This window comes from Hibiscus syriacus, unplaced genomic scaffold, assembly GCF_006381635.1.
Source record: "Hibiscus syriacus cultivar Baekdansim isolate YM2019G1 unplaced genomic scaffold, ASM638163v2 tig00110013_pilon, whole genome shotgun sequence".
Lineage (NCBI taxonomy): Eukaryota > Viridiplantae > Streptophyta > Magnoliopsida > Malvales > Malvaceae > Hibiscus > Hibiscus syriacus.
The window spans coordinates 924,763-985,710 of record NW_024062563.1 but is presented as its reverse complement, the minus strand read 5'-3'; the positions used below and the strand labels follow the sequence as shown (position 1 = coordinate 985,710).

The 60,948-nt window shown below is 35.1% G+C and overlaps 3 protein-coding genes and 1 pseudogene across 3 annotated transcripts; 3 read left to right on the top strand and 1 right to left on the bottom strand.

The window, feature by feature from the left end:
* Positions 1–321: 321 nt before the first annotated feature.
* On the bottom strand, positions 322–21,828 carry LOC120212472 (annotated as a pseudogene).
* A 1,195-nt stretch (positions 21,829–23,023) lies between these two features.
* Positions 23,024–26,078, top strand: LOC120212383. The gene is made up of 5 exons (XM_039210712.1): positions 23,024–23,392; positions 23,604–23,853; positions 24,000–24,598; positions 24,801–25,174; positions 25,262–26,078. The coding sequence occupies exons 1-5, from the start codon at positions 23,024–23,026 to the stop codon at positions 26,076–26,078; spliced, it is 2,409 nt and encodes an 802-aa protein (XP_039066643.1).
* Positions 26,079–35,343: 9,265 nt separating this feature from the next.
* On the top strand, positions 35,344–39,861 carry LOC120212471. The gene is made up of 8 exons (XM_039210760.1): positions 35,344–35,519; positions 35,614–35,756; positions 35,952–36,921; positions 37,052–37,151; positions 37,872–37,954; positions 38,904–38,985; positions 39,062–39,172; positions 39,489–39,861. Exons 3-8 carry the CDS (start codon positions 36,355–36,357, stop codon positions 39,605–39,607), a joined length of 1,062 nt encoding a protein of 353 aa, XP_039066691.1. The 5' UTR covers positions 35,344–35,519; positions 35,614–35,756; positions 35,952–36,354; the 3' UTR covers positions 39,608–39,861.
* A 3,063-nt stretch (positions 39,862–42,924) lies between these two features.
* Positions 42,925–44,489, top strand: LOC120212470 (F-box/kelch-repeat protein At1g80440-like). Its single transcript, XM_039210759.1, has one exon. It carries the CDS (start codon positions 43,067–43,069, stop codon positions 44,126–44,128), a length of 1,062 nt encoding a protein of 353 aa, XP_039066690.1. The 5' UTR covers positions 42,925–43,066; the 3' UTR covers positions 44,129–44,489.
* The last annotated feature ends 16,459 nt before the right edge of the window (positions 44,490–60,948 follow it).

Here is a 60,948-nt window from a genome sequence, read left to right as displayed (position 1 = left end):
GCGTGAATCATAAACATTTTAAAGTATGTATGATTTTAATACGTGAACGACACAGCATTCAATAAAAGAAAAAAAAGGGAGATTATGATGCAACTCTTTTCGACAACGTAGCAAAAGTTTCGAAACTTGTGAAGAGTTTATACATGACAAGAAAACTAATGAAACAACATGCTCCGAATATTAGCTCTAAAACAGCTAAAAATATCTAAGGCTAAACCACAAGATTTAAGAACCATTACCCAAAAAATTTCTATATGGCTGGCCATCCCCCACCCCCAAGTTTTGGGGCACAACCATTGAGCCGGACATCTCAACCAAATGGAGGAAATTAAAAAGCAAGTATATAAATATATGTATATATATCTTCAAACCTAAAACCATAACTGCGAATGAATTATACCCATTTGCAAAGGAATGCCTTTGACAGCCAAAGCCGTCAGAGAAAGTTCTGATCTCACAATTAAAATCAATGTTCACAATATTCTCTTTCCCCAGCAGCTGCTGCAAAGGCACACTCTTTGCAGTGTAAAATTCATGTCATCCTATCCATCAGTACAAACACATTGAGCTCATCTTCAAATAGTAAGGTTCTTAAATGCTTCCAGCTTTCCATTTGATGTGGCTGCACTTTCACTTCCACTGATTTCAGGATGGCTTGGATCACCATTCACAGTGGTTTCTCCATCCATATTGTTCAATGAGTTCTGCAGAGCAGAACTGCGGCTACCTTCAAAGTAGGTGGAGTAAGGGAAGTACTCTGCACATCTCACTTTCCATCCTGAAATGTAAAGAACAATTTCAAGACCTTTTGCCCACAGCAGAAGACATTATCAATAGCACCAGATATGCAAATTCCCACTATCTATAGGACAGTTTGCCATATACTCAAGGTCTGACAACTCTTCTAATCAGAATGAGCTAAAGGGTGTAGACTAAAATATGAGCCAGCGTGTGAGAACGGAAACAAGAAATAACAAAACTAAAGCACAGACTACTGCTACAAATTGCCTACAGAAATCTATGGCAATTGTCTAATAAGAAACCTATAATCAGAGGAATAATTTTGAAACCATATAAAAAAGCACTAAATAAAGCTATACCATATATATATAAAGAAAAGAAATAACTTAATGTATTATATTTTGACAGCTATTCCTACAAAATATTATAAGTGTATGCCATCAATATCATTAAGTTACTTGTTAAAAAAAAACACTTGTGAAAATAACAGAGCAATTAATTTCAGAAGTTGTTAGTAGGGCACGGTAAAAAATTCAGTAAACCTCGATTTATGTGGAGAAATATACTTACTCAAAGCAGCATCTTGATCAGTAAGAACCTTATCTAAGAGTCTATGGACTGCAATACAGTCCTTGAGTTTCCACCCCATTACTGATCCAAGTGCTCCATTCCTGGATAAAAGAAACAATCAAGATCAAGTTGCATTGCATGGAACCAACATCAAGAAGTCACGAAAAGTTGATACACTAAAAACATTACTTTGGCACAACTTCATTGGATGAACCTTCAATTAACTTGACAGCTTTGAGTTTCTTAGTGGGATCCAAGACATGCAACATTTCTGCAACAGCCACTCTATGCATCAAAGAATCTGCAGAACAGAGAAGTGTACACTGGATGACTATTCAAACTACCTCATGAAGCTTAAAGCTATTCAAAGGGGTATTTCTTTCTTTGCTTCTGCTCAAGGGAGGGTTAAAGATAGGCTGATTGTTGAGAGTGATAGCAGGGTTGCAGTAAACTGGATCAACAATGTCGACTCATGCCCAGTTGTTTATGCCTTCGTTGTTAGAAATATAGTTGATAATCTTAGAATTTTGGGGGGGGGGTTATTAATTGGGTTGCAAGGACAGCTAATATGGACGCTGATGCTTTAGCAAAGGTTGGAATAGGCTAATTTTTACGTTGTTTGCATTCTCAGTTTCGTCTTTGATTCCTGTTCGGGTGGGTTTTGTTGTCTGTTGTAAGGGTTATTTCGAAGTGATCTCTAGGATGTAATTAGTATTTTCTTTAATGAAAATCTATGGCACTCTTTTCCTCCTTCCGCTGATTAAGGAGCTTTTTTCAAGCTCCATTAATCAAGGAGGTTTTTTAATAAGGCCTTCAAATCTTATCAAAAAAAAAAGCTTAAAGTGCATCATATCATGTAAAAGCCCAATTACCTTCATGTTTACCAAGGAAAACTTCATTTGACTCACTAAGAGTTTTGTCCTGTAATTGACTGCAGAAAAAGAAAATAAAGGAAATTAATGCGTCAGGGATCAAAAATTCAAAAAGGTAATACTAATAATAAAATGAAATGCCAGTTGGGAGAATAACTATCATAAACCCATTTCAAAGAGTACCTGATGGATGGGCGCTCGGCTTCTAAGACACTCCAAACAAGTTTTTCTGCATCAGTCACTGGAGCAGGCATCGAGTCCACCTTATGGAAAAATTTAATCTGTGTTGCATTAAATTCAAATAAGCAGCGTACAGACTGGATGATATTTGTAACAAAGTCAAAGAAAAAAATGTATTTGCACATGATGGTGCACAATATGGTAATGCAAAATAGCAAATGCTAAATACCAAGCAGCAATGTGAATCTGGATTCTCAGCATCCAACCTTAACAGTTGCTTTACAGCCTTCACAAGAAAGAAAATAAAAAACAACACAAACATATTAGTATGATATCATAAACTAATATAAGTACATCAGCAAAAAATGGTAGTTCCTCAACTCAGAGATATATTCCACAAACTATCTAATTCACAAACAAAATCATTGACAATTTGTTTTGGAACATGAATGAGAGTGTAATTGAATTCAGTTTACTAAATAAATTATGAGAATGAAATGCAAACACTGTATGCAAATTACTAAATTAGTTAAAATTCAAGTTAAAAAGATGAATTTAAATTCACAAACCTATCTAGCTATTCCTACCACTAAAAAGGGATTCAACATTCCATAACTTCGAAAATAATAATGGAGTTATATTTACATGACTTCTTCCAAATTTGAAATTAAAGCCCCTTCTTCTGAATTCAAGTTACCTAACACAACCAGAATGAACTCAGTAATACGACAAAGATGATTGGTTTAATGGTCAAGCCAAATATCAAGCAGCAAGGGAAAACAAGACGATGGGGCTGCATCACAAGATTCATCACTCAAAAACCAATGTCACTATTTTTTAGAAGTCATTTAAATATTAGTTCTCTAGTTGGTCAAACACAACGAAGAGAGGCAGATTGTTCCAATTCTTGGGGAATAAAAATACCTGAAAGGCAAGCAAAATCTTCTGCTTTCTCATGTTTACTTCAAAAGAGAGCAGGTGTGTCTCCAAAGAATCAGGTGAGTGCTTCCGAAGCAATTTCAAGTACTTTGTTGCTTCTGACAAGGGGTCCTCTGTCTATAAAAATAACATTCAACAGAGCCATAGCTTAATAGGCAGTAAAGATGCATTTCTTTACAACGCAAAAGGCCTTCATCAGGTATCCAAAACATAACAAACAATAATAATAGGTAACCTTCAATAACTTTTCTCCATAAGGATCTGCATCAACAGGTTTAATATGTCGTTTCCCAAACTTGGAGTTGCCACTAGCACTTGATTCTTCACTTTTCCCATCTGCCTCCTGAAAAAAAGAAAAGAAAAGAAAAGCAGAGAATTAGATGAAATCAAGAAAGTGTTATCCAAGAATCATCGAAACAAGCTGATATACTTTTTTAGCTCTTTCTGCCTTTCTCTGCTTCTTCATTTTCTTTTTCTGAGAAGGAGTCTTTGATGTGTTGTCCTCTTCTTCAGTTGGTGAGTTTAAAGGAGAATCGTACAGCTTTAGATAGCATCTGCATTCAAAATTCAATAGTTATCACAAAGCAGAGAGAATAAATTTGAAACTGTAAGTAATTACCAATTTCAAGGAAAGAGTTTCTGAAATAGAAAACACTGACATGTAAACTCTACAATGGATCACTCACAGAAAGTATGTAACTTAATTGTCGAGTTCCTCATTGCTGCACCAACAAATACCTCGGTACATGCAAATCTATCCTTAACCCAATAGCAAACCAGAAACCACCCTCCCCTCATTTAACTAGTCACAATCTCAAATTACAAGACACACACAAGGGACATGCAACTCTTTCATGAATAACATTATGAGAATATAAACATACAAAAAAATAGAACAAAAGAAACTAAGCTTATCAAGCAAAATACTTTATTTTGTTCGACATATATCACTAGGTATTGCCATCATGTGAATCTTCCAAAGACAACATAACACTCAGCAAAGTATAGAAGCAGAATGTCTGATAAAAGCAGACCCCACTCAATAATAGTTGTTAAATTAAAGTTGAACCAGGCATCATCAGAACAAATTTTTAAGCAAATTTCAATATTCGCACCTTTCGACAATTAACGGTAAAAATTATTGAGGGAGATGGATTTGATCTTGATACCTCTTTACTGAACAATTGGAATTATTGCAACTAAGGTATGTGTCAAGCAAGAAAAATATTTACTTTCTAATGCATAATGAAAATTTTGCATACATTTGAAGCAATGTTCAGCAAGCATAATTGCAACTTCAACTAACATGTAGTTTTTATTCTATATTTGAGGTTGCTAGTGTTTTACCTCTGGCCAATGGAACTAAGAGTTAAGCACTCTACCAAATGATCCTCAACTAACACATAATGAATGCATCTGAAACCTATGCAATCAATTCCCCAAAAAGAAAATGGAAAAAAGGGAGGCAAAGATAACCCAACCCAAAATGAAGCACCACTGCATGTATGATCAACAATATGCAGCAAGACACAAACGCACCCTAATAAGGAGACAACAGAGATCACATAGCATTCTACACCAACCACAATCAAACAGAATAAATCTGTTGTGAATTATTTAAAAACGCTTGTAGATCCTACGAAAAATGCTCCACCTGATGGCACCAGCCGCTGCTTTGTGAAAATAAACATGTGAATGCAACCGATCTTGAAATTTTAGCATTTCAACATATGCACGGAGTGTCATTTTCCGTAAACAATATGAATGGAAATCAAATTGATCTTCAGTAATATCAGCATAGTGCTTCTCCACCGCTAGAAATTTCTTCAAGGCCCGTCCAAGATCACCTTGTCGAAAGTAACTTTCACCCAAAGCAAGTTCATACCTTCCAAAGATGAAAACCACTCAGTGGGAGTATCATGCCTAGGGGGGGGGGGAAACATATATAGAGGGAAAGTAAAAAAAGGATTTACCACATGCACTGCATGTCATGAAGGTTGTTGTGCTGGTCCCCATCTTTTGTGAATAATGTAGCAGTTTTTTCTGCCAAAGCCACCTTCAAGAGTGGAAAATATTCAGTGAGATTATAAATTAGTGAAAGAAGTTTCAACAGTGACAAATAACAAATAAGAAAAAAGATGGGAGAGCACAGCTTTAGCACCTGGTCAGCCTGCAACAGGCGCTTGACACATTCACTGTTAATATAACGATCTGCAAGATCCATACACCTAGCTTCATTTGCCAATGAAGCCGCAGCTGAGAAATCACCAGCATGTTTCAATATCCGACTCTGTCACCAAAGCAGCAGCTAATAATGAAACCCGATCCAGCTTTGAGAAAAGTCTCCAAAAGACATTTAAAGGAAAAAGGTTCACAAAAGAAGCAATAGCCATGTATCAAAATACTAAACCTATGAAAGGGGGTCATATACTTCCACAATGGCCATCAAGAATTATGCTCAAAAAAAGAAAAACCAGTATCATTTTATATGAATATGCATTATCAACTTAGCAAAATTTATTGCATGATACAAAATATTCAAAATCAATACAGTAAGTGATAAATTTTACAAGTAATAAGCCCAAGGATATCTATATATATATATATATTGAAGAGTTTTCGGGCAATGCTATGTCTCATCAGATGTGAGACGAACTATACGATATAGATTCAAAAATACACAAACACTGTTTCTGTTTATAAAATTATTTCATACAAGAAGAAGAAAAAAGAAATGTCCAGCAAACACAAATATGAAACCTAGCAGATTAAGCCAATGTGAAATCTCTAAAAGATCGGTGATCAGAACAAACCTTAACAGAATATAAATCAATTACGGTTGGTGTGTGCTGTATAGCCTCATCAATCTTAGAAAGAGCAACATCATACTGTCCTCTTCTGTCATAATGCTGCAGCAATTGGCAATAAGTCCAAAGTTGCTCAAATTAAGATGCAAAGAAAACCCAAATATTTAATGCAAGGAAAGAAGAAGAAAGGGCCACGGCCAATGGGATACAGAAAACTGATGATACCTACCTGAGCCAAAAAGAACAAAATCCATAAAAGTGTCGAAGGGGGCTCCTTCTCTGTCCTGCTCTCGATAGGAAGCACAAGGAAACAAATAACTCAGCATAATAACAAATGTATGCTTTTGTATTAGCAAAGACAAAACAAAAACACAACCATACGGAATAACCATTATGTACTTAAGATATAACGCATAAATGCTGAATTGAATATAAAATAAGCATTAATAAATAAATATTCACTCAAACCCACCAAATATCTAAAAAAAATTACACCGTCAAGGTATCCTCCAACACCACACAAGGGTTGAAAAATCTAGGTGATGATTTGCTTTTAAGACTTACTATAGTGTAGTTAGGGTTGAAAGCAGACAGTACCTATCAGTATATCTCCCATTGTTCCTAATTGAATGCTCCAACTCAAGAATAAGTTGCTCTATCATGTCTGCCTGTTAAGTGAAAATAGGGCAGGAAAATCAGACTTAATTAAATCAAGCTCCAAGCCTATTGCCAAGCAGTTTAGGAGAATTTATGTTTATAGACTAAGTTCTACATTTAGGAAAAATGTATGTAAGAAAGCATGCCTTGCCAGGGTGATCATACAAAGGAGAAAGATCTGAGAATAAAGATGGAACCCCCTGAGAATGCAGAGAAAATGTATCATTATTTCATCCCAAGAAAATATAAGTACCAGTCAAACTAGCTCCAAAAAGAAATAGATTATCACTTGCATATATACCTTCGTTAGAAGAGGCTTTATATAACTAACTGCTGCTTCACGGAACTTGTCTCCTTGCAGAAAATCAAGTGGTATCCTCTAAAATTTGGGAAAACGAAATTCCAGTATAAGTCCTGGAAAGTTCATCATGCATCATGAAGAAAGTAGCCATTTGTAGACAATGATGCACATTATACAATTTCCATGCGTGAATACATATAAAAAATATATACCAGATGAAAACAATTTAATCGTCCTCAGTGCAAGAATCAAATTTCTAAAATCCCTACAGTTAAAGACACTTTATTTCCACTATGCAGTAACAAGGCCTTGTCAACTTGTAGTCATGTTCCCACCTTTAAAGGTTGATATAAGAAAACAAATTGGCAGCTTAACTAAAGAACGAAGCAAAGACAGTCATTAGTAAAAGAGTTAGCTACCAAATTTGCAATGCTGCCACCACATGAGCTTCTAAGGGTGAAGCATATGAAAGTAGAATTTTAATAACCTAGAGTTCTTACCGTTGTAATGCCAACATATCAATTAAATATTCCAGTATTACACAACCATTTGTTTCCAGATTATTTAAGAGTATCACACGTCATCGTTTGAATAACGATTTGGTAGAAATAATATACTAGATTTGTCTCATCACATTGGTTCTTCTTATTCAAGCCTTCAAAAAGAAACAATTAATACAAGCATAAGTAAACATAGCTGCCCCACCTCTCTCTAAGACGGGAGAAATTTTGAAAGGTACTCAGAAGAAAAGCAAGGTTTTCGTTCAAATTCATAGTATTATTCTATAAATAAATGTAAAGAGAATGCAAGAAGGAAAGAGAAGCAACCTAGATCAATATATCATGCAAAGAACATCCAAAAGTACGATTTGGAACTCGTAAAATAGAAAGATGCATACTCAGAACTGGAAAGATTAACAGCTAGGAGAAAATAAAGCATATGGTACTAGCATATTCAGAACTGCAAAGATTTTGCATATGAATATAGCATAACCATCCATATATATGAAAATAGAAGCACGACGAAGTGCATCACCTTAACTGCAGATGACCAAGTGTAATCTTTTTGCAAGCGATTTGTATAATGCATCCAGTTGATCAGTTTCATCAGAAGAATATTTGCCATTTTCAGAATACAGGACAAAACATTTCTGCAGGCCTTCATAATATCTGGAAATATACATATACAATATACAAGTCGTAAATTGGTTGGGCTTCCTGCTAATGAGCCGCAAAAGCAATAAATTACACTGATATACAAGGTTATTAAGGAGAAGAAATTTAACAACTTTATCTTATGAATTTCATTCATTTCCCAATCTGAGAAGAGACTGATAACACAGTTTGATGAAACAAAGTATAAAGACAAAAAAAGATTGAATGTGTGAGCTGAGACATTAGAGATATATATACTAATTAGGTTCAAGCTTACAACAACAACAACAACAACAAAACCCAATTCCCATATGCAATAGGATAAGGGGGAGGTAGGGTAGTAGGCTGCCCCCAACGCCAGGTTGAGAGTAGCTTCCGTGGAAGACCTCCGGCAGTCAGAAAATCAAAAAATATAGATAAAAATGCAATGCATGTATAAATAAATACATAAATACATAGTTGAACAATATTCATATGTAGTCATTAATATCCTATGCGCGTCTTTAATGGGAAGTAATCCCTACAAATAAAACCCTGCGAAAAAATCTCTGCATATAGACAGTAACGTTAGACCCGGCTAAATTTAAAAGAGGAAACATGAAGAGAATGATACACAGAAGCCAACGATAGCAAGCCCAGTTCTAAGCCTTCATAAATACAGCAACACCAATTATCGAATATAAAAAATTACATTATTTTTCTAGTCCTTAGAATCCTAGATAAAAAATTCTAAAGGTAAAGGAATTGTGAGCAATACTACAAGTAGGATGGGCACAAGTTATTAGTTCAGAAGACATCGTTCAAGTACATCCAATATTCAGAAAAATTAATAATTCCTTCCTAGAATAATAATATACTACGGCAATGAGAAAAGAAGTATATATCCTCAAGAAGAGCTAGATAATAAAATACAATAATTTTTTATGAAAAAATCATTAATGAGTTTAACTAGGTATATTAAAGTGATATAAAATGCTTAAGGTTCACCTGTAATTGTCAGGATTCATGATGAGCAAAGCCTTGTAAAGATTGGCACCTTCTTCTAGACGTCCAAGCTTCACTAGGAGAGAAACCACTTGTTCTTTGTAAGTCAATTTATCAACCTGGAAGAACAGAATTGGTTGGATTTTTAAAGCCAGGACTAAAAAACTCCCTAAAATTTCAGAACTTCAAGTGTTTTAGCATATAATGTATGGTGGCACTTACTATTTTTGGCTCCTTGTGATGCAACTCCTCAAGTGCTCTCTCAAGAAACCCACATTCCTCTAGCAAGGAGATCTGGAGAAAAATACCAATATATTTACATCCAAAAAAAGACTCCAATTATTGTTAGATACCGGTAAATTATTAAATTGAATAAATATTTACAATTCTTGTTACTGGTGTTAAACAAAAAAAAGAGTCCAAAAAGGAAAAGGACGGGATAGTCCACTGTCATAGAATAAAGTAAACTTGGAGCCACTTAATTTTAGTTATCTGCTATAAAACGAATCATGAAAAGCCTTGCGAAAAGTAGAAAGGTTGGACTTGTTTCTATTAGGCCATTTTTACATAAATGTATATTTGGCAGAAATATTTTTTTTTGGATAGGAATGTAAGGCCTCGTTAAAAACCCCCCTTCTTGATTAAAGAGCTTGATAATAATCAGCGAAAGGAGGAAAAGAGTGCCTTGAATTTTATTAATAATGGAAAGATTACATAAGATACAACCATTACACCAATAACAGTACATAAATCTTAAAAACATCCCCTGGCTTAAAAGCCTTTACAATACATCAGACTTAAAAACACCCCCTGCCATAAAGACCTTCACAGTAGATTAGAAAACCATGGTTGACTCCTTGCAATCAACCTATCCCACTCTTAGCTAAATTGTTTGCCTCCCCATTGCACGCTCTTGGGATCCACCTCACTGAATGTACCTTACCAGTGATAAGAGTCGAAATCTGATAGACTATAGACATTAAGAAAACATGAGCTAAACCCGGGGCCTGAATCCATTCTACTGTCGATTTACAATCAGTCTCGACAATCAACCTACCCACAGCTTCCCAACGTGATGATAAAAACAAATCAATATCTCTTTTAATAGCCTTTAACTCCACAAGTGGAGGATTTCCTTGAGCAACTTTCTCTGAAAAAGTCAAAAGGGTGCAGCAATTCCAATCTCTTAAAATACCTACAATCCCACCACCCAAGCCATCACTCGTAACAGCTCCATCAACATTCATCTTAAGAAAATCTACTAAGGGAGGAAACCATCTTATGACACGACACTCTTTACGTTTTGATAGAGAAAACCCATCTGCTAGACATGGATTACCAATCAGCACATCCTCCTGTATCGATATCTTAGGAAACTTGGCAAGGAACCATTTAGACAGCCTGAATCTGACAATGAAGAATAAAGACAGCCTATCAAGAGAAGATCCATTAAAAACCATTGCATTCCTAACTTTCCAAATCGACCAAAAAATGACACCCGGGATGAACTTCCAAATCATCGAGTTCTCCCTCAACTCACCCCAGGAACAAAGAAGAGAAGGGTCTTTTGGTATAACGAATGATAAGTCCCAGAAATCAACTATTTTGTTCCATAATTCCCAAACAACTTGACAAGAAATGAATAAATGATGCACTGATTCCTCCTGTTTCTTATAAAAAGGACATAGGATATCATCCCCTAGAGATAATCCTCTCTTAACCAACTCAGTTTTAACTGCCACTTTCTGATGAGCAAGCTGCCACATGAAAGCTTCCACTCTAGGTGGAGCAAAACCCAACCATACCCCTTTACACCACTGCACATTGCCCTCAAACACATTACCAAAAGTATTTCTGCACGATTTAACCGAAAACAGTCCATCCCCACTTGCAGACCAAGATAGGAAAAAAGACATTAGTATCATTAGATTTTGTATGTTTATTACTTTAATTGATTATGGATATTTCAAACTATGCCCAGTTGGGCTCACTAGTGACACCAAGTCAGTCACTCAAGTTATATATTAGTATAAATTCTAAACTTGGGATGTCCATATAATGGACATGTGTCAGCCAGCCACAACCATCTACATTAAAAACATACAAGCAGGAATGATAGGGTTCATTTGGTGCCTTTAATTGTTTGCCTCCTGATCCCAAAACTAAGAAACTTGAAAACGCTTGCCTCTCATTTTTTTTTTCTTTGAGCGATGAGCGAGTCTAGAAGTCAAAGAATCGGAAAGCTCCCCACTAGAGCAATCTGGTCTGCCTTCGTTGATAATCTTAGCAGAAATGTTCATAGGAGAACCTTATGGGAACTCTTCAATCACCATGGAAAGGTTACAAAGGTTTATATCCCTAGCGTGAATAAGAGACCGAAGTAAAAGGTGACTACTTTTGCTTTCGTCCATTTCGCGAGTGAGGGAGATCTTCTCAAGGCTGTTCAGAAGTTGAACAATGCCATGGTCGATGGAAAGAGAATCTCTGTAGGAGTTGCAAGATATCTGAAATCTCAAGATCAGAGAAGATTGAAAGTAGATAGAGCGGGGGATATGAAGAGTCGGAGAAGCAATTCTTCTGAATGTTTTGAAGAAAGGAAGGCTATTTTCAATAAGTTTTATGATGAGAGATCGTATAGAGATATGGTGGTTGGAGATAGAATAAGAAAGTTGAGTCACCAAGAAAAGGCTAACGATGGTCCAGGGGGTTCGAAGGGTCCATTGAACATTTTTATTCCCTTGGAAGAAAGGGTTTGGATAAAAGCGTCCCTGACTGGTATTTGTAAACATAATCATGAATCGGAGTTTGTTCAAGAGGCCATTTATAATGATGGTGTTAACGCCAAGGTAGCCAGATGGGCATTCGCTAAAAAAATGCTTATACAATCACGTTTTCGTCGGTGGATGATCGGAAGGAAGCTTTGGAGAAAAAAAAAACTGAAGTTCTAAACTCTTGGTTTGATTGGTTAGCTCCTATCTCTCAGGAGGGGGGTTCCATTAGTTTTTTGCTCTGTTTCGCTAATCGGGGTGTCTCTCAATTGCTGAAGTGAAGGGTTTTTTTCTTCAGTTTAGCGTATAGATGGGGGTCGTTGGTGAAGATACAAGAAATAACGCTAAAGAAAGCATATTGTCGTGTTGCCCAGATGCTTCTGAGAGTTGCGAGCCCATTTGATGTGCCAAGTTCAATTTCGATCACAACTAATGGGAGACCGTATTTGATAAAGATAAGGGTGGAAGCAATAGAGGATTTCTTCCCGGATATTGTTGATAAGGAGGAAGAAGATGGTTCAGACGATGAATGGGAAGATGAATTATCGGAAAGTTTTCAGAGTGATGAGACAGATGGTGAGAGGGTGGAGGAAGCTCAATAGGCAAAAACGGATTCTCAGGGAAGGGCGGAGACATGGATAAAGGAAAATCTGACAGGTGGCAACTTTGGGAATAATTGTGAGATTAATGATGTCAGTGGCACGAGGGGAAACGGTTTGGAAGTCTCGGTGAGTGATGAGTTGGATGCTTCTGGGGTCCAGACGAATAAGGCTTTGTTGGATGATGGGAACGTGGGCATGAATAAGGTAAGAACTGACGGCAGTTGTCCAGAATAGCAAGATAATAATAGGCAAAAGATTAGGCCCTACCGGATCATTTCAAATAAAGAAAACATTGGCATTTCTTTGAATGGTCTGTCCAGATTAGCGAAATAATAATAGGCGAAAGATAGGGCCCTATCGGGTCATCAAATAAAGAAAACAATGATATTTCTTTGAATGGGCCGAGAAGGTAGTTAAGACTTAGAAGACTTTCTAAAAGCGATTGTAGCGATGGTAAAGGAAAAGCAAAGTGCTTGAGAGAAAACGGCGTTAATATTGGAGACGAGGATAGAAGCTCTCGGTTGAGCTCTCGAAATGGGTCTCTTTCACTAGTTCGCGACCATCCATCGGGAAGAAGCGCTTTTGTCGACAGGAATGGAACCATCTTCTTCAAAAGGGTGTATTGCAAGTCAAGGAATAGGAGTAGGTTGGTAGTCAGAGTTAGGGGGAATTCTGGTGAATCTCCTAAGCAAGATGAGGTGGTGGAAGAGGCGATAGCAGCCTGAGAGACAAGTATTTTGTTGAGAGTTACATTTAGAGGGAAGAAGGCCTTTGTAAAAAACATTGTTGCTACAGCAAAGGAGAAGGCGAATTTGGGGGGAAGTTAATTTTCCCAATTGTGTGAAGGTTTGTGTTTTTAGTCGGAATGGTCAAGTTGTCAATTATTTTGTGGAATATAAGGGGTTTTCGTCGAAAGGAAAAATCTAGAGCAGTGAGAGGTTTAGTTGATGAAAGAAGGCCTTCTTTTCTATTTATCCAAGAGTCGAAAGTGGAGTCTGGAAAACCGTTGTTGTTGAGGAGGATTGGGGGTAGGTATTGCGTGGAGTTGTGGTAGCCCCTTCAGAAGGTTCAGCAGGGGGATTGATCACGATGTGGGATAAAAGGGTGTTTAGTATCCAATCTGAGTTCATTAACAGAAGGTTTTTAGCTATCCAGGGTAAATTGAACGGGTTCTTGGAGGATTGCTATTTTATTAACGTTTATGGGCCTTGTTTAGATGCCGAAAAGGATATATTCTTTGGTAATCTGTTGTCTTTTATTAAGCAGGTCGATTGTCCTATATGTATGGAGATTTTAGTGCAATTTTGGCGCAAAAGGAGAAGTTGAGGAGGGGTAACTTCTCTTCAATGATAATCTTCTGTGATTTTGTTTGTCAAGCAGGGTTGGTTGATCTACCTTTAGTAATAGGTCGATTTATATGGAGTAATAATAGGGACCAAGCGTCCTTTGTGAGGCTGGATCGCTTTTTGGTCGATCAAATATTTTTAACTCGGTTCCCTAAGGTGAGTCAATATTTCCTCCCAAGGTCACTGTCGGATCATAATGATATAATTTTGGAAAATGGCGAGACGAATTGGGGGCCTAAACCTTTCAAGATGTTTAACTATGTGTTGGATGAGAAAGGTTTCAAAGATATGATGATGATAAAATTGAAAAAGCTTCAAAAAGACAGCGGGGGAAGAAGTATTTGCGGGGTGTTAAGTGGTACGAAGTTAGCGATCAAAAGATGGTCAAAAAATAAGTTCAGGGAGCTTCCGAGAAGAATAAAGAATATGGAGACATCAATCCATGAAATGGAATTAGCATTGCAACAAGGGTCACCTTCAGTCTTATTGGAATTAGTGGCGAAAGCGAAGATGGAACTGTGGGATTTGTATAAAAAGGATGAACAAATATGGTTCCAAAAATCGAGGGTGAAGTGGAGTTTAGAAGGGGATAGGAATTCTCGTTTCTTTCATCAGTGTGCTACAAAGAAAGGGAGAGTGAATTGTATTAAGTCACTGAAAGTAAAGGGAAGGTGGGTTTCGAAACCAGGTTTGATTAAAAAATGTGTGGCAGATTTCTTCAGAGATGCTTTTAATCGAAAAATAACGCTCGAAGTCGAAGAGATGAATTTGAACTTCCCAAAGTTGTCAGAGGATCAGAGTTCATTGTTGGAGAAGCTATTTTCGGAAGAGGAAATTTGGGAGGCAATTACTGCGTCGAATAGTAACAAAGCTCCCGATCCAGATGGGTTAAACATGGGGTTCTTCAAAAGTTTCTGGAAGATTTTGAAAAGTGACATATTGAGCTTCTTTAGTGATTTCTTCAGGGGAAAGGTATGGGACAAGGAGGTGAATCACTCTTTTTTAACCATTATTCCCAAGAACATCAATCCATAATGTTTGGATGATTATCGGCCAATTAGCCTTGTGGGAAGCTTTATAAAATCCTATCAAAAGCATTATCAAGAAGGTTATGCTCTTGTATGGATGTGATTATTGGTCCATCTCAATTCGCTTTCACAACGGAGAGGCAGATCATGGATTGTTTGTTTATTGCGAATGAGGCCATTGAATTTTGGAGGAAGAAGGGGTTGAAGGGTGTCGTTTTTAAGGTGGATTTCAAGAAAGCGTATGATTCGGCGGATTGGAAAATTTTGCTAAAAATTATGAATCTTATGGGTTTTGGTATGAGATGGTGTTCGTGGATTGAGTTATGTCTATCATTGGCATCCATTTCCGTTTTGTTTAATAGGTCTCCCACAGGAGAATTCAAGATTTCAAAAGGGTTTCGCCAAGGGTGCTCTCTTTCACCTTTACTTTTCAACAGTATAGGTGAGTTGTTGAACCTTTTGTTAACTAAAGTTGTGTTTGTTGGGTTGTTTAGAGGGTTTGAGATCGGTGGTCAGGTGTGCTCTCTAATGCTTTCACATTTGCAATTTGTTGATGACTTAATTATTTTTTGTAATGCTTCTTTTGGGGAACTGAGGAACATTAGTTGCGTCTTTTCGGTCTTTGAATTGATGGCTAGTGTGCAATTGAATATGACAGAGCAAGATTTATGGAATCAATATGGAGGTTGATATTATTTATGATTGGGCCTGTTCATTGAGTTGCTCGGTTGGATTGTTTCCGACAGATTATTTAGGGCTTCTGTTGGGGCAAAAAGGAATTTGACATTGATTTGGGATCCAATAATTCAGAGGTTTCCAAGGAAGTTAACGGGATGGAAGATGGCGACCCTGTCTTTAGCAGGAAGGGTTGTGTTGATCAAGTCTGTGTTAAGCTCCTTGCCAATATACTTTATCAGAATTCCTTCATGTGTGCTAAAGACGTTCAACACTATTATGGTTGGTTTCTTATGGGGGGGTCGAATGACAGAAAAAGTATTCATTGGGTAAAGTGGGCTTCGGTTTGCAAACCAAAAGAATTGGGTGGTTTGAGAATAGCAAATTTGGATCGTATGAATAGAGCTCTTTTGGGGAAGTGGATGTGGAAATTCGTTTTTGAGAAAAAGTCACTGTGGAAAAGGGTTATATGCTATGTCAACAATCTTGGCCTGAAATCCTTTGTGGTTGATAAATTAATCTCCTCTAGAGCTTCTTGGATATGGAAATGGATAGTTAAGAATTGTTTTTCGTGTGATGATTTTGGTGATTGTTTTAAGCGCAATACTCGCATTAGGGTCGACAATGGTGAATCAATTTCGTTTTGGCATATCCTCTCGACTAACAAAGAAGGGAAGATTACTGACTTTAGGTTAAGAAGCTCTTCTGGTTGGATTTGGGATATCCAGTTGAGAAGGAACTTGGCAGATTAGGAAATGGAGCAATGGCTTCAATTTTATTCATTGTTAAGCAATTTTCACTCATCGGAGTTGGTTGATGATAGTTATGTTTGGTCTGGACAGGGAGATGGTTGTTTCTCGGTGAAATCGTGCATGAGGCTTATGTTTGATAGGTTTGAAGTTAATTTTTTATGGTCAAAATATGTGGCTTAGAGTTGCCCATCCTCGGGTGGAGTCTTTCGTGTGACAGATGGCTAACAAAAAGGTGGCAATAAAAGTCGAATTAGTCAAGCGTAGTGTATTGGAGATAGAATCAATCGTGTCCCTTGTGTGGCGCTTTTCTAGAATATGTTTCTCACCTTTTTGTTTCATGCAATGTCTCTTGGGGTCTTTGGAGGAGTTTTATGAGTATGTGGAATATCTCTTTCGCTGTCCCCGAGATCCAGTTGATTTACTCTCGGCCTGGTTTGGTTTGGTCCCGCATTCATCCATATGGACCTTTATCCCTGGAGCAATCTTGTGGTCGATTTGGAAGCAAAGAAACGAAATTGTTTTTAATAAAGGGAATCTTAATCGACTTCATCTTCTTTTCCTGGTAAGATACAGAGTGGCTACATGGTTTTCTTCAAAGTTTCAAAATCTTTCGGCCATTTTTGAAAGTTAAGTGGGCGATATTTCGATAGCAAATTCCTACCACTGTTCAAAAAATGTTTATTTTGTTCGCGAAGGATGGTGTCCTCCTCCGCCAGGTTTCTTTAAGGTAAACCTGGATGGTATTATGGATAGTAATTGGCAGAAGGGTGACATAGGCGGTTTGCTTTGGGACGAAAATGGTGTGGTGTTGGATTCTTTTTCTGAGGAAGTTGGATCTGGTCCTCCAATTTTGGCAGAACTATTGGCTATTAAGAGGGGTTTGAAGCTATTTTTGGAATCGAAGTAGGCATCAAGGGGAAGGCTAATTTTAGAGTCTAACTGTTTAGTTGCCTTAGACTGGATCAATAATCCAGATTCTTGTACTCCTTTGTTTAAGGCAGTGGTGAATGACGTTATTAATATTGTGTCAAATAGTGGTGTTGTTATTAGGCATATTAAGAGAGTTGCCAACTACAAGGCAGACGAGTTTGCTAAATTGGGGATTGGTTAGTTCTTATGTACTGGGTTGTTTTGTTGTTCGGTGGTAGGTGATGTTTGGATGTATTTTGGTCTTTTGTACTCTTGTTATCTGTTTTTAGTAATAAAATTTATGGCACTCTTTTCCTCCTTCCAATGTCCGTTGAGCTACCTTTGTAGCTTGATGGTTACGAAGGGGGTTTTTAACGAGGCCTATCTTTTCTATCCAAAAAAAAACATACAAGCAATAATGGGCAATACCTTATATAAAAGCATTTCACCATGCTCACAACGTTCATTATCCGGCGGATAATCATCTTCTAATGTCCCTTCATATGCTTCCAAAATTTCAACTGCTTTTGCACCACTGATATTGACCAATAAAAAGGCATTTAGCATATAAATCTAAAGGATAAGAAATTAATAAGTAAAGTTTCATTCACTTGGATCTAGCTAATGCAAAGACCCATTTGATATCAACTGATATATAACTGATCTGCCAAATGCCAAATGCCAAATGCAATAATTCAATCAAATACCCAAAATTAATCATTTGATATCAACTGGTAAAAGCCAAAAGAAAATATAGCATAATCATTGTTTACAGATAACACCATTGGAAACAACATAACTCTGCAGTTAACTAGCGATTTAAGGTATTGTTTAAGGAGTGTTTGTAAACTGCTAATTTGCAACAAATTTTTATAGATGGACCTTCAACATGATATACACTCGCCATATATTGCCAGAAAAAGATTCTGATTCCTTCAAAAGAACCTAGTATTTTTCAACCTTCCATGAAACCTTTTTGAATGCTTAGCTAAAATCATATAAACCACATGAACCATATTTTAAAATTGGCAGTAAACCCACCCATGTTGGCAGCCTTTAAACTATGTAATTATAAACAAAGAATTCTGATCCCTACAAATTTAATCTAAAGAAGACTTTAATTATATGAAGAAATGTTTCAAAGCTTCAATAATGAGGTACTCTTTTCCTCCTTCCGCTAGTTGCCTCTTTCACAAGAGCCAACTAAGAGGGAGGTTTTTAATGAGGCCTCCTATTCCTATCAAAATAATAATAACAGGCCCTTCATTTTCAACCTCCACATATCGGATAACAATAATCTTCTTAAACATGTTTCACAAAATAAGTCACATACACTGAAATGTAAGCATGAGCATGGATCTTTTTTCTATTATTTGAAGAAAAATAAAAGAATAACAAGTACTTGGAGTTCAAATGGTGGGCTACAGCAAAGCCAATCCAGTTCATGCGATGATTTGGTTTCAAAGTCAAAAGTTGTTGTCTCGTCTCAACAAATCCTGTCAAATCTCGCATTTGTGCCTGCAATAAAATGATAAAATAAAAATATAATAATTTCTGAAACAACATGAAATGAGAAATATAAGAAAATTCGAAATACAAAACCATGACCAAATACAAATAATAATAATTCTATTCTATCAAACATCATATCTTAGTATAAAAACGACTGCAGTATAACAAGAATGAAAGGCTAAAATCAAACTGGTTGCTTCTGCAAACTACTTTATTTTGTGAGTAGGTCGAAATAAAACCTTCCGTTAAGATGCTAAATCTGAACCATCACTCAAAAATATGCCACCAAATATCAGACGATGTTTTTTTTATAGAAGTAGAAGGCCTCATTAAAAACCTCCCTCATAGTAATCCCATTCCCCAAGGAAAGAACCACTAGCGGAAGGAGGAAAAGAGTACCTCAGTATATTAAAAATAAACAAGTTACATAAGACTTAAAAATACACCAAATACATCTGTTCACAAAAAACACAGAACAACTAAAAAAACCTCACAAGACAATTATTGTCCAAATTTGAGAAGTTAATAAAAACAAGACAACTTTTTTAAGCTTAAGAAGATCGTTATTCGTTACAGTCATCATTGTTTTGTTACCATCTCAATATAACATGGTTCTATCTATCTATCTACTAGAAAATTCCTTCAAGCAAATGTCAGAATTTATTTTCAACAGTACTTGTTGCCTGATCTTGGGTATTTGGGTTTTCATCCAATTATACTAAGTGGCCAGTGCCACAATGAACTTGCCTTTACCACGGACATTATAGCTGTAAAAATGCTAGCACCAAGCTATTTTAGTTGCAATCTTAACTTGCATATTTAAACTGAATACTTACGATTATTAAATTCCACAATAGAATTCAAGAAACCTTTCTGGCCAACCACAAAGCTTACGAGAGAAATTCCTTTAATTGCTCAAGAAAATTCCATGCTGAGCATTGATCTTGGGAACTTATGCAAGCAGGTGTTCTTCGTTATGAAGGCATGATTCTTGGATTAAATACAGAGTCTAGAAGCACAAAAATCAAAAGGAAGAAAGGTAACTCAGGTATACCTGCAAGAGTGACAAGTCCCGTAGTATTTCAATGTTGTCTGGATCAATTCTCAGAGCATTTCTATAGCATTTGATAGCCTCCCTGTATTCTCTATCAGAACGATAGAGAAGACCATAAACATGCCAGCAAACATGACTTTTCAAATCATTCTACACTAGGACAAACAAGAAAACAATGTCAGGAAATACTGACAGTGCTGTGACATTACATGGATTGAAAGAAAAGAAACAAGACAACCTTCAAACCTAGCCGGACAAGTTCATATGCTTCAGGTTTACGATCCATGCAATTTAAAGTCAACCCCTTCATCGACAATGTTTCTGACAAAAAGTAAAAGAAACCCATAAAAGATAATACAAACACAAAAAACAACAGGTAGTAAAACTATGGAGTGCAAAATACTAATTTGAAGCTGCTTATTTAAATAGATGGGTGTATTTCATAAAATGCAGAAAGGGAAAACAATATATACTATAGCAATAATACATTATTGTATATCTAATAAAAACCAACCAATATAAAGCATCATACATCATGGAATAATCACTATACAGCTAATGCTTTCAAAAATGCAAGTGATAGCTATGACAAGACGTAAGAAACAAACCCAAAGAAAAAATCATGTCAAGTTCTGGGGTATAATTGTAAATATAATCTCCAAACTGATAACAGGGACCCCAGCAATATCTATCTAAAGAATAAACCCTTTGCCTTGTAAGTATAAAGTTCTTTTTTTGTTTCACAGTTCTTGCATCTTTACACAGGTACATCAGAATATAAGGACTAAGCAGTTGCATTTTGACCAGAAAAAAAATGCATCAATTAAACTACCTCCATGATCGGGAAACTTTTTCAGTATCTGATCAGCAGCCTTCAGTCCTTTCTTGTATTGCTTAGTTTCATATGATTTCTGCAGTGACAAAAAATTATAGACGAGCTTTAGCGAGCATGAACTTCCAAGTCAATAATATAAAATTCATAATGGGAATTGGCTAGAGAAAAGTAACATATAAAAATTAACTGCATCAAAAGGTGCTACAAGGAAAAAACGCTGTCGAGAGTTTATTTACCAATAGGAAGTTAAAAGGGGAAGGAATCACCAAACAGTTCTAGTTTTCACTGATAGAAGAGAGAAGAAGAGAGCAACTCACAGTGGAATCCTGAAAACTTTCATATGTAGCTTCTTTATATCTAATACAAACATGTTCTTAAAATATATAAATATTCACATTTTAACCTGTGAATCTAAAAAAGTTCTCCAGGTATCAGCTTGGCCGATTTATCAAATCCTCAAATAGATTGCTTCTCAAAGGTCATGTAATGTCTTGAATAGTTGTGTCAAAAGCAAAAAAATAAGGAACAAGCATCGTTTAAAAAATGCTCAAAGGAAATTTAAATTTTTTTACATTTGCTTTTTGAAAAAAAAAATTGACCTCATTGACATGGTTTAAGCAAAGCCGATTAGCTTAAGCTTCAATAGCTAAACCAGAAAAAATGAACTTAATTATAAATAAATAAATAAATAAATAAATAAAGTTGCTAAAAACTAATTGTCAAACAACATATCTAGTTCAAATTTCTATTTATCATTCGATATCCAGATATTTCTTCGACAACCAAAGAGACCAGCATACAGCTAGGGTTTTACAGGCAAAGAGCAAAACGATAAAAGAAGTGCGATCGAATAAACGCAGCATAGGAAAACCAATACGAAAATGGATGCCGATAAGAAATTCGAATTGAACCATAAGAGAGAAAAGAGAATCGAAGCCTTACGACGATGAGTTTGAAGAGATTAGCCTCTTTCGGAGGCAAGGGAGCTCCCATTGCTTTCTCTGAGGAAGAAAATTAGAAACTCGTTGAACAAGAATTAAGATTCGTTCGACGGAGAAAAAGGGTTATAAGATTGAGAGAGAAGGGGAGAGTTAGGGGTTTGTAAGAGACGAGACAGTGGTGGCGTTTATCTGCTTCTTCAACCCTACTTTAAACAAGAAGCGTAAAAAATAAAGATAAATTTAAAAAATAAATAATCTATTGTTCCGAAAAAGAAAGAAGGCAAGGAATATTTTTGTCCTTTTCAATATTTTAGGTTCCGCTTTTTTGTAATTTTGACAAAAATATAAATAATATGTTTGAATTAATTATTAATGATTAATTTACTGTTAATCATTCATTGGTATACATTATTTTAAATATTTTTTAATTATATATATAAATATTATTAATAGATTTATTGGTCTCTTTGGTGTTAAATATGGTTTTGAACTTGGGTCAACGGAGAAGTTTATTAGCACTTAAAGTAAATAAAATATTATTATTTTTAGAGATTATAGATTTGAGCACTAGTAACTGCAGTAGGACGATTGAATATTCAATGTCAAATGATTGAAAATATTTAGAATATATGCTACTTTGTAATCATCTCAGTTAAATAAAAAAATATTTTATTTATAATTAAATATATTATAAATAATATTTAATACTTAATACTTGATTTATTTTTATTTTTGATAAATTTTGAATGAATATAAGGTCTATTCAAATACTTTTAATTATTTGCTAATGAACATACATATATGTGGTGTTTGAAATCGAAACTTCAAAGTAATATCTTAATATTTGATTTAAAATAAAAAGAAAGTTTAAATTTTTTAAATATTTTAATTAAATCTAATATTTTTATATATGAAATTGTATTATTTTTACATACTCAACTTTACATTAGAGTTTTTTTTACAAAAATATTTTTTTTATAATGACATGTGTTATCATTCGATTGTGTAAGAAATAAATTAAATAAATTAGAAAATATATATCCTCTATTCATATCGTAACACATGTCATCATTTAATTAAAAATTATATGTATTAAATTGAATTAAAACTATGATTAAATTGATAAAAATATATAAATATCAAAAATTAAATATATAATTATATTAATTATTAATTATTTTAATAGTCACATCAGTTCGTTCATTAAATACTATATTTAAAGGGAGATGATTTAATTGGAAAAATATATGTGAGAGAAGTCAATTTTTCAGTAGCAAATGAAATTTTATCTAAAATATATAATTAAATATGTGAATAGATAATTGATATAATTGTGTTTTATCTTATTTTTTTTAACTTGTGCAATTATAAAATCCTATTGTGATATTTTACTTAGATGAGTTTTCTCTCGGTGCATGTTAGCTGGGCTAACAGGCGGGTGAAGACGAAGCTGTTTTTTCTACGTTTCTTGCTCATTTTCTTGCTTTCTCTGGACTTTCTTGAGGGGTTTTATTCACTTATGGCTGGTGAGGGTAGTGTCGACTGGAGAAAGCTTTTCGCGGCTGGGATTGATCAAGAGTTAGATTTCTTTCCTCCTTCGGTGGTTGAGGGTTCTTGTGTGGTTAAGTCATCTCGTGTTGTGTTTGAGGAAGGTATTTTGGAATGGAGGTTCTCCTTAGTTGGTCAATTTGTTGGGCAGGCTCCTAATTTTACTTTTCTTCAGAAAGCTGTTAATCTGATGTGGGGAAAGGACTCACCGGTGAAGGTAAGCCTAGCTGGTTCGAATTTATTCATTTTTTTCATTTGTTAATTCTTCCACTAGGGACTGGGTTTTAGATAACGGTCTGTGGCATGTTCAACATAAGTCAGTTTTCCTTCGGAGATGGGAAACCAATCTGAAAGAACTGCATTTTGATTTGACCTATATGCATGTTTGGATTCAACTATATAATGTACCTTTGGAATTATTTTCGAAGAAAGGGCTCAATTATATCGCGAGTGCGATCGGTAGACCTCTTCATATGGATTTGATAACTGCCAGTCGTGAGCGTCTTGAGTACGCTCGTGTCTGTATAGAGATTTCTGCTAGAACTCAGATCCCTGATTTTATTGATGTGATTCTTTACGATGAGTCATTGGCTAGAATCAGGGTTTTTGTGCCTTGGTTACCCAGTTCCTGTGTAGACTGTGGCCGATTTGGGCACGTTGTGAAGTTTTGTCCCCAAGGTAAGAAAGTAGATCGGGTCTGGAGAGCCAAAACTTATGTGCCAACAGCTAAGGTGGTTAGTTTTGATAATATTGGAGGGGTTCCAAGTAATTTATGTACAGAGAATTCTATTGTTGTGTCTAGTCCCGATATGGAACATAATCAGAATGTGGACTGCCAATCGGGTATTGCTGGAAGCAACCTGGTTGTTCACACGGTACTAGTGTGGTTAGTTCTGGGACCTCTTTGAAGCCAGCTGGGCCTACTGATAGTGATAACCAGACTATTATTGCTGGTAACAACTCGGTTGTTCATACTGCTAGTTCTGGGAATTCTGGTATTGTCTTAAAGTCAGTTGTGCCTACTGATAGTGCAGATAATCTAGTTGTTGCTACTGATAGCAATTTGTCTAATGTAATTGGCACAAACTCGGTTACTGTCATGGTGGCTAATGGAGTTCATTCTAAGAGTTCGGATGTGGCTATTGTTGGGAGTGATGTTGTAGCTGATTTGGGTTCTAAACTATCTGAAGCTGAGCATGTTTATATTCCTCCTGTGAAGAGGGGCAGAGGTAGACCAGCTAAGGATGGCAAATTCGTAGGGGGTGGTTCTAAGAATAAATTTGATGTTCTTAATTCCATAGACCCTGAAAATTTGATGAATGTGCCTTCTGGTAACTCTGGCAAGAAGCAGAAGGGTACTGCTTTGGGTGTGTCAGCAATCATCCAAGAGTTGAAGTCAAAGAAGAAAGAACATGCTGATAAGGTAAAACATATGAGGATAGAGGTGGTGCTTCTTTCTCCACCACTTTGTCATGTTAGTCTGCTTTTGGAATATTATGGGTTTTAACAGTCCCCTAAAACAAAGTGCAGTATTGAAATGGGCTGCTAAGTGCCAAATTAACATATTATGCCTTCTTGAAACTAGAGTAAATGAGAGTAACTCTGGAGGTATTCTTTCTAAAAAGTTTGTTGATTGGGGATTCTGCTGCAATTATAGTTATTCTGATAATGGCCGAATTTGGGTGCTCTGGCAAAATCACTTGAGTTGTTCCATTAGTTCTATCTTTGACCAAAGTATCACCATTAAGAGTACTTTCGGTGATAAGGTTTTCTTTTTAACTGCGGTGTATGGCTCAAATGACAGTTTTTCCCGTAGACAGCTCTGGAATCAGCGAAGCACTATGGCTAGTGTAGTGGGAAGTGATGCTTGGTTGATCGGTGGTGACTTCAATGTCATCTTAAACATGGAGGAAAGCTCGAATGCAGTAAACTCTGCTACTGTTTCTGATATTTCTGATTTCCAGAGATGTGTTGAGGAATTGGGAATCTTTGACCACCAGTATACTGGCCCTTTATTCACCTAGTCAAACAAACAACAGGATACTTACCTGGCTCGTAAGTTAGATCGTGTGCTTATTAATCCTAGTTGGTTCGTGGCTTTTCCTTCTTCGGTGGTGGAATTTCATGCCCCTGGTGACTCAGATCACTACCCAGCTCTAGTCTGGTTTCACAAGGATGCTCCCATTGATAAGCCAAAGCCATTCAAGTTTTTTAACTTCTGGACAACACATCCTGACTTTATATCTATTGTAAAAAATTCATGGCAGTCCCTGACCACTGGAAATCCTGCTCATGCATTATTCTTGAAGTTGAAAATATTAAAACGCTGCCTTAAGGAACTCAACATGTCCCACTTTCACGATATTTCTGGGCAAGTTCAAAGGAAGAGAGATGAGCTTCAAAATATTCAACTTTCAAACTTATGTGCTGCTCTTGCTGGAAGTTTCATTAAAGACGAATTGGAGGCAGGAAGGGAGCTTAATTCCCTTGAACAGGCAGAGCTACTATTCTATAAACAGAAGGCTAAAGTTGATTGGATCAGAGATGGTGACCAAGGCACCCGTTTATTTTACTCAATAGTGGCTAACAAAAGAACTTGCAATACCATTCGTGCTCTGTATAACCAGGATGGGGTTAAACTAGACTCATTCGAAGGCATGTCAAATGAGGTAATTCGATTCTTTAAGGATCAATTAGGGGTTACTGACCCTGATGTCCAGAGCTACAATATTAACATCATTAGGAGCCTTCTTGATTATTCCTTGCCGAGGGGTGCTGCCGATATATTGATTAAAGATGTGTCCGATGCTGAGATTAAAGATGCCATATGGGGGCAAGGGAACAACAAGTCCCCTGGTCCAATGGCTTTAATTATTACTTCTTTAAGGTTGCTTGGCCTATAGTTGGGAATAACATCTTGGCAGCTATTAGGTACTGCTTCGATAACTCCTTTATGCTCCCATCTTTTAATGCTACTACTGTGGTTTTAGTCCCTAAAGTCCCCAACCCGAATATGGTAAAAGATTATAGGTCCATTTCTTGTTGCTCGGTTATATATAAAACCGCTACTAGAATTTTGGTGAACCGATTATCTGTAGTTTTCCCTAGTATGATCACAATGAATCAATCTGCTTTTGTGAAGGGGATAAGTATTATAGATAATACGCTTTTAGCTCAAGAGCTTGTTAGGGGCTATTCTAGAAATAATATCTCGCCTAGATGTGCTCTTAAGATCGACTTGCAAAAGACTTTTGACTCTTTAGACTGGGAGTTTGTGGAGACTATCTTGCATGCTTTGGGCTTGCCTGAGAAATTCATTGGTTGGATTTGGAACTTTATCATGAATCCTAGCTACTCCATTGTTCTTAATGTCTGCCTTGTTGGATACTTTAAGGGTGCTCGGCAGGGGAACCCCCTTTCACCATACATCTTTGTGTTGGCGATGAATGTCTTATCCAAACTTCTGAATTTGGCCGCTGCTAAAGGTGTCTTTAACTACCATCCTAAGTGCAAAAAAATTGGGCTTACCCACCTTTGCTTTGCGGACGATTTACTTGTCTTTTGCAAAGGATCCATGGACTCTATTATTGGGGTGCAAGTTGTCATGGACGTTTTTTACACTATGTCGGGCCTGAGGCTTAATACTAGTAAGTGTGAACTATTTCCTGCTGGAATTTCTGCCCAGCAATGTGTTTCCATCGGGAATATTACTGGCTTTAAATTGGGTAGTCTCTCGGTGAGATACTTGGGTGTGCCACTGGTGTCAAGGAAATTAATTGTGAAGGACTACCGAAGTCTCATTGATAAGATCAAAGCTAAACTGAATCTTTGGGCCAACAAACACCTCAGCTTTGATGGTAGGTTGCAACTGATCCGTGCTGTTTTATTCAGCATGTCTAATTTTTGGTGTCAACAAATAATTCTTCCAAAAGAGATTATTAGACCTATCGAGCAGCTCTGTTCTAGGTTCTTTTGGAAGGGGTCTGACTTCGTCTGCGAGGGGTGCCCGTGTTTGTTGGAGGAAAGTCTGTTTGTTGAAGTCCGATGGGGGCTTGGGTGTGCAAGATATAGGCGGTTGGAACAAGGCCTGTATTATGCTACTAGTCAGGAAATTGTTGGCCAATGAAGGTTCTCTTTGGGTGGCTTGGCTACGTGCCTATGTGATTAGAGACAGTGATTTCTGGCAGTTGGATATCCCCAATAATATTAGTTGGAGCTTCAAACGCCTCTTGAAAGCTAGGCCATCTATTATTCATCTTCTGGCTGATCCAGCTCCTGACCTTAGTGCGAGACGTATCTGGGATAACATGCGTATTAAGGAAGCAAAGGTCCCTTGGCAGCATCTTGTTTGGTTTTCGGGGCGTATTCCCAAGCAGAGCATTATTGTTTGGATGGCCATTTTAAATAGACTCCCTACTCGGATTAGACTTCAAAGGCTCGGTCTTAGTATTGATGATATTAATTGTTTGTTGTGTGATCGTGAGGCAGAATATAAGGAGCACTTATTTTTTGAATGTAGCTTTGCTAAGAGTTTGTGGGGATCTATTCTTACTTTGTGTGGGTTGTTTCGTGTGGTTAGTAATTGGGATGGTGAACTCGCTTGGGCGATCAATTGTCTTAAGGGAAAATCGCTCATTGTGAAAGTTCTTAAGCTCGCTTGGACCAGTCACATTTACTGTACCTGGAAGGAAAGAAACAACAGATTATTTGGGAGCAGCTTTAGGTCAGTGGAAGCGGTTTTGCAGGATATATTAAGGAGACAGTTCGCATCCGGTTGGCTGGCAAGCCTATTAACAGAGCCGATTCAAGGAATGCCACTCTCTGTGCAAGCTGGGGCATCTCTTAGCTGTGCTTCTTTTCTGGTTTCCTGTTTGTTAAGCTTAGTTATGCATTTCTTAGCTAGTTCCTTTCATGTTTTCCTGTTGCGTTAATTACTGGTTATCCTGCGATCTATTGCTTTATGTATGCTGTAATTTGTAGCAGGTCTCCTGCTTTCTTGGGTAATGAAATGGAATTATCCAAAAAAAAATCCTATTGTGAAATAGCGTGAAGTTATGAACGTGGAAAACCAAGATCCTAGGGTTTTATCGGAAGTAGAGAAACCCATAGTTCCACCCTCGACGCTGGTAAGTCCTAGTGCTCCGATCAACCTAAAAGAACAAAGAGTAACAAATAAAGTAAAGAACCGATTAGTTGCACCAATTATTGATGGAGAATCCATGAAAGTTATCGATGCGCAGGAAGGAGAAGAAACCCAAGCACTAGCTGTAGAAGTTAGTCAAGTTCACCCTAACACGGGAAAGCCATGTTATGCTTCAATAACGGCGGGTACCTCAAACAAAGGCAAATAACCGATCATAAACCTCAAGGACAACGACATAATATTCAAAGACGGCGATGTATCTATTGATAACTCCGGTGCCTACCCCAAGATAAGGTTTTCAGAACGTGTTCACGGTTTAATTAGTCTTTAACGTGAAACAAACAGTAATCGTGCAACTTCTAGGGAAAAGAATATGATACAATGCACTATGGAATGGAGTAAACACTCTTTGGCAACCGCTGGGCAACTTTAATCTAGTTGATCTAGATTATGATTATTACCTAGTCAAATTTGAGAAGAACGAAGATTATACGAAAGTTCTCACAAATGGCCCTTAGACTATATACTATAGTTATCTTACGGTTCAACTTTGGAGTAGAGGAATCTTCACGACAGAGAAATACTCATCACAAGTGATTATCTGGATCCGACTCCAAAGTCTACCCTACATGTACTACACGAAGATGATATTCTTGACAATCTCTAATACCATATAAACAGTCATTAGAATTGACTACCATACCAACACAAGTGAGAGAGGTAAGTTTGCAAGGTTAGTGGTCGTGGTCGACCTGAACAAACCGCTATACCATGCCTCGGCATCAATAATTTTACTCAAAAGATTGAATACTAAGGCTTGCAATAGGTTTGTTTTAACTGCGGACTATATAGTCACAGATTTGTTTTAACTGCGGACTATATGGGCACACAAAGGAAGAATGTGAGGTAAATAGGGAGACTCGGGCCGGTAAATATTTACCGTCCAAACTTAGGCAATCAACTTAACACCAAGAGGAACCAAGAGAAGAAAGTCCTTTTAGACCATGGATGATCATGTTACCTAGATCGAGGAAACCAGGACCCCAAATTTCGAATGCCAAACCCAAAGAAAATGCAAGTAATGTCAAGTTGAACTCACGATTTGATGTACTCCAAAATCTTGATGATTACCCAATGATTCCAATCATAAACAACAAACTATATATAAATAAACCTAACCTCACCAGAAGTATCCTTTCATCCTCAATCGAGCCTACCCTCATAGTTGTAGATTCCTTCAAAGAATGATCTTTTGCCCCTAACATACATCCATTTGTAGCCCCAAAAAACAAAGCTTCACAAGGCCGTAAAGAGAGGATCGTGTTGGACATCGACCAAGAGCATAACATACTGATAGATGTCCCAATTACGACTAGCGTGGTACTAGAAAGAGAACTGGCCACACAAAACATACATAGTGGTGATATCCAAATACCGGCATCAAAGGAAGCAACAATATCAGAACACCAACCAGAAATAAAGAATAGCAACCACGCAGTTATCTCTATCAAGGAAGATAAAGGGACTACTACATACTCTCAAAGATGGCGCAAAACCAAGGATCCCTCCCTCCCTAAGAATAACAATAGGAAACTGAAATTCAGGAGACTGGAGGATTACAAAGCACCCAACACACCTATTCTCTCAGACTGGATACATGCAGCCTCGACTATCAAAGGAACGCCACGCCCGTCTACAAATAAATCACAGACCCAAGTACAGGCAACCATCCCTGCTTTGAATGTGGAAGCCACACCCAGCGAGTTTAGAGAGGAGGAGGTGTTACCTCAGTCTGCGAATAACGTTGCATCGTCACAGTAATTACCTTCCTTTATTTATGGATTTATTCTTCTGGAACACACAAGGTGCTACGCACCCTACCTTTCGTAGTCAATTCAAAAGACTAATGAAAACTTGCAAACCCGAAGTAGTGGCACTGTTTGAAACAAAAGTGAGCGGGCGAAAAGCCGACAAAGCCATCAGTTCTTTTGGGTTTGCAATTCATTCTGAGTCGAAACTCAGGGGGTTTAGCGGTGGAATTTGGATTCTCTGGGACAACTCGATCCAAGTGCAAATCCTCAAAGCCGCTAATCAATTTGTTAATGATAAGTTTAAAGGACAATATTGATAGATGACACTACTTTACGGCAGTTTACGCTAGTCGCCACATATCCAATACGTAAACATTTATGGAACATGCTCTCCGCTCTCAATCCACATAACAATGAACCTTGGATTCTAGGGGGAGATTTTAATTGTTTGCTCAGGAATGAAGATCGTCTAGGAGGCAGCATCAACAACAATGAATGTAGAAGCCTTTTTAATGACTTTGTCTTCGATAATGCTTTCATGGAAATCGAGTTCCAAGGCAAAAATTTCACTTGGAGACGAGGTAATCTTTGGCAACGTCTCAACCGTTGTCTAATGAACATGGCATGAGATAATATCTATCCTAAATCCAAAGTGACTCATCTTGAGCGGATAGGCTCTGACCATATAGCCCCCTCATGCTCCATAAGAACAGCGCGCCAACTTTGAAAAAAACCAAACAATTCCGACTTCTCGCCGCATGGATGAACCATCCAGACTTTGATAAATTTTTAAAGTCAATCTGGGATAGAGATGGTGAGATTACCAGCAACTTAAAAAGGTTTACAACTGAGGTATCCAGATGGAACCAGAACGTCTTCGGTAGAATCGAGAAAAAAAAATCCAAGCACGACTTTGGGGAATCGATAAGGCACTCCAACACCACTACTCGGCTATCCTAGTCAATCTCAAGAAGGAACTTCTAACAGAGCTCGATGAAGTTATCAGACAAGAACTCTTATGGGCACAACAAGCTAGATGTAACTAGATCAAACACGGAGACAAAAATACTAAATATTTCCGTACGAAAGCTATAGTGAAGCATATACGAAAAACAATGACAACCCTCAGACTACCTTCTGGAGAATGATCTTCAAATCAACAATTCCTCACGGATCACACATCCAAATTTTACAAAGAATTGTATACCAGTGCCACGGAAGCAACACCCAATTATGAGTCACGAGGACTTTTCCCAACCATTGAGCCGCACCTCGTAAATTCCTTGAATACGCCTTTTGAGGACGCAGAAACAAGGGAGGCTTTATTCAGTATGGGTCCTTTAAAATCTCTAGGAGCGGATGTCATTCATGTCATTTTTTATCAATGTAATTGGAACACGGTTGGTAAAGGGGTATGCCAGGTCGTATGTCGCATACTAGAATGAGAACCCATTGACATAGATCTAAATAAGACTTTGCTTGTACTCATTCCGAAAGTCGACAAACCTGAAACTTTATCCCAATTCAGACCAATCGACCTCTGCTCAGTGCTATACAAAATAACCACTAAAGTACTAGTTGACCGAATTAAACCACTTCTCTCAGACCTAGTATCCAGAAGTCAGACGAGCTTTATCCCTGGTCGTGCTATAACGGATAACATTATCATAGAACAAGAGATAATCCATTCAATGCGAAACAAGAATGGGAGGAAGGGATGATTGACAATCAAAATCGATTTGGAAAAAGCATACAACTGCCTTGAATGGTCCTTCATCGAAGATACACTCTTTGATATAAACTTTCCAGCTGCTCTAAGGAGAGTAATTATGAACTGCGTCAGCTCATCGTCCATGCAAGTGATATGGAATGGTGATTTATCTGTTGCTTTCAAACCTTCGAGAGGTATCCGACAGGGCGATCCATTATCTCCATACATCTTCGTGCTATGTATGGAAAGACTAACCCAAGCAATTAACAAAGAGGTCAACAACGATAATTGGAAACCTATCCAACTCACTCCAAATGGCTCATCCCACCTCTTCTTTGCTGACGACTTGATCTTATTTGCGAAAGCAGATACTTCACAGCTCATGGCAATCCAAGAGGTAACCCACAAATTTTGTCGAAGCTCGGCCAAAAGGTTAGTATTCAAAAAACAAAGATCTTCTTTTTTATGAATGTACCGAACTCCACGATGGATTTAATAAGTGAAAACATGGGATTTACAAAGGTCGAAGACCCTGGCAAATACTTAAGGGTTTCTCTCCGCAATCGAGTCACCAAAGACGCTTTTCGGTAATTAATCATCCAAAAAGTCCGTGACCGCCTCTCAGGATGGAAAGTCTAGTCGCTCTCTCTGGCAAGCAGAATTGTTTTATCCAAATCACTACTCTCGGTCATTCTTTACTATACCATGCAATCTATGATACTCCCCAAAGGTGCATGTGAGGAGATTGAACGGTTAATTGGAGGCTTCATACGGGGTCACTCACAAGAACGAGGAGGAGTCCACCTTGTGAATTGGGATGCACTATGTTTGCCAATTAAACAAGGTGGCCAAAGGCTTAAGCATTTGAATACTCAAAATAAGGCATTCATCTTAAAACTTGCATATAAACTAATCACAATGACTGATCTACTTTAGGTTAGAGTTGTGCGTATTAAATACAAGGTACAAGAGCTATTGCCAAGCACTCTTCATGGACGTAACGGCTCATACCTATGGAAAGAAATCTGTAAGTTATGGCCGATTTTCGAAGATAATCTAATTTGAAACGTGGGAAACGGTAAAGACAGATTTTTAGAATGACGTCTGGCTCAAGAATTTGGGCCTGCTTCGCAAGTCATGTCTGCAACCGAGCGCTATTATTGAAAACTCTGGAAAGGTATGCGACTTTGTCACATTGGAAGCAAACTGAAAGTGGGACAAACTGTCAAACATGTTACCTTGTGAAGCAACAAAGCACTTGCAAGCATTCCCACCATCTCTAAATTCCAATAATCGTGATTCTGTGAGGTGGAGAGCATCGGATAACAGATTATTCTCAGTTAGCTCGGGTTATAAATCCTTCTCAAGCCAAGACGAGGAACACAGTGAAAAATTATGGTCACTTATAGCCAAGCTTCAAAGCTTACACAGTGTCAAAACTTTCCTATGGCTTGTATGCAAGGAGCGACTACTTACTAATGCTGAACGTGTGCCTAGACACATAACGTCATCATCGAGCTGTGATACTTTTGGAGCTGCTCTCGAAGACATCAACCATATCCGGAGAGAATGACTGACTGCATTTGTAGTTTGGAAATAACTTTTTAACCCCTCCGAGCTGGAGGAGTTCCTCAATGGTAGTCTACTAGCCTGGATTACCAGAAATCTGGAACGTAACACAGCAACGCCAAGCAAAATACTTGAGTGGAACAGCTTCTTTAGCTCTATGCTCTGATTACTTTGGCAAAAGAGGAACACATACATTTTCAATCCATAATCAGTTGAAATAGAACCTATCTTAGATAAAGCGACAAGATTATCTCAGGAAACTCGTTAGCAAAACATGAAAACCAAATATCCTGTACACGTAAACAACATATCGCGAGATGGCAACCACTTGAAGAGTCTCGGTGCAAAATCAACACCGATGGGTCCAGACAACTAAATTCCGGAGAAGCAGCTTGTGGAGGTGTCGCACGAAACCATAAAGGAGAATGGCTATGGGGCTTCTCAAGAAGAATAGGATACTGCTCCCCGCTAGAGGTAGAGTTATGGGATTTACTCGAGGGACTACGTACAACCTGGAAAGCAAGAGAGAAGCGGGTGATACTGGAAGTCGACTGCAGCAAAGCCGTAAGTTTGATCAAAGATGGAAAGCAGGAAGATAGATCGTTAGCCATTTTACAACATATTGAAATCATGTTTGGCCGTGAGTGGGAAGTATCTCTGGAATACTCCCCAAGAGAAGCAAATTGAACGACAGACTTGATGGCCAAGTATGCTTGGACACTACAGGATGGGATGCATGAATTTGTTTAACCCCCAGACGTTTTAGTTAGAAGTCTTGAAGTAGATAGTTTACTGTTAGGTATAGCTTCTAGTTTCTTTGCTCTTTTCCCAACTAAAAAACGGGAGATGATTTAATTACATCTAAATAGTTAAATTTGAAAAAAATTAAAAAAAGAAATAATCCAAATAAATAATAATAATTAAGTGATCCTAAGTATAGTGTATCTATTTTATTATTAACATTCGACTCGGACCCTAAAATGAATAAGAATTTATACATCCACCCATGAAACCGATCCACGGCTAAACGGGTTACAGTTTGTAAGGAAGAGGAGTAGTTGATGTGAGATAAGCAGTAAATACATATATTTGCAAAAATAGTAGAGGGACGTGGATCCACAGTAACCACAAATCGCCTCAACCCAATCCGTTTCCACTCGGTTCCCTCTCAGTTTCCTTTTTCGAATTACAAACTCAAAACTCGCCTTTCCAAAGTTGCAGTCTTCCCCTCTCTTCCGATTCCACCGAGTTAACACTCGGCCCAATCTCAATCCCATAGAATCAAAGCAAATGCCTCTCCAAACTCTCCCTTCGGATCCGCTGGAGGCCTATTCGGGTCTCGTGCTCTTCCCTCGGACCTTCGCTTCCATTCCAAACCCTCCGCCACCTCATAACGCCGACGATCTTCAGCACTCTCACGATTTTCTCAAATCCATGGTTTCTCTCCTCCTTCTTTATTTGGATTTTCGTTCTCCTCTATTAAATTTCATTACTGTTGTTTTGTACATGAAAAAAAAATACTAATTTAGTATTGGTTTTTTCCCAATAATTTTTCAGCCAGTGCAAAGTCATAATAAGCTTATAGAGCAAGCCAAAGAAATTGTAGATAATAATAGTTCAGAGCTCTTGAACTTGGATATATTAAATTCTGATGCTGAAATTATGGAAATCCTCGAGAGCGAAGACCGGCCTTAGGCCGTAAAAGACCTCGTTTCTCTTTGAAACAGGTCAGTGCTACTTGAAACTGCTTATTTTACTTAATTTCATTTTATTTTTGTGGTAATATCTGTTGATTTCATTTCATTTCTTCAATTGTTGATAGTCAGCCTACTGTGAAATTGGAACCGAGATTAGACATTGATAAATTGGTAGATCCCGAGGAATTCTTTGTGGCATTTGAAAGGGCTGAAGTTTGCTGCTTGATTTCATTTTTGTTTAAATGGTAAATACAATCTGCTAGTATTTCTATGATCATAGCTTTCCATGTATCTATGTATTGTTTTATAGATGCCAAAAGAGAAATAGAGAAGCAGATGGGTACTGCTCTGATGGATTTGGATCAGAATATTCGGTCCATGTCTGCAAGGCCTCGTCGTCCTGGAATGTTGCGGTCTGATCAGTGTTTCCCTTACCAAATTTCCGTTGTATTCAAATTTTCTCTTACGCATACATGTATCTGACATAATGTTTGAATTTATGGTCAGGAGATCGGTTAAATATAAACATCGCTATTATACTGCTTTCTCACCTGTAGGGAACTTTGAAGAGGAAATCCGCAGTCCACTTTGCAATTCAAAATCAGAAAATTCTGACCTGAATGTTGAATTGCAAGAGATGGAATTGAGTGGTAAGTCGGGAAAGGTTCATTTAGCCTCGGGTGTTACTTTTTTCCGTCCCTGCTATCCCATTCTTGATGTCTTATTTAAAAGACTAAAACTGACCTGCCATATAACTTGATTTTATTATGCGCTCGTTTTCATCATGTTGCAAGTTACCCCCACCGTGCATGCAATAATATAATGCTATATGCCCTCTGTCTTAGTGGCCAATGCAGAGAACAAGGTTAGTGAACTTTTGGACCACTTGTTTACCAGTAATTGTGATGGAGATGAAACAGTCAATCTTCTCCAAGAGAGGTTGCAGATTAAACCTATTGATCTGGAGAATATATGCCTTCCTGACTTGCAAGATATTCAAAAGATAGATTTGAAGTCTTCTACAGAAAGCTTGGACAAGCCTAAACACTTGCTATCGGACATACAAAGTTTGATGAAAGGGTTCAGTAAATAACACGGAAACAAAAGCCTGAAACTTCAGTTAATCAGTTAGTTTCTCCCACTCCATCAAGAAGTCCATTGGCTTCAATATCGTTACTGAAGAAACAAATATTGCAGTCTAATGTACTAACTGATCCATTTTCAACTGATGATGCTAATCAATCACCAATGAGAAATGCATCTGGCATTGAAAGTAATAGTAAACAATCTGATCAAGTTATTACAGAGAAGGAACTAAGAGTGTCTGACAACAATGATAGACAAACACCGCAACAGCAGCCAGAGAGTTCAGCTCTTAATTTAGCTTCTCCTACACCTCCAAGAAATCAATTCGCTTCAATATCATTGCTAAATAAACAGTTGCAGTTGCTGCAGTCAGATACAGAATGCGATGCCTTTTCAACTGATAATATTGATCAATCACCTAGGAAAAATGAATCTCCTATTGGAAGTATCAATAAACAATCTAGCCAGGCTGATGAAATGGAACTCATCAAGTCTCATCTGCTGAGGTCTCCATTGTTAGAAGCAAATCAAACTGCTAATGCAAGTTCTGAGCTCGATGGGAGAGATTTTGCTGGTCTCTTTGACAGATCTGTAAATGATAATGCAAGAAGGTTTGATTGTGGTATTAGTGCATCTAGTGTATCTCAGACCAACTTAGAGAATAACAGTTTAAGGACTGGAACGGAATCAGATAATCATGCAATTCAATCAAATGAATTTGGGGGAAGGGTGAGCTTTCCTATTGGTTTTTCAATAAATAGTCATTTGCAGCTTAGTGGAAACATTTGTTTCTGATTGTTATACTCCGATGTAACAATCCGATGTATTGTAACAATCCGATGTATTGTGACAAACGCAGGTGGAAGATATATCACTGGAAGAAGTTGTTCCTTCTCAGATCCAAGTTAATGTGGAAGGCTCAACCATTGATAACTCAGGTGCCATTCAGAGAGAGTCGGGTATGAATATTTCCTCTGTTAATGAGATATTGTTGTGGGATGGTGATGCAAATGACTGAATTATAAGGTTTATTTTTTTGTTGCATATTAGTATACTTATTATCTTTCAAAATTGTTTTATTATGATTTTTGCAAACTAGAAAGTTTCTTCCTTATTAGCCTCCTTTTATCACTTTTGTCTACTGGAGTAGAGAGCAAAATCACAACACACACACAGTCATGCTGACTGCCGGAAGCGGTGCAAATTCTTGTCTAATGGGATCTCCTACTTTCATGCTTTGGCTTGTATAGCTAGTGAATACTAATTTCCTTGTATCATTGAATAACAAATTGCATTAGAGATATAAATTTATATTGATATTCCCATTTAACTAATCAGTTTAACTTATGCAGCACATTGTTGGTTGTGTTATAAATCAGAAATGCCATCTTATAGTCCAAAGATGGTTCAGGCAGTAATTTTCTGCTTTTGAAGTATAACCAAAATATGGATAAATTTTCTGTTGTTTTGCTTTAAATAAATCATCATTGAAATATTTTTTTTCTAAATTTATTATTAATGGATTTTAACTCTGACATTTCTGCATGGTAAATTATAAATTTCTTTTAGTTGCCTTGGATGCGGTACATCTTGAATCAGATTTTCCTTGGTCATCAATATGCTTTTTGATGGCTTCTATTTATTAATTTCCTTTGTGCACATTTCCATTCCCCTAACAGATGAATCTAATCCTGCTATTGATGAGGACCATTCCATGAATGAATCTTTAAAAGTAGCAGAAAGTGGTGAGCGGCTGCATGAGGGTTGTTCTGTCCAAGATTCTTTATCTTGTTTATGTTTCCGCTTTATCTAGCAGTCAACTTCTGTGAGTATGGCGTTGTAGTGCTTTTTTGTGCATACATATAGAAGTTATGCTATTGCCTTTGTACCTTTGGAATATTGATTATTTCTCTGATTTTGCTTTATTTTTTCGGTCTTGTATTCTCAGTTCTACTCTCACACTCTCTCTCAATGCTGAAACTTGAAAGAGTCATATAACATATTGATATCCAGTCAAAATGTTTTCTGCAGTTTACCAATCTTTTAGAATTTGCATCTCACAGATTGATTTTATGGGTTTCCACCTAGACTATTGTAGATTAATGTTTATTGCCTTTTATACCACTGAAACCTTATACATTTTGTGTTCTGTTGGCTGTCGTTAGTTCATGATAATAATTAAAATTTCAGTTGACAGACACAATGTAGTTAACTCTATTTATTGGATGACAAGCAGTTTGATCTATTATAGTAGCTAAGGATAATCTTTATCTCAAATCGTTCTGAATCTCAACTTAGTTTTGGTTCGTTAAGTCCTGGGTTTGAAAAAAATGAAAATGTTTAAAACCACCACGAGAGTGAAGCGTGAAACTTGATCTGCATGTCTAGTTAGGAAACTCACATACTGAAAGTGGTGCTTCTGTATTACCTAGCAATGGCTGATTGGCATTTTGAGTAAAGTATGTTACAAGGTTATTGATTAGGTGCAGTTTCTATTAGATGCTTGTATATACTTAGCATACTTCAGTTTGCTGTCTGGAATCCCTTCAGATTTTATTAGTCTATGCCTATGGACCTATGAATGTAATCATTTCATCCATTTGGTGAAGAAAAAGATGTAAAATTTATGCCTTTTTGGTTTATTTCCGTTATTTTGAATTTTCTCAAGTTTATCTGTTTTTTCATTTCTACTTTTTAATTTGGTTATTTAGCAACAGAATAAGGCCAAAGTAAAACCACTGCCATGCAATAGACCAAAGGGGAAAGCACTTTCTGGAAGACAAAGCCTTGCAGGTGTTACTAATACTAAAAGCTCAACTTGCATCTTTAAAACTCTGTTGGGATGAATAGCTGAGTTCTTTCTTTCTAGGTTCTGGTACAACATTCAATGCAGAAGGGAGGAGACAAAGCACAAGGATCAGGTCAAGACATTTGGAATTCTGGAAAGGTGAAAGATTCTTATATGGACGTGTACATTCAAGTGAGTACCTTCCCTTATGATTTTTTACTATGCAAGGAGTTCATTATGCCGTTATAAATTAAAATATCAACTGCATGCTTTCTGGAGAATTGCTAATTTCACCGAAACTGTTATTTAAAGGCAATGTTTACTTCAAGAGTTTGTTTTAGTTACATGTATTATAATTTGTAACATAACTTATGTCTAAACTGAGTTCTACCAGACTACCAATAAGAAACTATGCCATATAGTAAATCCCTTCATTTGGCCTCAGACACAAAATCCACATGGTTATTATTCAATTTGATCTGCAATGAGAGGCCTTGTCTTTGTACAGGTTTGGCAACCGTAATAGGGATAAAGTATGAATCTCCGAGGAAGGGTGATGGTCTCAAAGTGAAGTCGTTTGTAAGTGATGAGTACAAAGAACTGATTGAACAGGCTGCCAGGTTTTGAGATGGCCGTAATTGTTGTTTATGGACTGACCATGAATCCGGGTTGCAAAGTAAGCTTAGCATACTTTGATGAACTGATCACTAGACATTAGTTCCCAGGATCTCTCTCTCTCTTATTCAATATATGTATGTTGTGCATTACTTGTAGAACTAGTAGTTATATCTGTTGTGGACAATATTTGTTCAATGTGAATTTTTATGATGATCTTTAAGAACTGAAAGCTATTTACCAGACAATAGAGCATTTGTTTCCAAAGGATCCTGGAGTGTATCAACCTAATAGATTTTTGGGCATCTACTAGTTCACTTGTATCATATTTTGGAGACGGTGTAAAGATTGAGAGAGTCTAAGGAAAGACAACCTAATTTAAGACTAAGGAAAGGCGCAAGAACATAACATTTTCGGTTGCACAACCTAAAATGTCAACTTTTTCTTAACATTTTTAGGTTGAAAATCTTCTTTATAATATTTTCGGTTACCAACTTAAAAAGTTACTTTTTTCGTAACATTTTTTGTTCAACTGAAAATGTTAAAAAGTTAATATTTTAGGTTGCGTTCAACAAAAAAATATTATGATTTTTATAACATATTTGGTCGCGCTTATTTTCTATCATTCATTAGTCTTAAATTAGGTTTTCGTATACCATAACTACCCGTAAAGAAGAGTGAGGCCATGCCGTTAAAAAAAACAGAACAAATCGAGTAATGTTTTAAAATTAAAAAGATTTAAAATTAAAAAGGTAAAATCTTCAAAGTAAACTTTAAATGTTAGTTCAAAAAGAAAATAGTATAATTTAGAAAACAAACCCCCTTTGCGCCTAATCAAGATATTCTTCACTTAACTCAGCTCCTATTTTTTTTTTTATAAAAAAATCAATCCCAATTCTGATTTTTTAGCAAATTTATGTGTTGACAAGTTAATGTTTTTAGATCTTAAAAAAAAAGGGTAAAAATGCTTCAAAAGTGAGAATTATTGGTTAGTCTTATATGTAATTTATATTTGCTTGAACCAACATGCAATCTTTTGGTTGAGAATTATTTATCATAAAAATTAACTTTGATAGGTTCATATATAATAAAATTTCGGGTAAACTACGTATTTAGTATTTACATTATATTTTCAATGTTTTTAAAACCATACATAACGTTTAATTTCATTTCATTTTAGTACCCACTATTAAAAATTAACGCGTTTAGTACTTAAACTATCATTTTTAGTCCGTTTTAGTATCTAATTTTTTAATTTTTTCAAAGCTTAACATTAAATTTTGAACGGAGATACTAAAATGAAACAAAAACTAAATTTTTTAATGACATGTACTAAAATGAAACAAAAATTAAATTTTAGATATGATTTTAAAAAAATAAAAAATTTAAATACTAAAACGAACTAAAAACACATAATTTACTCTAAAATTTAATTTAAATATCATCAATGCGTCTCAAAGAACTAAAACCAAGGGATTGTTTTATTGTGTCCAAAACCATTGAATTATTTTATTGTGTCTTAAAGAACTAAAGAAAAATCATTGCTTTGAAATATGATTTCCAGATTTAAAGAAAACTTTACTTCGTAGCTATCCATTTAGCTTGAACTTTACTGAATCACAGATCTAGAAAAAGACAAAAACAGTTTAAATTTAGAGATATAATATACATCATCACGATATTCAATACTTAATTAAAATATATAATATGGATAAACATATTTAATCGGTAAATTAAATTATCTATTTCATATTCTTTTTATATTCTCTTAAGTTATAGATTCCGAACCTATTAAGAATATTTATTTTTTTTCTTTGATTTACCTTCTCTCTTCCGGATAAAATTAGATTCAAAATTCATAAATAAATAAAAATATAATAATGTGCATGTTACTTTACAAAACAATTTTCGAAAGTCCAATTGCTCGAAGTAATTCTTATCCATTTAAGTGATGTTTATCCATTTCCCTTCGTCATCTCAAGTGTAAACGAAAAGATATCAATTATTGCATGTGTTTCCAACTTGTCTGAGTTGAATAGTAGAACTACTTTTCCCCCATCGTTTATGGAATGTTTCGAATAAATATACTTGCTATTTTTTTATAATTTTTTTGTCGACGTATTATGTTTTAGACTCGTCTTTTTTGGTTAAAATATTTGTAGTTATCTAAGCTGGACGTTAACATGATGACTGAGTTATGATAGTCGTTTTAGATTCTGAGATCATATTTTATCATATCACAATTAGTATGTTAACGTTCAACTTAGAATATCGTCAATTTTTTAATAGAAAATGACGAGTTTGAAACATAATAAATAGTCAGGTGATCATTTTGTTAGTTGAGAGACTCAAAAAGCAACTATCTATACTCGACGAACCATTTTGGAACTTTTAATATTCGATAGGCTTAATAAAACAATACTCTATAGTTGAATACCATTTTAACGAATATTTTATAAATTAATTAAAGTTTTGTTGTAAATAATAGGATAAAATATCAAAGTGGTGATTTTTATTTTATATTAGTCGAAAATTGAGAATCAAATTTCATTAGTGGTTAAAAGAAATGTTATTCTTCTCAGTAGGTATTGAAGTAGTGTACAGTGGTTAAAAAAGTTTCCGACGTGCATGATAGATTGTTGTCTTTCTCGATCAAACGCGGTGTTAAATAAATTTTCAGATTATCCCAAAGAAAAGAAGGGTGGTTTAAGATTGATGGGTTGCACTTGAAATATTGAACGATGGTGCAGGCAGTAATTCTCAAGCAAGACCAACAAAATGAACCAAACAACACAAAAGAGGTTCCGGCTTCAGATCTCTTCCGTTTGTAGTAGCACATTTTTTCTTTATTTATCAGTGACCATTATAAATATAAGTTTGAGTCTCCTCTATCTCAACTATTTAATTTATTTTTAATAAAATAGTGATACGCATCGTCACTTGATTAACTCGAATAAAATTATTAAAAATAATAAATATATTGTTGAAAAAGAGAGAGAAAATGATGTAAAAATAAAAAAATATTTTAAAAGATTGAAATATAAAAAATATAAGAGTGATGCTTTTGTTAGAAGAATAGTTTGGTGACCAAAGTAGAAAAGTAAAAATTTGATGATTCATAATTTAGTTTGCCCAAAAGTTATATATATCCCAGGGAGTTAACTCTGGTAGCTAGTTAATAAACAATATGAACAGCAAGAGAATCCATCAATAAAAGTTAAAAAACTGTATGCAAATGCAAAACAACAAAAAGGAAAACAGCGATACTGAAAGCGGCGTAACAAAACAAACGTCCAATGGTTCCCCATAATCTATTCGGTCCCTGTCTTCTTCACTTTATCTTCTTCAACTTGAACTCATCCATCTTCCCTATATATTAACCTCTCAATCCTTTACTCTCTCACCCAAAAAAACAAAGAAACCATCTTTTCTTTTCTCCCAAACAAAGATTTTCATACCATTTCTCTTATCATGGAGCTTATACCCGGTCTTCCTAATGATATTGCTCGCGAATGTTTAATTCGTGTCCCATACAATGATTTCTCCAATATTGCATCGACCTGTAAAAACTGGAAGCTCGAAATTCAATTGCCTGAGTTTTTTCGTCACCGGAGAGCCGCAGGGTGTAGTAAACATGTGGTGGTTATGACTCAATCCCGAGTCGACCCGGATAGAGATTCGGGTTTGAAATGCCAGGCTTTGCCTGTTTATCGGCTCGTGCTTTTCGAGCCCGATACCGGTGACTGGTGCGAAATGCCGCCGGTTCCGGGGTGTTCCGATGGGTTGCCGGTGTTTTGTCAGGTTGTTCGAGTCGGGTTAAACGTTGTGGTGATGGGTGGGTTGGATCCGGATACTTTTGATGTCCGCAACGAGGTATATGTGTATAATTTTCTATCGGCTACTTGGCGGCACGGGACCGACATGCCGGGTGTGAAGAGGGTCTTCTTCGGATGCGCGTCGGACTCGGATCGAATGGTGTTCGTTGCCGGCGGACATGACAGCGAGAAAAACGCCTTGAGATCTGCAATGGCGTATGACGTGGACACTAACAAGTGGGTCCAATTGCCCGATATGGAAAGAGAACGTGACGAATGTAAGGGGATTTTCCACCTAGGAAAGTTCCACGTCATCGGCGGATATTGTACAGATAGGCAAGGCCAATTCGTGAGTAGTGCCGAGCTATTCGACGTTGCCATGTGGCAGTGGAAACCACTTCAAGAGAACCTCTTATCTCACGCCACATGTCCTAGGACTTGCACGGTGGCTGACGGAGCATTACACATGTGCCAAGGAGGCGACGTGGCAAAACTCGAAGCCAACACATGGAAACCGGTAGCCGAGCTGCCGGGTGAGGTATGCAATACAGCTCTTGTGGCCACATGGGAAGACAAACTGTTGGTTATTGGTTCCTCGAACTTTGGTGAGCCCCACACCACTTACGTGTTGAATTTACAAAATTACACGTGGACAAGAATAAAACCGACGGACGAACACTCGGGTTATGTTCAATCCGGTTGTTACATAGAGTTATAAATCGGTTCGGATAGTAAGATTCAAGTCGCCTACTTGTAACATAATGTACATATGAAGCACTGAGGTGGGGGGGGGGGTCTTTGTTTGTTTTCCCATTTGCGGGATGAGGTCGATTGTGGCATGGAGTGTGCCACAAATTAGTCAAGGCTAATAGGATAAGGTAATGAATACGAATGTCGTTTTCTCTTTGGAATCAGCACCATTCTAGAGATAAAGTGAAAAAAAGCAAAGGAAATTAGATTAGGATGAAAAGAGTGGAAATCTAGACAACGACATTGTCTACTGCGTCACTTGGAAGAGTCATTGTATACATTTTCTTTTTAAGTAATTTAAAATCATTATAAGATATTATTTATTTCCATTTTTTAGTCTATTAATAATATAGACGTAGTGAACAAACGTTACTACCTGTACTTTAATTTTTTTAAAACATATGTTTTTACTATTAAAGTTATTCAGTTCGTTGAAAACAGTGACCATGAAAGGGGGAAATCAGTCGGGCACTATGAACGCCGCCCCCTGTACTGGATTTCTTGTCACCTCGTTTTGCCCTTTGAAGCAAAACCATCCATGGTTTTAAGTAAATCGTGTTTAATACTACTAATAATCTTCATTATATTTAGGGTTAATTATCTCATTCATACATGAATTATACCCGATTCTCAGTTTTATACATAATATTTAAAAATTCTCGATTTCATACATGATGTTTTTTACCGTAAACAGATTCACTCACTTCCATCACAGAAAGTAACGTGGAACCCTACGACCACTAATAAAATGACATGTGACACTTAAAAATACATGTTTTTAATTTTTTAGGTAAATTACATCATTCATCATTCAACTATCTTCTCACTCTTATTTTACTCACTAAAGTTTATTTTTTTAATTTAATTATTAAATTTTATTTTTTATTTAATTATTAAACTATAGAATACTCTTATTTTAATAACTAAAATTTATTTTATTAATATTTTTATAACATGGCATCAGTTAGTATTATTTTATTAATATTTTTTATGATGTGACATCTATTAGTATTATTTTATTAATATTGTTATTACATAAAATTAAAATAAAAAATAAATTAATTAAAGTCCCTAAATCTTGTATTCAAACCCCAAATCACAAACCACCAAATTTCTTAAAAATTCTCCAAATGGGTTTAACAAGTTAAGCTTCTTCACACCATTTTCCTCCAACCCTAAATCTAATAATCATAAGGAATTGGTACATTTCAAAGTTAATATTCCTACAAAATTGAAGATTTATTTCACAATACACCAGCTTAAGTACAAATATTCTCAAATAAAATAGGTTAATTACCCCATTCATACATGAACTGCTTATTTCAAGAGTGATGCAGTGGTTGCTCCCTTTGGGATTCCCCCATCCTCCATAAGTGTTGAAGCAATAAAAACAGGTGAATGACCAAATTTCTTCTCGAATTTGATTTATGGCATAAGGGTTGACTTCTCATTATCTATAACTGCAACACAGATTATGGAGGTAGAGAAGGAATAGGGATAGGAAATTTTCAAACTCTAGTTACATATTAAAGCAAATACAATAAAATAAAAAAGTAATTTAAACTTTGAGTTATTAAAATATTAATAAAATAAATTTGAGTTATTAATATATGCCATGTCATAAAAAATTAATAAAATAAATTTGAGTTATTAAAATAAGAGTAATTCTATAGTTTGATAATTAAATTAAAAAAATTAAATTTTAGTGACTAAAATAAGAGTGAGAAGATAGTTAAGAGATGAATGGTGTAATTTACCTAAAAAATAAAAAAAACATATTTTAAAATGCCACTTGTCGTTGTAGTAAGGTTACATGTCACTTTCCGTGACGGAAGTGGGTGAATCCGTTAAAGGCAAAAAAAATCATGTATGAACTCAAGAATTTTTAAACATTATGTATGAAACTAAGAATCAGGTATAGTTCTGTTAGGACCGTCGGCGCACCCCATGGTGCAATGGAAACAAAAACTCGACGGTGTCACCAGCGATCCAAGTACACAAAACCGAAATCGGGAGGAAATGATGCGAATACTTACAATGGGTTTCTTGAAAAACAACAAAGACAGCAACGACTAAGGGTGATCACGAACGGTTCGAATCGTAAGCCTCCACGAAAACACGTCTCGACCTTTACTTAGTTCACCCGATTGAGAGCAAAATTTACTTTTCCCAAAAATAGTTTTGAGAAAAACGGATGAAGATAATGGCTGCTAGACCTTACCTCACTTTAAATATATCAGTTACCCTAACATATTAGGGATTTTAAGTTATTTCGAATTAATAAAAAAATTGATTTAATTAATTAAAATTAAATATAAATTAAAGACTTATAATCTGAATTACAATCTTTAACGTTTATTTAAACTCTTATTTAATTATTCCAAATTAAATATCGATTAAAAGAGTTGTAATCAAAATTACATTCTTTTAATATTTACTTACTATATTCGGGATAATTAAAATCACATGTATATAAAATATACATATATTAACTCTAGATATATTTTAGTAACATACAACAAATTGTGCATCTTTGCTCATTTCAATCCTAAGGTGTGACCCTGTAGGTTCTTGTAACATTAGTAGTAATTATTAGAACAATTCTAATATTACATACAATGAGTGACATATAGCAATATATCATTGTCACCTAAGTTACAAGAAATTATGATTCGATATATCATCTTTGTGATTAACTCTTTTATGTATTACATCCTTTTGTTCTTTATATCTAGAATAGACACAAGTCTTGGAATAGTCACACTTTGTTGAAAACATTTTTGTGTTTCGATATAACAAATTAAGTTTAAATGAATTTTAAGATTTTACAAATGATTTTCTAAGTATATTCGATTTAATTAATCGAATATCAAATTATTACTCAAAGTCTTTCAAGTTCAAATTCAAACCTTACTAAATGTGTAAAATTGTGTTTTATACTTAAACTATTTTTGAAACAATTTTCACAAAGTATTTTGAACCAAAATCAAGCCTAAAATCAATTTTTCAAAGTGATGCACCGATGCACCAATCCATCCATCGATGCACCAATTAAATTTTCAAACATCGAATGCATTTTATACATCGATGCACATACCATGCATCGATGCACTCAGTGCATTTGATGCATCGATGCACAATACCATGCATCGATGCACTCAGGCTTTTTTAAAACATTGAATGCATTTTATGCATCGATGCACTCTTAGTGCACCGATGCACTGAGAGTCCAACGGTCAAAATATTTGAATTTTACACTGATGCACCGATGCACCTAGGGTATGCATCGATGCACTGACGCTCCCAACTGCTTTAATTAATTGTTTTCACACTTAAACGGCTCTATTGACTCCACTAATCATCCCCAACGTTCAGAATCATTTGAAGGTGTATTTAAACAAGCTTAGAAGCCATTGATCGAAAACAAGAAACAATAATCAACAAGAATTAAGAGAGAATCATAGAGAAAGCATCAAACCTCAAGTTTGAGCATTTCAAGCCTATTTTTCATTCAATATTTATTTTGCTTTCAAGAACACTACTTGTACTCAATTGTATTCATTCTTGAGTGTTCTTTTCTTTGTTCTAGAATTGTGCAAACAATCTACCTTGTGAGGATTTCCTTGAGAGTTTGTAAATTTGTAATCTTCTCTTTGGGAGAGAGTGTTCTCAAGAATTTGGGGTATAATTCTTGAGGGATTTGTAAGGTTACTCTTTGTCCTCAAAAGAAAGACAAATTAGTGAATCTGTGGAAAATCCTTAGTGTGGATAGCTAAGGTAGTGGACTTAGACTTTGGTTGAGAAAGTCGAACCACTATAAATCGTTGCACAATTACTTTCAATTTTCTGCATAGCTTCCACCGAAATTTTTATTTGCCAATTCACCCTCCTCTTGGCCATATTTATCGATCGATTAACTCAACAATTGGTATCAGAGCCTCACTCATTTGAAGGTTTAATCGCCTCTTGAGTCGATTCGGGAAGAGTTACATCGATTGTCAAGTCATCAATGGTATCTACTTCAAATGTCGACTCCGGTCTCGATTCGATGCCCGTCAACGAGCCTCCTTTCTTTAATGGAGCTAACTATTCCTATTGGAAGAATAGGATGATGTATTTCATTCAAGCAAGTGACATGGGAGCATGAAATGTTGTAGAAGACTGATATATCAAGCCTCTCACTCATACAAGATTGTGGAGTGAAGGAGAGACAAGAATGTTCCAGCTGAACACCAAAGCAATCCATATCATATTTTGTGCTCTTGGACCAGATGGATATGGAAGAGTTTTATCTTGTACAACCGCCAAAGAAATATGGGATAAACTACAAGTCACTCATGAAGGCACCGACGAGGTAAAAGAATCTAAAATTAGTCTTCTAACACATAGCTATGAAAATTTCAGGATGAAACCAAATGAAGATATCAAAGCTATGACGAATAGATTCTCAACGATTGTCAATGGTCTCAAATCATATGGAGAGATCATTCCAAACGAAAAGCTTATGAGGAAGTTAGTTTACTCACTTCCAAAATCATGGCAATCCAAGAAGACTGCAATCATCGAGGCTAAGAACCTAAAGTCCTTAACTCTTTAAGAGCTAATCGGTTCCCTCCTCACTCATGAAATGATGCTTGAAGATGAGGTGGACCTCGATAAGATTGACGAGACACCAAAGGAGAAGGAGAAGAAGAAAAACATTGGAGTTTCCCTCAAATCTAAAAAAGATGAGAGTGATTCAGATGAAGATGACGATGACGAGAAAATGGCATTGTTTGCCAAACGTTTCAGAAAAATGACGAGACCTTACCAAGCAAGAAAATTCAAACGAAATCAAGGCCTCAAAAATGAACCAAAAGAGAAGGACCATATCATTTACTATGAATGCAAAAAGCCGAGGCATGTCAAATATGAATACCCACAATTGAAGAGAAAGGGTCAATCAAAAAATAAGCACAAGGCTCATGTGGCTACATGGAGCGATGAAGAGGGTTCCGATGAAGAGGATCAAGAAGTAGCAAACTTGTACTTGATGGCATTCGGGGAAGATTATAAGGTAACCTCTAACTCATCTGAATTTGATGATTTATCTTATGATGAGCTATTATAGGAATATAATGGGTTGGCTTCGGATTATGAGAAATTGTTTTTAAATTATAAAAATGATGTTTCAAAATTGAAAAATGAAAATAAACTCATATCCAAAACCAACAACGATCTTGAAAGTAAAATCAAAGATTTGCAAATCAAACTAGAAGAGTTTGAAAAGAAAAATTTGGATTTACAAAATTTACTTTCAAAGGTCAATGATGATCATCAAAAGAAAATTGATGATCTTAAAACTTCTTTTGATAAAGATGGAACAAAACGTTTTGAAAATGGGGAAAATTCAAAATCCAACTTTGTTAGAAAAAGTTTTAAAAACTAAAATCATAGAGGTCCCCGAAGAACCTCTAATGGAAAAATCGTTAGAAGTATATGGGTTCCTAAAGGACTAATTACTACTAAAGATAAAGATATACTACACAAATGGATGCCTAAGTGGACTAGGATTTTGGAAACTAATGAATATGAACCCAAAAGAATTTGGGTACCAAAAATTAGAAATTAATCTATGTTTGTAGGAAAAGGAGCATTGCTACAAGGCACGGGAATCAAATTCAAACTCATGGTACCTTGATAGTGGATGCTCAAGACACATGACCGGGGAAAAAAGCCGGTTCATAGAGCTTAACGTCAAAAATGGAGAGAAGTGACTTTTGGTGATAATTCAAAAAGTCACATCGAAGGTATATGTACTATAGGTAATACCTCTTCTATACAAATTAAAAATGTTTTATATGTGAATGGATTAAAGCATAATCTCTTGAGTATTAGTCAATTATGTGATAAAGGATTCAATGTCATGTTTGAAACTAATGGTTGTAAAGTTATTTACATTGCTTCTAATCGAATTATACTTGTTGGCCATAGAATAGGAAACATATACATGGTGCATTTAGACTCTATTGATATGACTAATTTATGCCTAGTTGCTAAGGATGAGCATGATAGTTGGTTATGGCATAGGAGACTAGGACATGCTAGTATGAGTGTTTTGCAACGGTTAATTCAAGGAAATTTAGTTCGAGGGTTGCCTAAGCTTAAATTTGATAATGATAAAATCTGTGATACTTGTGGTAAAGGAAAACAAAAGCGAATTTCTTTTAAATCCATTAATGATGTATCAACTAGTAGAGTATTACAATTGATCCATATAGATCTTTTTGTGCCAACTAGAACTACTAGCTTGGGTGGAAAACAATATGCATTTGTCTTGGTAGATGACTATTCTAGATATACTTGAGTTCTATTCTTAATTACTAAAGATGAATCATTAGAAAAATTCATCACGTTTTCAAAAGTAATCCAAAACGAAAAAGGTTACTTTATAACTAGTGTTAAGAGTGATCATGGAACTGAATTTGAAAATCTTGGATTTACTAATTTTTTGTAATTCTAATGGTATTAGTCATAATTTTTCAGCACCTAGAACCCCTCAACAAAATGGAGTTGTTGAGAGGAAAAATCGAACTTTAGAAGAAATGGCTAGAACCATGCTCTGTGAAAACAATTTGCCAAAATATTTTTGGACGGAAGCCACAAATACCGCTGGTTATGTTGTAAATCGAGTAATGATTAGGTCAATCTTAAAGAAAACTCCATATGAAATTTTCAAAAATAAAAAGCCTAACATTAGCTATTTTCATCCTTTTGGATGTAAATGTTTTGTTTTAAACAACGGTAAAGACAATCTTGGCAAATTTGATGCTAAAAGTGATGAAGGAATTTTTCTGGGTTATTCCTTAAATTCTAAAGCTTATCGAGTATTTAATAAAAGAACTTTAGTTGTAGAAGAGTCTATACATGTTGTTTTTGATGATAATCCCCTTCCGAGGAAAGATTCTTGTTTGAATGATGATGTAGGTATTATAAATATAAATGACAGTGAACATGACATTGGAGAACCATCATCAAAGGAAGAAACGAAAGATGAGAAAACTCAAGATCCTCTCGAGAATCCAACCATTGAAGAAAGGGAAGTATCTTACCCAAGAGAGTACAACTATGTCAAGGATGGTGAGATTATAGGTGATCCATCAAAAAGGGTAACAACTCGATCTTCTCTTAGAAATATTTGTAATTATATTGCATTTATCTCATGCATAGAGTCTAAGAATATTAAATAAGCATTAAAAGATGAACATTGGATTATGGCTATGCTAGAAGATTTAAATCAATTTGAGAGAAGTAAAGTATGCACATTAGTTGAAAGGCATAGTAATAAATATACTGTAGGTACTAGATGGGTGTTTAGGAATAAGCTTGATGAAAGTGGTAATATAGTGAGAAAAAAAGGCTAGACTTATTGCTCAAGGCTATACTCAAGAAGAAGGCATAGATTATGATGAAACATACGCTCCCGTAGCTAGGATGGAAGCAATTAGAATGTTATTAGCATTTGCATGTTTTCATGAATTTAAATTATATCAAATGGATGTTAAAAGTGCATTTTTAAATGGTTTTATAAAGGAAGAAGTGTATGTGGAACAACCTCCAGGTTTTGAAGATTTAAAATTTCCAAATCATGTTCTTAAATTGACAAAAGCACTTTATGGTTTAAAACAAGCTCCTAGAGCTTGGTATGAAAGTTGTCAAATTTTTTAAATGAAAAAGGTTTTTCAAAAGGGAAGGTTGACACTACATTGCTTTTAAAGCATAAAGGTAAAGATTTATTAGCAGTTCAAATTTATGTTGATGATATAATATTTGGTTATACTAATGAGGTTCTTTGCCAAGAATTTTCTAAGCTAATGCAAAGTGAATTCGAGATGAGCATGATGGGGGAGCTCTCATTTTTCTTGGGACTCCAAATCAAGAAAAGAAAAGATGACATCTTCATCAATCAAGCTAAGTACGTTAAAGATATGCTCAAGAAGTTTGGACTGGAAAATGGGAAGCCACATAACACTCTAATGAGCTCATCAACAAATCTTGACATAGATGAAGGAGGTAAATGTGTGGATGTTAAATTATATAGGTTAATGGTTTTTTCTTTGCTTTATCTAACTGCAAGTAGACCGTATATTATGTTTAGTGTTTGCTTATGTGCTAGATTTCAATCATACCCTAAGGAATCACATTTACTAGCTGTTAAAAGGATCTTTAGATACCTTAAGGACACTCTAGTTTAGGACTTTGGTATCCTAGAGACTCTAGCTTTAGCTTGCATGCCTTCTCTGATGCGGATTATGGAGGATGCAAATTAGATAGGAAAAGCACCTCCAGTACTTGCCAATTCCTTAGAAATATGCTGATTTCTTGGTTTTCAAAGAAACAAAATTATGTCGCATTATCTACCACTTAAGCGGAATATATTTCAGCTGGTAGTTGTTGTGCACAAGTTTTATGGATAAAACAACAACTTTTCGATTATGGAATTGAAGTAGGTACTATTCCTATCAAGTGTGACAATACTAGTGCTATTTGTCTCACTAAAAATCCCATCCAACACTCTAGAACTAAGCATATTGAAATTAGACATCACTTCATTAGAGACCATGTCGCTAAGGAAGATGTAGTTCTAGAATTTGTTGATACTTTGCACCAATTAGCGGATATCTTTACAAAACCTTTAGACAAAGAAAGATTTTGGACACTTAGGAGAGAATTAGGTTTAACTGACCTATCTTCACTTAGTGTTTAAAATAATTTTAGCACTTTTAAGTATAAATGAAAAATGCTTATAATAATAATTTTTGGTTGCATTCTTTGCTATTAGTTAGAGGGAGTTTATGTTGCTTGATGAAAATTAATTTTATGTTCAAATGAAGGTTAAGGATTAATTTGATTGATTGAACATGATTAATTTTCAATATATGAGTTGCCAATACCACTAGAGTTAATTAATTTAGCATTTTAAGTGTTTGAAACAGATTTTTGACATTTTTGTGCTTCATGCATCGATGCATCCGTTGGGTTTTAGGTTTAAAAGGATTATTTTCTCATTTGTTTTAAACCCTAAAACTATATCCTCATCAGCCATACTCCCCTCTCACTCTCTAAATCCCCTTTTTGCTCAAAATCAACGTAATTTTTTCAGAATCTTCGAGCTTTTCAACTCTTAATCCTGTTTTAATCATCAAATCGTGCAAAACAACATCACATCCCTCTCAAAATCCGAAATTTTCAAGGTAATATTTCAAAAACTTCTATTTTATTGTTTTTTGATCTTAGGACTAGTTTTAATTAGTTCTAGGATGAACATTATATCGAGCATTGAATGTTTAATGATTACAAACTAGTTTTTACAACTAATTTCATCAAAAACTAACAAATTTTCAAAGATTTTTCTGAATTTTTTGAAATAAAAAAATTATTATATCAAAAATCTGAATTTAATTTTTAAATTTGATGTTTTTGATTTAATTATGTTTTTTTAATGAAAACTATACATATTATGATTATTTTCAAATAGTTTTCAAAACCTTGCCCATTAGGATTTGATTTAGCGAACCTTGAATTATTGAGGACTCAATTAAGTTTTGGGATTGATTAAATTGTATACATGTGTTTCAAATTGCAGGTTATATTCATTTTTCCGATTCCTAAACCATGTCTAATCCCAAACGCCCTAGGACTTCGTCGAGTCGTTCTCCTTCAAACCAACCTCCTAATCTCGTTCCTCCTCCATCTTTATCTCTATTAGGATCTTGTTTTAACATGCCTGAGCATCATAGAGACGAATTGTACTCTAGGTACAGAAATTCTTTTCAAACTTATAGAATCCGGGAAGAGCGTATTCATTCTCTTCAAGCTATATAGATATTAACTTTGAATACCTTCCGATTCTTAAAGCTTGGAAGTTTGATAAAATGTTTCAGCTCAAACCTATCGTTTATCAACAGTTAGTCCGTATTTTCTATTCCAATGCAGTATGTATTCAAAATGAATGTGGGACTATAGCCATTAGATCATATCTTTTAGGCCAATATATTAATATTGACCCTGCGATTATAGCTTTACGTTTTGGATTAGATGATGATGGGTTATATAATGAGAATGAAACTGTAGATTATCCCTATGTTCCAAATGCTAGTGTTAGTACTCTACGATCTCATCACGATCGTTTTTTTCATCTGATGATCTCTTGGTGGTTTAGACCATCCGGAGGTAGGTACTCCACTCTTCGTATTAGGGATTTGTGGTGGATGCACCGTCTCAAGAATAAGATCAAAATCAACCTACCCCACATTATCTTTAGTTAACTAGTTGATGTCATAAACATTGTTCCTTCAAAACATGTCGAAACATTAGTTTATGGATGTCTTATTAGTAACCTCTTTATCAAACTTGGTCTAGACGTCTCTCTCGACAATCCTATCCCACTCCAAAACCAAATCAATCTTACTTCCTTGAAGAAAGCGTATTGGAAACAAGACGAGGAAATCAGTCTTTGGGTATTTCGACCCGGTAAGCAAACCCCGGGAGCTAGCTCTTCACGAGCTGCTCCTAACTCTTCTCGTGATCCTCCTCCTCCTCCGGCACCGGCTGCTGACGATGATCCTGAGTTTCAACAACTTATGCAAGATATCGACGATCACGTTCCAGACGATGAGCCTGCTCCAGAACCAGCTCCACAAGAGGATCAAGTGCCTCCATATTTTTGTTCATTTTTAGAGACATTTGATCTACGATATGCTTCCATCGAATCCCACTTGACTGCTACTCACAAAGCAGAAATCAACGCTTAGACACTTTGGAAGCTCGACAGATGGAGTTTCAAAGGGAGATGCTTGCACGTATGGATGCTCTCTCTCTTGAGATGCAAGCCCGATTTCCTCCTCCGCCTCCCGATCCCTCTATGGATGAGTAGACCTTGTTTTGTTTTGGAACATCTTTGAACTTTTATTGTTTTTATTTGGATTGTTTGAATTTGTTTGAAGATATAATTTGGATACTTTGTGGTTTTTAAACTTGATATATATATTGGTTTGATTTGAGTTTTTACTTTGAGCTTAATATTTATTAATTTTTGCATCAATTTCATATTAGTTGCATTATGACCAATTATGTCATTTCACATTTAATTATGAATATTGTTTATAAAACTAATGGCTAATATCTCTTTTGATTGTGATCTTAGCAGCTTAAGCTATATATATATATATATATATATATATATATATTTACTCAATTGGCTATGTTTTTCAAAACCTTGTTTAAATCCATTTTTTAAAATCTTTTTGATTTAACAAAAAGGGGGAGAAATATTAAGTGTTAAAAGGGAGAAGTGCTATAGTAAGGGGGAGTAATTTTTCAAAATTGATTTCAAATTTTTAGAAAATCTTAAAATAACACAAATGTTTTGTTATATCAAAAAGGGGGAGATTGTTGAAAACATTTTTGTGTTTCAATATAACAAATTAAGTTTAAATGAATTTTAAGATTTTACAAATGATTTTCTAAGTATATTCGATTTAATTAATCGAATATCAAATTATTACTCAAAGTCTTTCAAGTTCAAATTCAAACCTTACTAAATGTGTAAAATTGTGTTTTATACTTAAACTATTTTTGAAACAATTTTTACAAAGTATTTTGAACCAAAATCAAGCCTAAAATCAATTTTTCAAAGTGATGCACCGATGCACCAATCCATGCATTCAGTGCATTTGATGCATTGATGCACTCAGGCTTTTTCAAAACATTGAATGCATTTTATGCATCGTTGCACTCTTAGTGCACCGATGCACTCTTAGTGCACCGATGCACTCTTAGTGCACCGATGCACTGAGAGTCCAACTGTCAAAATATCTGAATTTTACACTGATGCACCGATGCACCTAGGGTATACATCGATGCACTGACGCTCCCAACTGCTTTAATTAATTGTTTTCACACTTAAATGGCTCTATTGACTCCACTAATCATCCCCAACGTTCATAATCATTTGAAGGTGTATTTAAACAAGCTTAGAAGCCATTGATAAAAAAAATAAGAAACAACAATCAACAAGAATCAAGAGAGAATCAAAGAGAAAGCATCAAACCTCAAGTTTGAGCATTTCAAGCCTATTTTTCATTCAATATTTATTTTGCTTTCAAGAACACTACTTGTACTCAATTGTATTCATTCTTGAGTGTTATTTTCTTTGTTCTAGAATTGAGCAAACAATCTACCTTGTGAGGATTTCCTTGTAAGTTTGCAAATTTGTAATCTTCTCTTTGGGAGAGAGTGTTCTCAAGAATTTGGGGTATAATTCTTGAGGGATTTGTAAGGTCACTCTTTGTCCTAAAAAAAAGACAAATTAGTGAATTTGTGGAAAATCCTTAGTGTAGATAGCTAAGATAGTGGACGCAGACTTTGGTTAAGAAAGTCGAACTACTCTAAATCGATGCGCAATTACTTTCAATTTTCTGCATAGCTTCCACCGAAATTTTTATTTGCCAATTCACCCCCCTCTTGGCCATATTCGTCGATCGATTAACTCAACACACTTGTATAACCCATCTATTGTTTCTTGATATTTAGAGTAGACTATAATTAACAAATAATTTGTGATATCTCATATCAACTTATTCGAGCATGGCCATGCATTTCTAGTCTCACTCAATCAAGTGGGCTGTGATATATTTCCTATTATGTAGGAAGGACAAATCCTATCTTAATCATACACACTCCACTACATATATCGAGATATATTTAATAACAGTCTTTAAAGTGCAACCAGTTACGGAGCATGTTTAACTGTATCAAAACAACAATATATGTTGGGATAACATTGATCTCAAGTCTAAGGATCATATATATAGTCATCACCATGAGCAATGTTATGACCGTTACATAATAATCCAAGACATATGCTCATGGTGGGTCAGTCCAATACATTGTTCTCTGACAATATAATCATGTATCAATTCTGACTTCTCTATGTCAATGACAACTCGTTGTCATCAATAAATAACATGTTAGTCTTAAGCGTATTATTATTGTCCATGCCCATAATAATACTTGACTATGAATCTTTTTAATAATAATAATGTTATTATATGGACTTTATTATCTTTCAGTTTATGTTAAACACAAACATATAATTGAAAATAATAGTGTCAATGATTTTATTCAATAAAATCGGTAAATAAATGTATTATTACAACCATCATATGATTGATCTTTGGGCATACTCTAACAAGTTGTTGTATGAATGGGGTAACCCTTATATTTATATAATTATTACAATTTTGCTGGTTATTTATCATATGTGGAGGTATATTCGACAGTGGCATGAGATATTTTAACATCAAATTTTTATTTATTAATTTAGTGTGTTTACAAGTTACAAGTAGTAGTATATGTTCTAAAGATTCTCAACTATTTAATAATAAATATTCAAATATCCTACCGTCATTAATGTTCGAATATAAAACTTCTAAAGATAACAATCATTCTTTTAATCATCAAAATCACTTTATTCGTGATTAGCACAATTTTTGTAATACTTCATAAATTGGGGTAGAGGATGCCGCTATAAGAATTAAAGTTGTATTAATACAAAATCACAACTACTTGTTCCTTTCAACTGTTGGCTTATTTTAATATATTAAAAATAATATTTTAAAAAATTTTATATATTTTTAACTAATGTATAAATAATAATTATTTTTATAGTTTGGATGATTGTAAGACAGTATTTGTTTAGAAATTTCTTAGCTAACTATCAACACTTATATCTTGCAATATAATTACTTGAACGTGAATTTTTTAAGGAGAACAACATTCTCTTTTATCACTAATGTTATTCAACATTTATATATATAACTATTTTATTTATTTTCATTGCAATATTAAAATATACGAGTATAAAATATGTGAAAATTATTTGATATATAAAATCAAATTTATACGATTCTACTTATTTCATAGTGAAACATGAAAATTTTAAATCATAAATCTTAGAATCTAACTATTAAACTATAAATAGTAACTCCCAAAAAAACCCATATTAAAATAGATATAATTATGTAAATTAAATTTTACATGACCTATCTATAAGATAGTTTCCTTTCTTTTATATATACATTTGTTTATTTTATATTTTTCAAATAAAATTATTATTTGATGCACATACTTTCAAACATAATCTATTTATTTTAATCCTAAATCATAATTCTCAAAATCCTAAGTAAAGAAATAATATCAAAATAGATAAAGTCTATATATAAAGTAAATTTTACACAACATATGCATTAAAAAATTATTAATAAAATTTAAAACATTCATCTCCCAAATATATTATTAGTACGCATGGCCACATTCTAAAGTCACTAATGAAGTTTTTTTCCCACTTGTGGTGTAAATGATAATTGTTTATAATGATTATAAATTTTATTAGAAAAACTAAAATCAGAAAAAATATAAATTTAAAAAATGATTTTATTTGGGGAGAGAATAAGACTTGTAATTTATGAAGTGAGAGTACAGAATGATTGAAGGCATAGATTAAGGTTTGATAAAGGGGAGTTGTAGGGTTTGAATATGGAAATATGAAGCAGGAATAACGTGACGCTGGGTTCTTCATCTGGACAGTTTGCAATCGATTATGACATTTTTTTTACAAGTCAAGAAAATGAAGTGAGAAAAAAGAAATGAGTAATACATTTTGGGTGAATTATGTGTTGAGTACCTAAATTATCAATTTTGATATGTTTTAATACTTAAACTTTAAATATTTTCAATATATACCTAAAGTTTAGTTTTTATTTCATTCTAGTACTCCACCGTTAAAAACTTTAGTTTTTGTTTCATTTTAGTACTATGTTTAAAATTTAATGCTAAGCTTTGAAAAAATTGAAAGTTTAGATACTAAAATAGACTAAAACTGATAGTTAAGGTACTAAACGCATTAAATTTTTAATGACGGGTACTAAAATAAAATGAAAGCTAAACATTAATAGGAATAATTTTTTTAAAAATAAGTTATATACTAAAATAAACCAAAACTAATAGTTTAGGTATTAAATTCGTAGTTTACCCTATATGTTTTTTTTTCAAAAGAAAATTGTGAGCTTCCCTGTCATTAGTGTCAATTCAATCCCTACACTTTTTCCCCTCGTCAATAACAACTCAAAATTTGTATGGTTAAAAAGGCCATAAAAGTCATAATACTTTGAAGGAAAAATATATTTTGTATATGCAAATAACATATATTTTTTTACAGATAAGTCTTCGATTATTTTTTACGGTTTCATTTACTATTTTTTCAATAAAAGTCTTACATTGCTACAATAATAATTTACTGACTTTCATGTGATGAATGAATATTGTTTGTATTAAACTAATGTTTGTAAGTGTAGTTTTAAACCTTAAAATTATTTTTTCAGAAGCATGTGATTTGAGTTTCTTCGTGTTTATTTAGTTAATTGTGTGTTTTTATAAATTTTATGCCAACATATTATTAAGAAGTTGAACTTTATCGTGTAGAGACTTAAACCGACATCGTCTTGCTATGTGATTAAATCTGAAAAATAAAAAAAATAAGGCTTTTAATTTATGAAAGAATTATTGAAGGCATTAATTAAGGTTGCAAACAGGGAAAGACTTGAGCAAGTGGCGTGGTCTTTGGATTATGACATGCTGTAAGAAAAGCGTGTTGCTGGGTACAATTTCACAACCAATTATGATACTTTCACAAGTCAAGAAAAAGAAATGAGAGGAATCTATACCAATCAATAAAAGCTATCCCTCAATGCAATACATTAGTTTGAGAACGGTTAATTTCTAGGGTATAATAGGTGTTGCATATTAGGTATTTTAGTTGAATTTTTTTATGCAAATAGAAACGATTAACTTTATTAAAAAAGATAAAGTATTCAAAATTATAACGAAGGTTTACGATTAAACATAAATTAAATATATAAGAAACCAATCACTTGTAATTATGCATGGATCATACAATAGAAATGTTAAAAACTAATACAAAGAACTCGAGCAAAATATAAATACGAATAAATATAATTGTATCGGTAAACGAACCACAACAAAGAATCAAACTACTAAAAGACCACTGACAATCGTAAATCAGAATTGAGCGTCGTGAAAAAACTATACCCGACCTCAAATAACGTAGCCAAATCCAATTTGAGGATCCAAATTAAGAAAGACCAACATGATAATAAACAAGTGTCATCTTGATCAATCTAGACTACATCAAATCTAACCATAAAAAGTTAAACAAAAATAACAATCAATAAAAAGGTTGAAATCATGCCCAAATGTATAAGAAAATATGTCATAAAACTAAAATTTTTAAAAAATAAAATAAAAATATAATAAAAGAAAATAAAAGAAAAATAATGAATATTATTGATTGTCGACCAATAACAAAATTGATAAAGATGGAAAAGAAAAGGGATTAGCAACAAAAGGAAGAGAGAAAAACTAAGACTAATAAATCAATTGATATAGTCATTATAAAACTAATAAAGATATAAGTTCAAATAAATTTAAACGAGTATTTTTTTCGATCTTTAGATGAACTTTATTTTTTGAAAAATAACGGACCTCTTTAGATCTGGGTAGTTTAGGGATTTTATCTATAGGGTGTATCATCTTTGTCTTCTTTTAAATGCATTTGTAGTAATTTCCATGACTTTTACTTTTTATACTTTTCTGTTATTGGTATTTATGAAAGATTAGAACTGGGCTTGCTATAATTGTCTTCTGTGTATCATTCTCGTCATGTTTCCT

Bases quoted from the DNA above. Each gene is read 5' to 3' on its own strand.
- LOC120212383 (XM_039210712.1), top strand. From the start codon at position 23,024: ATGAGTTTTCTCTCGGTGCATGTTAGCTGGGCTAACAGGCGGGTGAAG. The intron at 23,854-23,999 runs GTAAGAAAGTAG...GAACATAATCAG, and splicing joins TGTGAAGTTTTGTCCCCAAG to AATGTGGACTGCCAATCGGG. The intron at 25,175-25,261 runs GTATACTGGCCC...TATTAATCCTAG, and splicing joins TTGGGAATCTTTGACCACCA to TTGGTTCGTGGCTTTTCCTT.
- LOC120212471 (XM_039210760.1), top strand. From the start codon at position 36,355: ATGAGAAATGCATCTGGCATTGAAAGTAATAGTAAACAATCTGATCAA. The intron at 36,922-37,051 runs GTGAGCTTTCCT...TGACAAACGCAG, and splicing joins CAAATGAATTTGGGGGAAGG to GTGGAAGATATATCACTGGA. The intron at 37,955-38,903 runs GGTTGTTCTGTC...TTGGTTATTTAG, and splicing joins GTGGTGAGCGGCTGCATGAG to CAACAGAATAAGGCCAAAGT.
- LOC120212470 (XM_039210759.1), top strand. From the start codon at position 43,067: ATGGAGCTTATACCCGGTCTTCCTAATGATATTGCTCGCGAATGTTTA.